Source organism: Amblyomma maculatum, chromosome 1 (assembly GCF_055883805.1).
Source record: "Amblyomma maculatum isolate TAMU_Amacu chromosome 1, ASM5588380v1, whole genome shotgun sequence".
In the NCBI taxonomy this organism is placed as follows: Eukaryota; Metazoa; Arthropoda; class Arachnida; order Ixodida; family Ixodidae; genus Amblyomma; species Amblyomma maculatum.
The window spans coordinates 33,040,247-33,105,779 of NC_139344.1; the positions used below are offsets into that span (position 1 = coordinate 33,040,247).

The window sequence follows — 65,533 nt, forward strand, 5'->3', positions numbered from 1 at the left end:
TCTTCCGTAAATCATTATCCACCAGCACTGTTCCCCACTCCTGGAAGCTTGCCAAGGTCATTCCATTGTTCAAATCCGGTAGTACTCAACTACTGCAGAACTACAGACCTATCTCCTTAACAGCCCATTCATGCAAGTTACTCGAACATGTTATTTTCAAACATATCATTGAATTTCTTGAAACCCACAATATCCTAAACATTTACCAGTATGGTTTCCGTCAAGGCCTGAGCACCACTACCCAACTAATTTAATTTGCGCACCACATTTCTCAGTCATTAGATCTAGGTAGACAGGTCGACAGCATTTTTGTTGATTTATCTAAAGCTTTCGACACTGTCCCACACCCTAAACTCCTACACAAACTTAACTCTGTTCTAAAAACCCCTTCCCTGGTTGGTTGGATATCCAGTTTCTTAAATCAGCGTTCGCAGTCTGTATACTTTAATTCATCTGTTTCCACTCCTGTTAGTGTTTCATCCGGCGTTCCGCAAGGTTCCGTTTTAGGCCCGCTTCTTTTCTTATTATATATTAACGACCTGTCATGCTGTGTATCTGTAAAAATTCGTCTTTACGCTGATGACTGCGTCTTATATCACGAGATTAATACACCACTTGACCATGGAATACTTAACGACTCATTTTCTAATTTTTGTAAATGGTGCAAGGAATGGCAAATGAATATTAATTTCTCTAAAACTGTTTCCATGTCCTTTTCTAGATGCCCATCTCCTTCACATCTCACCTACAGTTTTCACGGCCAGGATTTAGAACGAGTCACCGAGTATAAATACCTCGGCCTTCATTTCTCTCATGACATCTCATGGTCTAAACACATTGACATCATATGTAATAAAGCTTTTAAACGTCTCGGATACCTCCATCGTACACTGCGTAAAGCCCCAAAGGATACCAAACTGCTCACATATAAAACACTTATCCGCCCCATTCTTGATTATGCCTGTATCGTATGGAACCCTTATAAGAAATCCGATATCAAAAAATTAGAATCAGTTCAAATAAAAAACCAGTACGCTTCATCTTTCACAACTACGGCCGCGATTTTTCCCCTTCTTCACATAATACAGATTTAGGTCTCACAACCCTATCATCTCGCCATTAAATAGAATGTTTGAAGTTTTTGCACATACTGGTTCACTCTCAGCGCCTTCCATCACTAAATAATTATTTGAACATTAGCCAGCCTTCCATAACTAGAAGTTCCCATAGCCTAAATCTCATCCCTTTCTTTTCCCGCACTGAGACATTCCAACATAGCTTCTTTCCTCTCACCATTGAACTCTGGAATTCGCTGCCTGGACACGTCCGCTCGCTACCAATTGAACAATTCTTGACAGCCATTGCTTCCTAATGCCTTTTTATATATATGTATGTATATGTGTATGTGTGTATGTATGTATGTACATATATATGTGTGTATATGTGTATATATATATATATATATATGTGTGTGTGTGTGTGTGTATATATGTTTGTATTTGCTTGGTACAGTTTGCTTTGTTTGCCCACTCCTGCCATAGCCTCATCGAGGCTGCAGTATGTATAAATAAATAAAATAAATTTGTTCCGTAATGACAGTTAGCTGAACTCCTTTCGTTATTTTTTTTCACTAGTTTCGCATCAGTTTCCTTGTTCCTACCTGTTTCTCCTCCTTATTTTCGTTTCTCTCTCACACGTTTTTTTTTCGTTTTAGGGACCTGCATTTTTAACCCCCCCCCTCCCCGCCCCCCACTGAACTGCCCCCTCTCCATTCTCTTCCCTTTCTTTTATTCCCCTCGTCTTCTTTTCTTGACTTCTCTTCCTTTCCACAGTTCCCTGCCCCTTCCCTCACCGTGGTCACTTGCGAGCACATCGCAAGTTTCTTGGCACGCCATGAGCCGTTTTGTCGCTGGGCATTTCTGCCCTAAAAACCACTTTTCCCGCCCAACATTTGTTCCATAGTTTTCCTTTTCTTCTGATTGGCTTTCTTTAAATATTCCCTTGGGGAGTTTCTCATTTTCTTTTATATTCAATTGCTTTTTGCCTGCGATAACCTCTGGTTGGGTGCGGGCTTTCTCTCACATTTATTTAGATTTTTTTTTGTCAATTTGAGAGTTTAGATAAAGGGTTGTATGACGTCACGAGACCACATGGCATGGCTGAGGTGGCAGGCGCTGCCAACTCAGGCTTCGCTTTTTAGCCGGAAGGTTGGGATCGCTGAGAACCGAATTGCACCCTTGTGGGGACCACACCAGCCACAATTGAAGGGAGCGCCTTTCCCGCGGCTACCGATGCGCCGCCCTTTACCCCTTCCCTCTCCCCGCTTGTGCCGTAATAATGGATAAGCGGTACCAGCGCGGGGGCTATAAAGCGGAGCGTATGCCGCCGCCTCTCTCTCTTCCTCGCCGGATTGCCTTGAGTGTGGGAGCTCCTGCTGCTGGCTCCCGATCATGACACCCCTGACCTTCGGACATCTGAGATAAAGATATGCTTCTTTCACGGCCTGCTGTGTGTGTGTGTGTGTGTGTGTGTGTGTGTGTGTGTGTGTGTGTGTGTGTGTGTGTGTGTGTGTGTGTGTGTGTGTGTGTGTGTGTGTGTGTGTGTGTGTGTGTGTGTGTGTGTGTGTGTGTGTGTGTGTGTGTGTGTGTGTGTGTGTGTGTGTGTGTGTGTGTGTGTGTGTGTGTGTGTGTGTGTGTGTGTGTGTGTGTGTGTGTGTGTGTGTGTGTGTGTGTGTGTGTGTGTGTGTGTGTGTGTGTGTGTGTGTGTGTGTGTGTGTGTGTGTGTGTGTGTGTGTGTGTGTGTGTGTGTGTGTGTGTGTGTGTGTGTGTGTGTGTGTGTGTGTGTGTGTGTGTGTGTGTGTGTGTGTGTGTGTGTGTGTGTGTGTGTGTGTGTGTGTGTGTGTGTGTGTGTGTGTGTGTGTGTGTGTGTGTGTGTGTGTGTGTGTGTGTGTGTGTGTGTGTGTGTGTGTGTGTGTGTGTGTGTGTGTGTGTGTGTGTGTGTGTGTGTGTGTGTGTGTGTGTGTGTGTGTGTGTGTGTGTGTGTGTGTGTGTGTGTGTGTGTGTGTGTGTGTGTGTGTGTGTGTGTGTGTGTGTGTGTGTGTGTGTGTGTGTGTGTGTGTGTGTGTGTGTGTGTGTGTGTGTGTGTGTGTGTGTGTGTGTGTGTGTGTGTGTGTGTGTGTGTGTGTGTGTGTGTGTGTGTGTGTGTGTGTGTGTGTGTGTGTGTGTGTGTGTGTGTGTGTGTGTGTGTGTGTGTGTGTGTGTGTGTGTGTGTGTGTGTGTGTGTGTGTGTGTGTGTGTGTGTGTGTGTGTGTGTGTGTGTGTGTGTGTGTGTGTGTGTGTGTGTGTGTGTGTGTGTGTGTGTGTGTGTGTGTGTGTGTGTGTGTGTGTGTGTGTGTGTGTGTGTGTGTGTGTGTGTGTGTGTGTGTGTGTGTGTGTGTGTGTGTGTGTGTGTGTGTGTGTGTGTGTGTGTGTGTGTGTGTGTGTGTGTGTGTGTGTGTGTGTGTGTGTGTGTGTGTGTGTGTGTGTGTGTGTGTGTGTGTGTGTGTGTGTGTGTGTGTGTGTGTGTGTGTGTGTGTGTGTGTGTGTGTGTGTGTGTGTGTGTGTGTGTGTGTGTGTGTGTGTGTGTGTGTGTGTGTGTGTGTGTGTGTGTGTGTGTGTGTGTGTGTGTGTGTGTGTGTGTGTGTGTGTGTGTGTGTGTGTGTGTGTGTGTGTGTGTGTGTGTGTGTGTGTGTGTGTGTGTGTGTGTGTGTGTGTGTGTGTGTGTGTGTGTGTGTGTGTGTGTGTGTGTGTGTGTGTGTGTGTGTGTGTGTGTGTGTGTGTGTGTGTGTGTGTGTGTGTCTTTCCTCTCCCTCGGGCAGAGGAATCGCCCACACCCTTTAGGGCCCTTTTATCACGAGCTAGGCACACTGTACATAGGCCACACCGGCACTTTTAGTAAGGAACGGTTAAACGCAGATTTACACCTATGTCAGGTGATATTTCGCATAGCGTGGTGTATTAATTGCGACTGTTTGCTACAGAGTATGTGTGAAATACTGTAGAGGCATAAGTTCAGAAATTAGCTATTAAGCGAGTTGCAAAGTGTTTGAATGCGAGCGAAGTTCAGCTAGGGGAGGCGCGGGTAGCAGGCGTTAACGTGACGACGCTTCGGCTTTTTTTCCCTCCCTTTTTTTCCGACATATTGGTGCTAATAACGCTCTCGCGTTGAAAATCGCCCGTCTCGTGACGTCATATGCGATCTATTTTCAACAATGTTTATAACTTAGATGGAAAAGCAACGAAATTAACCAATCGTTGATTTTTAGGTCATTGGTCATACTGCGGGTCACAATGGTGGATCGCAACAGAAATTTGCATGTTTCTAGAATGTTGCCGCTCGACGAATCCTTCTTCAACTTTAGGATTGTGGTGCATCAACTTTACCAAATGAGCACTTTCTTTCTTTCGAATGCGCTATCCCGAAGCTCCCTAATGCGAATGCACTATTTCAAAGGTCTAACTGGGCCTTCAGGATGTTCGTGACAGATACTACGCCTTGCCATTTCTGCAAATCAATTATTATATTATGCGGGTGTCATCAGAGAGAGTGACGGATTCTGCGCCTTTCCTTTCTTGTAAGCCTATTAGTAATAAAAGCATCTGTAGGGTATGTAAAAAGGAATAATATTGATGATAGTAATTAATAATAAGCACTAATAAAATAATAATCCATGATAATTGCTAGGACAAAAGAATAAAAACTAAAACTAAGAAAAAAGTAACAAAATAAATTTAAAAATGACAAATCAAAAGGAAAATAAGAATAAAACACTCAAGGTAAACAATAAAATTACAAAAAAATTAGCTCTGGTTTACCTTGTGGTTAAACCTGGATTTACGCGAAGGCTAACTGCATGACTGCGCTTAGGTTCCGCTTGAAAGTCAAGACATGGCTTTTGCACATAGTAGCTTATTGTATGGTTTCAGCTTTTTTATCCCATAGGGCACTTTTGACCACTAAAGTGCGAGCAGGAGAAAGCGTCTGTTGCGCGCTGGTCCGAAGCTCTCCACTACGGCACCTCTTTCTCTCTGTTTTCACTCCCGGCACCTTCGCCATGACGCTAAAGCGTAAGCTGCCAGCCAACATATAAAGCTCCTTTAACCGAGCCGTATGATTGTGCCTGCGTGGCCTAGGGCTAACGTGAATGCAAAAGTTTTGACCGGCTGCTTGTGACATCCCTTATGAAAGGAGAGGCCCCAGTTAGCAACTCCTGCCAACTCTTCTCCTCCTCCTCCTCCTCCTCCTCCTCCTCCTCCTTATTCTTCTTCTAGCGGTTGCTAGGCAACGGCTTAAGGTCTGTGCGATCACGGCCAAGGTGCGACCGCGACGAAAGTGCGATCATGGCGAAGAGTCGAAGCGGCTGGCGTAGTGTAACTCTCGCTAGAAAACGCCGCCTAGCGCCAATGCATTCGCATACTCCCAATGTAGTTTCCGCAGTGATTTCCGAATTTTAGTGCGAATGCACTATTTCACGAGGTCTAACCGGGCCTTCAGGATGTGCGTGGTTTGACCTTGAGTCTGACCTCGCCGAACAAGGTAGAGCAGCCATAGCCTCCTTTATATCCAACAGTTGACTACGGCACGTCAAACCACGCCAGGAGGGCGAGTGAGCCGGGTCCTTTCATGTCTCGACCGAAGGAGCGTGCCGCGTCCGGCGGGCTGAGTTGGAACGGAAGAGAAGACGCCGTAAACGTGAACACGTTGCTTAATGTGTGTGTATCTAGAGTGCAAACAAATCTTAAATTACGGATAAAAACGAAACAAATGCCGACCAAGAGCTAAACGGAATTCAACTGTGCATTCGCATATTTAACCCGTTTCATCAGAGTCGAAACCTTGATACCTTTTTCTCTTTCTTGTCTTGTTAACGGATTCCATAAAAAGTCTGCCGAAAACGCAACATCTTTGCCTTTCCGTTTGTAGTATTTTGTCATACCTTGCACCTCATCGCGGTAATTCATTAACTTCAACATCACAACAACTTGCCTTTTAACAACTTTACCTTTTCCGAAGTCTGCCAAGTCTGCAGATTTCGCAATACCAAAGTGTCCCCCCCCCCGCACACACACACACACACACACACACACACACACACACACACACACACACACACACACACACACACACACACACACACACACACACACACACACACACACACACACACACACACACACACACACACACACACACACACACACACACACACACACACACACACACACGCGCACACACACACACACACACGCGCACACGCACACACAGTGCAAATACCACAGTGCTTCCAGCATAACAGTTACTAAGTCTTTAAATACAGCTTCCACTGGGTCAACTCGCGTTTCATTTTTCCTTTCGGGAACACCAAATAAGAGCATGTCACTTTTTCTGCTTCAGTACTCACGGTCATAAAGCTTTTTTTTTTAATCTTTGAACGTATTTCTTTGTTTCTTTGCTTGTTGTTGTTTTCTTTTTTTTTTTTTTTTTCTCGAATTACGAGTACAGAAAGCGATTTCTTTGGTTGCGAATACTGATTCTTCGATTACTTTGAAATTCGACTCTGTGTCGCTCAGCTCTTCTCGATTTTGGTTTGGCCCTGTAGAAGGTCAGCTAAAAGATGTTCTCTAGTCTTTATTTATTTATTTTACCCTCACGGTACAAACTACATTATAGAGCGAGAGGGAAATTCTCAACAGTAAAAAAGAACACAAAGCATAATTTGTATCGGCGTGCAAAACAATAAAGTTAGCAATTATGATGGCTAACAATTTTCGCATGAGGTAAAAGATTTCATCGAGGACCGGTATAAAGTGTTCGAGAAGAACAGCGTAATGAACCACTTAATGAACACAACCACCTTAATCAGTTATTTGCGTTGTATGGAACTTTTAATACTGAATGAGACCACTGACGCCAGCTAATAATGCGGGCAACGAAGTCCTTTTCTTTTTACCTATTTCGAAGATATGTTTGTGCACATGTGGTACTGATTTTTTTTTTCTTGCTAATAACGATGATGAGAAATAATGGTGCTGGTTGAATCCATCTGCAGTGAAGTTCAGTTTTGTTTTAGAAAAGCCTATAAAACAAAGAAATGCGGGTGAACTTACGGGTAGCAGGTGGCATCACGTTTAATAACAATAATAAGAATAGTAATTAATGGTTTACAGGAAGGGAGAGGCGCAGTATCTGTCACACTTCTTTTTGTAGACACCTGAACCGTGCCGTAAGGTATGAGAGGAAGGTGGGAATGAAAGTGGATAGAAGGAAATAGGGGCCGTAGTGGAGGGCTACGGAGTAATTTCGACCGCCTAGGGATCTTTAGCGTGCGCTGACATCACACAGCACATGGACGCCTCTTCGTTTCCCCTCCATCGAAACGCAGCCGTCGCAGTCAGGATCGAACTCAACTACGCCGACAAAGTAGTCGGGCGTCTTACCACTGCACCACCGCGGTGGGGCTGAGGTTTAAGAGCGATTTCATTTAAGTGACTCTAGCTGAACGATAGTAGTTAGAGAAAATATAAGGTGCTGCGCGGTTCAGCACAGATTTCTAATGTGACACTGTCTGTATTTCAGACAAATGAAGCATATACGATTTGGGGTCGCACATAGGTTGTGCATAATAATAATATTATTGGTGATGGAGCAATAATTCTGTTTCATCGGAAGCAATCCAGTGGTTTGTTTGCTTCGAATGTTATATAATAATTTCTTAAGTTTAATTACCTTGTGCTAGTCACCTGGACGCCGAGGTACATGTAAGATGTGTAGGCCTCTTTGGCGCCCACGAACAGCACACATCGGAAACACAAACTGGAAAGGCCAACGTCTGTCAACATCGAGCATGTCATACCTACCGGCGCTTTCAGGGGAAGGTCTTCGGTTGGGCTCCTCATGTCACAAAACGCGAGCAATGAACCCATGTAGATGTCAACAGCAATGAGGACTGGGCAAAGTAAGCAAGATTGGGTTTAGCATTGTGTCGACCAATGGCCAACTGACTTGCTCTATTAAGAATGCAGGATGCGGAGGCCCATTTATATTCCCAGATACTGACTGCGATGAATGTACATGACGCTAGTGCCAGTTCTCTTCGTAAAACTGGAGCTACGGTGCGCAGTCGCAGTAAGATTTATCGCTCCACAGAATACACAAAGAAAAAAAAAAGCTTCTGAACTGCCCTAATCCAGTTTGGCGGATTTCACAGGGCACACTTGGTCATCAGGGGCACAATGAAGATACTATATGTTTATCCAAAGGTGCTGACGCAATCTTCGACCGCCAGGCAGTGTGCAATGCGTTAGTCAACACCTCGCCTCAGCATATCCGCGCGTTCCAACTGCCGCCACTGCCTTTAATAGCACATGCTGTTCATCTGAATCTTTCCATGAATATGCCGCCCTTTGAAGTTTCCGAGGTAGCAGCAGCTATTTGTGCACTACCATTCAAAAGAACCAGAGTTCACAGACGAAATTCCAATGTTCGTAATCAAGGGTTGTGCTAATTTACTCACGCCTGTCCTGACACAAGTTTTAACCTGCCTTTGCGCACAAAAACGTTTCTGTCTTGCTGCAAATTATCTGTGATGGTACCAGTACACAAAAGTGTGCTAGGAATAATATCAGCAACTATATACTTATCGAAAATTTTATACCGTGTGTTGCACGCCAATGTTCTCTTTTATCTAAAAAAAAATTAACGCTGAACAGCATGACTTTTTTTCCTGAGTGTTGCGTCGAAACAAACCTTGCTAGTTTTTTTAACTCAGTCGTCCCAATGGCCGCAGCAAGAGGACAGGTGGACGCCGTATAGTTTACTTAAACAAAGCTTTCGACCTCGTTAGTCATGATCTGCTCTTGTGCAAAATGCGACAAACGGATTCTCACCATCTCTGCGTGAAAGGTTTGCCAGTTACCATTGCGACCCCGTAAATGTTGTCACAAATGGCTCATGCTTCTCATTTGCATATCCTTCTAAAACTGTTTTACCACTGAGATCTAGTCTATCGCCTTAAATTTTCAATCTTTTTATTAATGATGTTTTGGACTGCGTCCGATATGGTGACATACTGCAGTTTGCTGATGACCTGAAGATTTTTCGCTCTCTGGACGCTACAATAGACGGTAACTAGTTACCGAAAGATATCAACTCAATATGCGAATGGTGCGCACGAAACACTCTGATGCTGAACTGCAACAAAACGGTAGCTATTTCCTTCACTAGAAGGAAGAAGCCAATACTGTATTACTACACTGAAGATCGCAATCTTGTAGGCCATATTGATGTTGTCCGCGACTTGGATGTATACCGTATTCCCAGCTGACATTTAACGCCCAGGTTAACAACGTAGTATACTCGAGTTACCGGTCTTTATGCGTCATTACACGTGCTACACGGAATTTCAGATCGAAAGACTGCTTTCTGCTCCTGTACAAATCGATTGTCTTGTCAAGATTAGATTTTTGCAGTGTAGTCTGGAACTCTCTGACAATCACGCAGTGTGCAGCAGTTGAACCTGTACAAAGGCGCTTTATTCAGATTCTTTACGATCGGCACATACGTCGGAAATACTACTTTGACTACAGTCGCCTGCTGTCGCCTCTCAAGCTTGTTTCACTCTCTATACGACGCAAGTTACGTGACGCAATCTTCTTGCAGAAGTTTTGAAGCGAAAAGCTTCACATACGAAGGCAGGAGCCGAGCTTCGCGTATGCCGTATGCCGCGATCGAGTGACGTCACAGCCAAGGCCAGCTGCGCAGCCCCTTCGCCAAGCTATACCGGCGTTGCCTGACAACGCTTAAGAGGTGTGCGACTCCTCCTCATTTAAAAAAAAAAAGAAAAAAAGTAAAAGAAATAGTCGCCATTCAAGAATTAAGCAGCCGAGCGCTTTACCGCTGTGCCACGCTCCTGGTCGTGAAACGCTATTCATAATTCCGCTTGCCTACCGCGAGGATGATAGCTGGATTCCGCGAGTGCCAGATACTGCGATTGGCGCGCAATTTGAAAGTACCAAAGACTAAAATAGTTAAGTCGCTCAATTAGGTGACGTCAAGGATATGACGTCACGCATCTGCCGTCAGCTATGAGGACCAAACGGGAACGAGTGCGCCCCAACGCCGCCGGGCGGCGCATCTTCCCTTCCGCTAGTGAGAGATGCTGCGCATTTCCTTTCCCTGTAAACGAATTATAGAACGCCGGTGAACTTAGACACGCTCGACATGGAAGCCAAGGAGAGTTTCGCTGCATTAACTTCTTCTGATCCCAAGGTAGCCATTGCTTTTTGCTACATATATCCAGGCATAGCAGAGCTAAGCCATTTTTCATTTTTTTTTTTTTTTTTGCATGGTGTATTTGTTGTCCCACGCTGTCAACCGCGCTCTATTTTAATGTGCCCAGACCAAACGCCCACCGTAGTCGGCCATTCTACATAGCCGGTGAAAACAGTCTCTATATTGTGCTAACTTCTTATAGCCCCTTTTTTTAATTCTCTCCTCCCTTGGACGGTGAAACAAGCTCATCTACTCATGTCTCCATGTAGCTTCTATTTGACATGTGCGTAGAATGTGGAAGCTGACGTACACTTGACACATGTATGCTTCATTTATCATAGTGCACTACCGTTCAGGCAAAACTGCGGTTTGAGGGAACTTAAAGTATTGAAAACAAATAAATGATTATTCATTTTGCAGTGAATGCTATGAAATGATGACCGCAGTAGTTACGCCGAAGAATAGAAACAACGTAGACTAAAAAGTACGCTGGGTTTGAGATCCTGCCGACCGACCAACCGACGCTGCATTGACATGCCCACTGCATACTAGAGAAAAAATAAGGAAGATAAAAAATGATTGAAGTCCACTCGTGTACCTACGTGGTGACGGCCAATGAAGTCGAAATTACGGATAATTTTGGGATCTACAAGCCACTGCAAGACGGCGAGTCTAGCTGTGTATATAATACATTTTATGGTGTCTCAGTGATAAGTGATCTAACGTCCACTACAACTGTTCCACATCACACTAACCGCTGCTACATATCCTCGCTTATGATTGATTCGATATGAACAATTTCAGTATCACATACGGCTTGCCATCGTGTTGCATGCAGACTTCCGACGCTACGTCTAGTTCACCTGACGTCTGTGTGCTCTTCGGACACCAGCACGCTACCCGCCTTGATACGCAAAACGCACAACACTGCTCTCAAAATGTTGCCCATGCTCCCAACGACCGTCTGCTAAACTTCACCTTCAGAACACTATCGGGGATCTGGTGGAGGTCCACCGCTAGCCCCAGTGCGTCGGCATCTCCCGCACACTCTATAAAGACACATTTTAAACACCGTCGTGACCCGCTTACGAGCCAACTACCTCGCACTGTTTGCCCTCCCTCTCCGCATCTTTCAGCGTCTATTCTTCAAAACAGTTCCTGGAATATGAATCGATGGATATTCCTCAACATCACCAAGGTCGCCGAGAATAGCTGTGGCCAAAGCGCTCCACCGTTTCTACGGCTCTGAGACGGACACATCATGGGTGGATGCGGCTTGCACAAGCGAAGAGGTGGTCGCGGCTATAGTCCCCCCTTCTTACCCTATCAACCCCATCAGGCACCACCCCAGACACGGCAGAACAAGCTGGGATTATCCCTGCTATAGTTCAAATGGAAGCACGCTATTCGCTCACAGACTCAAAACGGCGCTTTTAAATTTTGTTCCGGGCCACACCCACACTCTTGCCCATATAATGCAGGACAAGACCGACGCACCCCTGCCTCGTCATGTACTCGTAGAGCTGCCTTGGGTGCCTGCGCACCGCGGGAATCCCGACAACGAGGCTCCTAAGCTGTTAGACCAAGAATCTGTCATCCAGCCCAAACAGCCCCGAGCCGGAACTTGAGTAATATTTTTACCCTAAACAACTTGCTTGCACTAAATCAATGGGTGGAACACAGAAGTCACTGAGGGTGTGATCTCGTGTGTCGTACTTCTTCGACAGCCCAAGAAGTCAACGAGCGGCGGACAAATACTGATAATAATAAATTAGACTAAAGGCGAACCACTGAAATTGAAATTCGTGACGGTGACGGTTGAATTTCCAGAATTGATACCATTTCTTCGCTCATCTGAACGGTGTCTAAAAAGCTCGGGGAGTTCGCGAGCTTTCCTGAACTTGAGGCAGCCTGCATAGCTCCGCTACCCTTTGTCTTTGTCGTCTGCTGAAAGAGTGCAACGCAAAAGGGCACCTCGCTGGCGCGAGCCTGCGCGTGCCCCTGCCATGAAAGGCGGGAGCTAGCAGGCGACCCATGCGCGTGCCTGCAGTAGCTGCTGGCAGTGGTATTTATTTGCGGCCCTTTTCTTTCGACATCCCATGCTACGGAAGCCGGCTGCGGCGTATCCATGGCCTCGGGAGTTAACAATTGTCAGCCCTGTAAACCCACACCACGCTACCAGCAGAGCCTGAGGCCCGCACACGCGGTACGCATCAAGAACACATAGAATAGCAGTGAGATATTTTTAATGAGACAGCTGGACCATTCGCCCCTCAGAAATAAGAGAACATGTACCTCTACACTTGCAGGTGAGCGTCTTTCCGTACTACCAACGTGGTTGGCCGTCCTCTTCATCCGGGTCCGAATCAATCAGTCTTAACAGTACTTTTCTGATGTCACGGACGTGTCAGGGACTCTTCATCGGAGTCTTCGGCTTTCACTTCCTTGAAGGTTAGTTCCGTAACACAAGCGGACACTTCGTCATCACTTGGGATGACGTTCCCCCCGACGTTGGCTGCTGCCGTCGATGAGCAGGTGAAGGTTGACAGTGCACTGTCAGGCGAAGCTCCGCTCCGGATGCTACGGCCACTAGCTGTGCGTTCCACTTGGCGGCGGAAAGTGCCCTCCGCAATACCGACCGAGGGTTTCCTGAATATGGTGGTGGTAACGGCGGAAGTGGAGGAAGAAGCCCTCCGCGTCCACGCAACCACCGGCTCCTGGATTGGCTGCTCCGAAGATCCTTCTAAGGATACCGTTGAGGGTCTCCTGAGCATGGTGGTCGAAATTGCGGGAGTAGATGAATGAGCCCGCCACTTGCATGGAACCCCTTGCTCCTCGATGGTCACCGAAGATCCTTGTTGGGATGTCACCGGCGGCGCCGCCTGCTCACTTTCATTGAAGTGGCCGCCTCGAATTCGGTTGGCCTCCATCTGGGTGCTTATGGATGATAGCGTTTTCGAACGTGAGCCTCAGGGATTCAGCGCTCTGGGACAAGCCGCTGTACGAATGCGTTTCTCTTTGGTCCGCGCTATGCACGTGGAGCTGCGCGTGGTAAGGCGACCGAGAACGAAAGCGCGTGAGAGCTACCGGAGCACCACCAAAGACCGACAAAGAATTGAAGTTGCCGGTCTCTGTGAGAAATAAGCAGCACGCGCGAGATCACCAGTCCGACTCCCCCTGGCTGAGCCCCTGTAAATAAAGTCTTCTCATTCACTCACTCACTCACAATTGAAATATCTGCTAAATAAGTTAAAGCAGCAGTTTTTTCAAAGCCCGTGTTTCTGGGCAAGAAAAGAAAGACGAAAATTTTCATAGCTTACAAATAGCACTATAGTGCCTAGAATATACTGGCCTAGAGTATGCTGCAAATGTACAGTATTAGTGTGTTCTAGGCCTTATAATAACACGGACACATAAAATTTGCCCGCTGAAGTTTAGTAGACTCAGTGACGCCTTTATACCGCCTTTTCATTCCTCTATTATTTTTTTTTAGCTTGTTCTAGTTTTGGGGAAAGGAAGGCGCAATACGTGTCTCACTTCTAGATTTTTCGCGTAAACTTACACGGTATAAAACTGCAGGCACATATCCCGTCGGATCGAATCTCTATTGCAGTGTAGCCTCCAAATTTAGAGGCGAACGTCGACTTACTGGAAAGTGAGATGGTGGGACTCCACCCTCAGTGCTCCACAAAGAAAGGTTGCGTCAGATTTTCTTCGCGAAAATTACGTGCGTATTCCTTCAGAGATTTTTTATTTAATTCTCGGTTACAATGACGCAACAGTGACGTCTTTTATCCAAACAAACTTTGAAGGTAATTTTACACCCTACGTTCCTTAATAATAACAACAATGGTCGCAGAGGGGTTCGACTCCGTCGCGTTGAAAAAAGATAGGCAACGCGTGCTGCAAGCGCGTCATCACATGCCCGGCGGTGGACGCGGAGGCGTAACCTTCCAAAGCTGGTCGGAGTAGGATGATAATATACCGCCGCCGCCAAGCCGCCTGAGATAACGCTCTTCACTCTAACGCTGAATTAGCGGTGCGCTCTCTATTTTTTGTGATTTATTGCCTCCACGCAATGCTTTTCAATGACTCAAATACTCACAAAGACCACCTCTATGGATTTCTTGCATTGTAATATTACTGCAACTAGCATTACAAGGGGCCAATATTTAAAAATGAATGAATTTCAAAACAAAAATACTTGTGGTGTGCGGTATCGATGGACCTCAAAGATCTTATTTTTCAGCCATTGGATAAATAAACACACTGGTCCAGTCGGTATACGATTAGTCTTGATGGCGTTTCACTGACACGTGACTTCTGCTACAACTGTTCTATTTTACACAAACTGCAGCTTCATAACTCTGTTGATACAAGCCATCTTAAATTTCTCCTATTTAAGACGTGCCATCATATTGCGTGCGGACCCGTCATTCCGTCACATTCATCTGCCGTGTTTGTGTTCATCGGGCATCACATTATTGGACGTCTTGGTACTCAAGTCGTATGACTGACCTCAAACTCGCCAACAATGCTCCCCCCCCCCCCCCCCCCCCCGACTTTTTAGTTGGCTTGGGCCATGGAAACGCTATCGGAGCCGGAAATAGTGCAGGTCCGCTGCATGAACCTTATATGCGCACCTCCAGCACATTCGCAGGCAGACATTTTTTTAAACTGACATCGGAATGCGGACACAAGCCAACTATCCCATATTCGTTCCCCTCCCTCGCCGCATTCACCAGTACCAGCTCATCTAATCGCTTCCGCGTAATATGAATCACCGACATAACGAATGTCACCTACAAGATATGGCTAAGGTCCTCCACCGTTTCTATAGCTCCTAGCCGAATTCCGTATGTGCGGATGCGGCTTGCTCGGCCGAAGAGGTTTCACGACAGTGGTGAACTCTCCCTCTTTCCCTTCTTATCCTAACACTCTTGTCAGGATTCTGCGATTGCCCGCTGCTATCGTTCACACGGAAGCCGAGTACATGCTCATAGACTCAAAACGGGGCATCTAAAATTTGCTCTTGGCCGCATCCACATTCCTACCGGTAACATACAGGACCGGCCTTATGAACACCTTCTCCCCTCCCCCTCGTCATCTGAAGCTGCTTTGGGAGCTCGGTCACTCCGGAAATCCCGGCAACGGAACTGCTATGCTTTTAACCCGACGGTCTCTCAACCTGCGCAGGCAGCCTGTCACGATTCTGGTCCATTAGATGAGGTGAATGAAAGCTGAATTTATACATTTACAGTCATGGTACAAGCCACAACAATACCGGCACGGGAGCGGAAAGTTACTGTCTTCGCACGCCTCTCCTCGCAAAGCGACGGCCAACGAGACTCCGCCACGACCGCTCCAGGCAAGCAGCACTGCACGCACCAACGCTCAGGATGTCCTCGGCGGTCTCGCCCGACCACCGGTCGAGCGCTTTCTTTTACGAGGGGGGGGGGGGGGGGGGGGGGGGCAGAAAGCGAGTTGTATTCGAACTGTCCTACCGGACGCTGTAGTTGACCGATTGCCAGGGGACCAAAAACGAGCGCGCTGGGCTCCCGCCGCAGTTGGAGGGGGTGGTAGAGGAGGGCGTGCCTCCATGGTGCCGGCGGTCGTTGAGGCGCCAGAATGTCTGGAATTTGCTCTACATCCAGCCAAATCCGACGCCGAAGCTTCTCCTCAGTGCCACGGTGCCATGCGGAGCAGCACCGGACTTGTAAAGGGGCGTCAGGCGCTCGCCCGTACCCCCTTGACTCCAGTCGTCGGCCGCTACAGGAGCCGCGGGAACCGCGGCGTGAAGCCCGACCATAAGAGGCCCTAGATCCAGAATTCTAGATAGAGCGCATGCATACATACCTTCAGCGAGCTCACGCAAGCCTACAGGGCTCAGCGTCAGCGCGATGCATCACCTCACCCCTCCTATCGATAACAAGCACGCAACATGTGATTATTTGGCATCGCCTCCAGACGCACACCATTCCATCTCAAATCTCCCAGTACCACCCGCTGTATTCCATCTCCGCCTGTTTACTTTGTCCTGAGCCTTCTGCATTCCAATTACATATCCTCACTCCAAGCCCGGAGGACCCTCTTCCACTGGGCCAGGAATAGCTTACCGATTTGGAGCTCGGCCGCCCCTGGTGAGCCATGATCGGACACGGCGCACCAGAGGATCACAACTGGCCAATCTGCCAGCATCATGGACCTGGGAGCGTGAACGTTGCAGTATGAAAGGCAGTGCGGGGGCCCAGTGTTCTGTATGCCCAAAACAACTCTTCTTTTCAAAAAAAGTTTCGTCCCTCGATCTCCCTCTCTTCAGATTAGGCGGTTATATATTCCTCGATTAACGGGCGTCAAACATCTCCCTTACCCTCTGAGCTCAAGAATTCGAACCAGGGGTCCTTTAAGAGGGCTGAGAGATTCCCACGCCCCCAAGTGCGCCCCCTAGCGGGAGCCCCTGGCAGAACGCCCACTATTACTATCTATTACCATGACCAGGCTGGCCAAGCTCGATAGTCATGTTGCGTGGCCGATCAATTAACTGATGTCAAGTGAGTGATCTGAGGATGGAATACAGATGTGCAGACATTCGGCAACGCGTCGGGTAGCGTAGAGTGGTAGCGCAGAGTTGCAGAACGTAGTTGTTAGTTGGCTGTGCAGCCACATGCCCACGCAAACTTTAACTGCAGCCAAATGCGATTCCACCCGGTATTCTTAAATAGTTAAGCCCGGTTAGTTGCAATTATGCGCGTAGAAAACTTGTACTGAAGTTACTTATGAAACGGCTCCATGGTTGCGGCCTTCACTCGACTCCAACGGCTCCGTGCTTCAGTTAGTGTGGTAAGTACAGTTCGTCTTGATTTTGAAAACACCTTGATTGAGCTTCGGCTGCACGCATTGCAGTGTATTGTAGAGGCATGTTCATTTCGGCGCCTTTGGCACCGCAATCTGGGTGACCTGACTAGACTCCTACTGGCTTTGTGATATGGAAGGCTCCCGGTGTACGGCTCTGACAGGTGGTAACTGGCAGGCGGCACTAAATGGTTATCGGGTTGTATGACCCCCTTGTTGTGGAATAATATTATCGCAGACCTTCTCGACTATTCAATGCCTCCTGGTGTCTTCTTACAGGCGTATGCTGACGACACCATAGTATTGATACCGGCCAGAACGCGACTTGAACTCGAAGAGTTGTGTACAGACATCCTCGATAGGATAGCCAGCTGGGCCTCCCAATCCCGTGTCACCATCTGTCGTGCGAAAACATTCTGTATGCTATTTTCTCATGGCGTGAGCGGTATAGAAAAACGCAACAGCACCGTGCGCTTTGCGAGCCAGCCGCTGAGCTACAAACGAGAACTTAGAATTTTAGGTGTTGTTTTTGTCCGCCATCTCACATTTTTACCTCATGCTAACTTCCTGCGCGACAAGGCAGAGGTACTCACTTCGCGCCTCGTCACATTTCTTTCATTTCATCGTTCGATACCCCCTCTTTTATCCGTAGGCTTCATTTTCAGGTGATACAGCCCGCCTTAACCTTTGCTGCTCCAGCTTGGTGGTCTCGCCACGTTCATTCCCGCCTTCGGGATAAGATAATTACTTTGTAGCGTGTCCCTCTTCTCGCTCTCACTGGAGCATTCCGTACAACGCACACGGCTGCTCTCTAGGTGCTCCTCCGGGTACCTCCTCGACCCTTTGCTGGACCGCCTCTTTGCAGAGTACAGCCTCTTAAACGGCGTGGATCCCGTCCTTTTTGGAGGTCACGCTTATCTCCCATCCGATATTTTTCCACGCTTTGATTTCTGGTGTGACCATACCTCTCTGGCCTTTTCTTTCTCGTTCACCCGTCTTCTCCCTTCTAATTTTCCCTTTCAGTCCTACCTTCCAGGTCTTCATATTTGCACGGACGGTTCCTATACATCCCGCTCTGTGGGCGGTGAGACAGCCCTCAGTGCCTTCGGCTTAGAGGCTGTTCCGTTTCACGAGGCTTGTTGTTATGCCCGGCACGCCCCTTCTCCTTTACCCTTGAACATCTACTCTGATTACCTTTCTCTTCTTCAGACTATTCATTCTCTTTCCACTCCAGATTTCCGCATCCGCGACATAAAATTCTACCCTTGCTACCATTTCTCTTCACCGTCCTGTCTTTTTATATCATGTCGTTGCCCACTTTGGTTTCTGGGGCAACCTGCTAGCAGACCGGGCAGCTTCTCTGGCATCGACGCGTGGCCTCTTACAACCGTCGTGGCTATCGCCTTTGTCTGTGCGCACTTGTATGCGCACTACTGTTCTAAAGCTCTGGGCATTCATGCGAACCGCAGATCACTCAGACACCCTCTTATCTATTTTTGTCCCCTCCATTCTTCATCTACCCCTCTCTTTCCCTCCATCCCGATCTCTTGTTCCTCTCCTAACGGGCCACGGCCGCTTTCCTTCGTACTTCCATCGCTTTGCACTTATCTCTTCCCCTTCCTGTCCACGCGGTGAAGCTAAGGGTGACGTGATTCATTACCTATGCGCCTGTCCACTTACTGCGGATATAGCAAAGGTGCTGCCTGGGTATCCTAACTTTGTTTCCTCTCAAGACTTATTTCTTTATTATCCTCCGCTCGTTCTCGTGCGCTGCTTATACGCATTGTCGTTCGTGTCTCTTCTTTGCTTCCACCTGTCAATCGCGTTCATTCCCGCCCGGGTGGTTCGTAGCACTACCGGTCGATACAGAGTCTTTAACATGTCTTGTATGGTCGGGGGTGCTATATGGCCGATTTTCGTGGGCTGCGGCCCTGCCCCTGCCATGTAGACACGTGGCTTTCCTGTTTGAATGCCCTGAGTTCCCTCGTTTATTTTGAACTGTGTTAATACATAGATTTGTACATACATATATACATATATACATTACATACATAGATACATAGACAGTGGGCGAGGTGGCAGCAGTGCGAGCACCATGCTTACTCGCTGCCTGTTTCTTACGCATATTGCCTTCCTCGTTTGTTGCCGCTTCGACTATGCTTCGTTCATGGCTCCTGACGTCACAACTCATGTGCACTCGCCGCCATCGCCGATGTTCTTGGATGAATCAGCTGGCCACTATACGAACTGTCCTATCTCTCTTACGGACCATAGTCTTGATCTGCCTGTCACCACACGTGTATGCAATCCGTGCAAAGTGACCGTCACTCTACGTCACCCATATCTCATCAAACCCAGTCACGGGACGTTCAAGGACCTGCCTATAAATTGCGTGCTGGACCGTTCCTTCATCAGTGGGAGAGTTGGCAGCAGTGCGAGCACCATGCTTACTCGCTGCCTGTTTCTTACGCAGGTATGTTATCTTCAGAATGCCCCTTGTATTCGCTCTGATGATCGATTTCTAATGCTGTTTCCTTGCCCACACCACTCTCGCAAGTGCTTTGCTTATGTTTCGCTGTACTCGCAAATTGCGGCTTGTATTAGTAGACTTCTGAGGAATGGGGATGTTGAAAGTAATCCTGGTCCTCCGCCATCAGCGATGGTTACTCGCTCTCAAAGTAATGTGAGCCCTTCAAATTCGGAAGCCGCCGCCGGTCAACCGTCGGTGTCAGATATGTTTGCTGAGCTTTTGAACGGACAGCGAAAATTAGCTCAGGATATTGCTGAAATTAAATTTTTTCATGAATCTATTAATTCACGTTTTGAGACAATTGAGTCACGCGTGGCTGCTCTGGAGTCCTCGTTACAAAAGCCCGCCGCCGACAGTGGCAGTCTCAACAGTGAAGTTGCACGTCTAAGTTCCGAACTTCACAGTCTTTCAGATAAAAACGATGAGTTGGAAAACAGTGCACGTAGGAACAACTTAATATTGCATGGTCTGCCCGAATCCTCTGATGAAAATAATGAACGTCTCTCCTCTGACATTGCAAAATGGTTTGAGGAAGAACTCAATATGAGCTGCCCTCAAATAGAGAGGTGCCATCGTCTTGGAAGGCCTTCACATGACCGTCCCCGTCCCGTGATCATGAAGCTTCTGGACTTTCGGGAGAAAGCTTCAGTGTTAAAAAATGGCCACAAGCTTAAGGAATCCGATTACCGTATATCGGAGGATTTTTCAATACGTGTCCGCAATATCCGGAAAAAGCTTTGGGAAGCGACTGAAGTTTCAGAAGCAATGGCTGCACGGTCCGAATACGGTTTGATCATGTATTTATTGATAAAGTTCGGCATAACTGGAACAGTTCTTCTAATTCACTGGAAAAAGCATCCCATAATGCGTCACTAAGTAATGCTACTAATGCAGTAGCCACTTCGCCTTGACTACCTTATCACAGCAATAACCTCCGTGTGTTAAATTTAAACGCTAGAAGCCTGCGTAATAAATTTACCGACCTTAACTTCTTGGTAACTGCTCATTCCCCTCACATTATTGGTGTTACTGAAACTTGGTTACATGGTAGCACATACGACTCTGAAGTTGCGTTAAGTGGATTCACGTTGCTGAGAGCTGACAGACCGAATGGTAGAGGCGGTGGTGTCGCCCTCTATATACAGTCACATTTGAAGTTTTCTGTCCTTGAATCTCCATGTGAAATTGAATTGCTTTTGTGTAAAGTTTATTTGGAAAACACATTCACATTAATTGGAGTGTTTTATCGGCCTCCTGGCTCTGATGATAATCAATTATTTCTTCTAAGTAAACATTTGCATGATTTGAATCCGACAAATATAATACTTATGGGAGATTTTAATGTGCCAGGTATTCACTGGCCTTCTCTTAGCAATACCGGCCATGATGTCTCTTTGTCAAGAAAATTGTTACACCTTTCCTTATCACTTGGCCTCAAACAAATTGTTCATGCGAACACCAGGCAAGCGGCAGTCCTAGATCTAGTTTTTCTCAGCTCTAATCTATTCGAGAATGGTTTCCAGTGCTGTGTTACTGACGGCATATCGGACCATAAGGCTGTATTATTCTCAATCAGCTGCACTGTTCCCAGAGCCCGGTTCGAGTACAGCAGTTTTCGTGACTTCAACCAGGCCAATGATGTTGCTATAATTGACACATTACGTGAATCCTTTGAAATGTTTGAAGAATTATCTCTGACCAGTGATGTTGATGCTGTTGTGGGGTTTTTTTGAACATATTGTTAAAACATGTATTAATCACTTTGTTCCGCTGAAAACAAAAAAGAAAAATAGAGATTTGCCATGGATAACAAGAAACCTACTGCATTTATCGCGTCGTGTTGCAAAATTGCGTAAGTCGAAAAGAAATGGCAATCCTGTCAAAATTGCAGAGTTCAATGATGCCAAGGAGGAGCTACGCGTCAGGTTAAAGTCTGCCAAGGATTTTTACTATTCCGTTACATTGCCAAAATTAATGAAAACTAACCCTCGCAAATTCTGGAAATCGATACTAAACAGTAACAGTACTTGCAACAGTTTTATAGTTAACGGCGTTCCTGTTTCAAATTCACTGACAATTGCTTCTGCTCTCAATTCCTATTTTCATTCTGTATTCACACTAGATAACTCTATCGTTCCTTCTTTTAGCTGTGACTCTTACCCTCCCATCGAAGATGTCGTCGTCTCTGGTACAGGTGTTCTCAATATGATCCTCCAATTAGATACTAAAAAGAGCTGTGGCCCAGATGACATACCCAACTCCTTCCTTGTGCGCTACTCACTTTGGACAAGCCGATATCTCACCACAATCTTCCGTAAATCATTATCCACCAGCACTGTTCCCCACTCCTGGAAGCTTGCCAAGGTCATTCCATTGTTCAAATCCGGTAGTACTCAACTACTGCAGAACTACAGACCTATCTCCTTAACAGCCCATTCATGCAAGTTACTCGAACATGTTATTTTCAAACATATCATTGAATTTCTTGAAACCCACAACATCCTAAACATTTACCAGTATGGTTTCCGTCAAGGCCTGAGCACCACTACCCAACTAATTGAATTTGCGCACGACATTTCTCAGTCATTAGATCTAGGTAGACAGGTCGACCGCATTTTTGTTGATTTATCTAAAGCTTTCGACACTGTCCCACACCCTAAACTCCTACACAAACTTAACTCTGTTCTAAAAAACCCTTCCCTGGTTGGTTGGATATCCAGTTTCTTAAATCAGCGTTCGCAGTCTGTATACTTTAATTCATATATTTCCACTCCTGTTAGTGTTTCATCCGGCGTTCCGCAAGGTTCCGTTTTAGGCCCGCTTCTTTTCTTATTATATATTAACGACCTGCCATGCTGTGTATCTGTAAAAATTCGTCTTTACGCTGATGACTGCGTCTTATATCACGAGATTAATACACCACTTGACCATGGAATACTTAACGACTCATTTTCTAATTTTTGTAAATGGTGCAAGGAATGGCAAATGAATATTAATTTCTCTAAAACTGTTTCCATGTCCTTTTCTAGATGCCCATCTCCTTCACATTTCACCTACAGTTTTCACGGCCAGGATTTAGAACGAGTCACCGAGTATAAATACCTCGGCCTTCATTTCTCTCATGACATCTCATGGTCTAAACACATTGACATCATATGTAATAAAGCTTTTAAACGTCTCGGATACCTCCATCGTACACTGCGTAAAGCCCCAAAGGATACCAAACTGATCACATATAAAACACTTATCCGCCCCATTCTTGATTATGCCTGTATCGTATGGAACCCTTATAAGAAATCCGATATCAAAAAATTAGAATCAGTTCAAAAGAAATCAGTACGCTTCATCTTTCACAACTACGGCCGCGATTTTTCCCCTTCTTCCCATAATACAGATTTAGGTCTCACAACCCTATCATCTCGCCGTCAAATAGAATGTTTGAAGTTTTTGCACATACTGGTTCACTCTCAGCGCCTTCCATCACTAAATAATTATTTGAACATTAGCCAGCCTTCCATAACTAGAAGTTCCCATAGCCTAAATCTCATCCCTTTCTTTTCCCGCACTGAGACATTCAAACATAGCTTCTTTCCTCTCACCATTGAACTCTGGAATTCGCTGCCTGGACACGTCCGCTCGCTACCAATTGAACAATTCTTGACAGCCATTGCTTCCTAATGCCTTTTTATATATATATATATATATATATATATATATATATATATATATATGTATGTATATGTGTATGTGTGTGTGTATGTATGTACATATATATGTATGTATATGTGTGTATATATATATGTGCGTGTATATATGTTTGTATTTGCTTGGTACAGTTTGCTTTGTTTGCCCACTCCTGCCATAGCCTCATCGAGGCTGCAGTATGTATAAATAAATAAAATAAATAAAATAAATTTGTTCCGTAATGACTGTTAGCTGAACTCCTTTCGTTATTTTTTTCACTAGTTTCGCATCAGTTTCCTTGTTCCTACCTGTTTCTCCTCCTTATTTTCGTTTCTCTCTCACACGTTTTTTTTTTTCGTTTTAGGGACCTGCATTTTTAACCCCCCCCCTCCCCGCCCCCCACTGAACTACCCCCTCTCCATTCTCTTCTCCTTCTTTTATTCCCCTCGTCTTCTTTTCTTGACTTCTCTTCCTTTCCACAGTTCCCTGCCCCTTCCTTCACCGTGGTCACTTGCGAGCACATCGCAAGTTTCTTGGCACGCCATGAGCCGTTTTGTCGCTGGGCATTTCTGCCCTAAAAACCACTTTTCCCGCCCAACATTTGTTCCATAGTTTTCCTTTTCTTCTGATTGGCTTTCTTTAAATTTTCCCTTGGGGAGTTTCTCATTTTCTTTTATATTCAATTGCTTTTTGCCTGCGATAACCTCTGGTTGGGTGCGGGCTTTCTCTCACATTTATTTAGATTTTTTTTTTGTCAATTTGAGAGTTTAGATAAAGGGTTGTATGACGTCACGAGATCACATGGCATGGCTGAGGTGGCAGGCGCTGCCAACTCAGGCTTCGCTTTTTAGCCGGAAGGTTGGGATCGCTGAGAACCGAATCGCACCCTTGTGGGGACCACACCAGCCACAATTGAAGGGAGCGCCTTTCCCGCGGCTACCGATGCGCCGCCCTTTACCCCTTCCCTCTCCCCGCTTGTGCCGTAATAATGGATAAGCGGTACCAGCGCGGGGGCTGTAAAGCGGAGCGCATGCCGCCGCCTCTCTCTCTTCCTCGCCGGATTGCCTTAAGTGTGGGAGCTCCTGCTGCTGGCTCCCGATCATGACACCCCTGACCTTCGGACATGTGAGGTAAAGATATGTTTCTTTCACGGCCTGCTGTGTGTGTGTGTGTGTCTTTCCTCTCCCTCGGGCAGAGGAATCGCCCACACCCTTTAGGGCCCTTTTATCACGAGCTAGGCACACTGTACATAGGCCACACCGGCACTTTTAGTAAGGAACGGTTAAACACAGATTTACACCTTTGTCAGGTGATATTTCGCATAGCGTGGTGTATTAATTGCGACTGTTTACTACAGAGTATGTGTGAAATACTGTAGAGGCATAAGTTCAGAAATTAGCTATTAAGCGAGTTGCAAAGTGTTTGAATGCGAGCGAAGTTCAGCTAGGGGAGGCGCGGGTAGCAGGCGTTAACGTGACGACGCTTCGGCTTTTTTTCCCTCCCTTTTTTTCCGACATATTGGTGCTATCAACGATCTCGCGTTGAAAATCGCCCGTCTCGTGACGTCATATGCGATCTATTTTCAACAATGTTTATAACTTAGATGGAAAAGCAGCGAAATTAACCAATCGTTGATTTTTAGGTCATTGGTCATACTGCGGGTCACAATGGTGGATCGCAACAGAAATTCACATGTTTCTAGAATGTTGCTGCTCGACGAATCCTTCTTCAACTTTAGGATTGTGGTGCATCAACTTCACCAAATGAGCACTTTCTTTCTTTCGAATGCGCTATCCCAAAGCTCCCTAATGCGAATGCACTATTTCAAAGGTCTAACTGGGCCTTCAGGATGTTCGTGACAGATACTACGCCTTGCCATTTCTGCAAATCAATTATTATATTATGCAGGTGTCATCAGAGAGAGTGACGGATTCTGCGCCTTTCTTTTCCTGTAAGCCTATTAGTAATAAAAGCATCTGTAGGGTATGTAAAAAGGAATAATATTGATGATAGTAATTAATAATAAGCACTAATAAAATAATAATCCATGGTAATTGCTGGGACAAAAGAATAAAAACTAAAACTAAGAAAAAAGTAACAAAATAAATTTAAAAATGACAAATCAAAAGGAAAATAAGAATAAAACACTCAAGGTAAACAATAAAATTAGAAAAAAATTAGCTCTGGTTTAGCTTGTGGTTAAACCTGGATTTACGCGAAGGCTAACTGCATGACTGCGCTTAGGTTCCGCTTGAAAGTCAAGACATGGCTTTTGCACATAGTAGCTTATTGTATGGTTTCAGCTTTTTTATCCCATAGGGCACTTTTGACCACTAAAGTGCGAGCAGGAGAAAGCGTCTTTTGCGCGCTGGTCCGAAGCTCTCCACTACGGCACCTCTTTCTCTCTGTTTTCACTCCCGGCACCTTCGCCATGACGCTAAAGCGTAAGCTGCCAGCCAACATATAAAGCTCCTTTAACCGAGCCGTATGATTGTGCCTGCGTGGCCTAGGGCTAACGTGAAGGCAAAAGTTTTGACCAGCTGCTTGTGACATCCCTTATGAAAGGAGAGGCCCCAGTTAGCAACTCCTGCCAACTCTTCTTCTCCTCCTCCTCCTCCTCCTCCTCCTCCTCCTCCTCCTCCTCCTTATTCTTCTTCTAGCGGTTGCTAGGCAACGGCTTAAGGTCTGTGCGATCACGGCCAAGGTGCGACCGCGACGAAAGTGCGATCATGGCGAAGAGTCGAAGCGGCAGGCGTAGTGTAACTCTCGCTACAAAACGCCGCCTAGCGCCAATGCATTCGCATACTCCCAATGTAGTTTCCGCAGTGATTTCCGAATTTTAGTGCGAATGCACTATTTCACGAGGTCTAACCGGGCCTTTAGGATGTGCGTGGTTTGACCTTGAGTCTGACCTCGCCGAACAAGGTAGAGCAGCCATAGCCTCCTTTATATCCAACAGTTGACTACGGCACGTCAAACCACGCCAGGAGGGCGAGTAAGCCGGGTCCTTTCATGTCTCGACCGAAGGAGCGTGCCGTCTCCGGCGGGCTGAGTTGGAACGGAAGAGAAGACGCCGTAAACGTGAACACGTTGCTTAATGTGTGTGTATCTAGAGTGCAACCAAATCTTAAATTACGGATAAAACGAAACAAATGCCGACCAAGAGCTAAATAGTACTCAACTGTGCATTCGCATATCTAACCCGTTTCATCAGAGTCGAAACCTTGATACCTTTTTCTCTTTCTTGTCTTGTTAACGGATTCCATAAAAAGTCTGCCGAAAACGCAACATCTTTGCCTTTCCGTTTGTAGTATTTTGTCATACCTTGCACCTCATCGCGGTAATTCATTAACTTCAACATCACAACAACTTTCCTTTTAACAACTTTACCTTTTCCGAAGTCTGCCAAGTCTGCAGATTTCGCAATACCGAAGTGTCCCCCCCCCAAACACACACACACACACACACACACACACACACACACACACACACACACACACACACACACACACACACACACACACACACACACACACACACACACACACACACACACACACACACACACACACACACACACACACACACACGCACGCACGCACGCACGCACGCACGCACGCACGCACACACACACACACACACACACACACACACACACACACGCACGCACACACACACACACACACACACACACACACACACACACAGTGCAAATACCACAGTGCTTCCAGCATAACAGTTAATAAGTCTTTAAATACAGCTTCCACTGGGTCAACTCGCGTTTCATTTTTCCTTTCGGGAACACCAAATAAGAGCATGTCACTTTTTCTGCTTCAGTACTCACGGTCATAAAGCTTTTTTTTTTTAATCTTTGAACGTATTTCTTTGTTTGCTTGTTGTTGTTTTCTTTTTGTTTTTTTTTTTTTTTGTTTTTTTTTTTTTCGAATTACGAGTACAGAAAGCGATTTCTTTGGTTGCGAATACTGATTCTTCGATTACTTTGAAATTCGACTCTGTGTCGCTCAGCTCTTCTCGATTTTGGTTTGGCCCTGTAGAAGGTCAGCTAAAAGATGTTCTCTAGTCTTTATTTATTTATTTTACCCTCACGGTACAAACTACATTATAGAGCGAGAGGGAAATTCTCAACAGTAAAAAAGAACACAAAGCATAATTTGTATCGGCGTGCAAAACAATAAAGTTAGCAATTATGATGGCTAACAATTTTCGCATAACGTAAAAGATTTGATCGAGGACCGGTATAAAGTGTTCCAGAAGAACAGCGTAATGAATCACTTAATGAACACAACCACCTTAATCAGTTATTTGCGTTGTATGGAACTTTTAATACTGAATGAGACCACTGACGCCAGCTAATAATGCGGGCAACGAAGTCCTTTTCTTTTTACCTATTTCGAAGATATGTTTGTGCACATGTGGTACTGATTTTTATTTTTCTTGCTAATAACGATGATGAGAAATAATGGTGCTGGTTGAATCCATCTGCAGTGAAGTTCAGTTTTGTTTTAGAAAAGCCTATAAAACAAAGAAATGCGGGCGAACTTACGGGTAGCAGGTGGCGGCATCACGTTTAATAACAATAATAAGAATAGTAATTAATGGTTTACAGGAAGGGAGAGGCGCAGTATCTGTCACACTTCTTTTTGTAGACACCTGAACCGTGCCGTAAGGTATGAGAGGAAGGTGGGAATGAAAGTGGATAGAAGGAAATAGGGGCCGTAGTGGAGGGCTACGGAGTAATTTCGACCGCCTAGGGATCTTTAGCGTGCGCTGACATCACACAGCACATGGACGCCTCTTCGTTTCCCCTCCATCGAAACGCAGCCGTCGCAGTCAGGATCGAACTCAACTACGCCGACAAAGTAGTCGGGCGTCTTACCACTGCACCACCGCGGTGGGGCTGAGGTTTAGAGCGATTTCATTTAAGTGACTCTAGCTGAACGATAGTAGTTAGAGAAAATATAAGGTGCTGCGCGGTTCAGCACAGATTTCTAATGTGACACTGTCTGTATTTCAGACAAATGAAGCATATACTATTTGGGGTCGCACATAGGTTGTGCATAATAATAATATTATTGGTGATGGAGCAATAATTCTGTTTCATCGGAAGCAATCCAGTGGTTTGTTTGCTTCGAATGTTATATCATAATTTCTTAAGTTTAATTACCTTGTGCTAGTCACCTGGACGCCGAGGTACATGTAAGATGTGTAGGCCTCTTTGGCGCCCACGAACAGCACACACCGGAAACACAAACTGGAAAGGCCAACGTCTGTCAACATCGAGCATGTCATACCTACCGGCGCTTTCAGGGGAAGGTCTTCGGTTGGGCTCCTCATGTCACAAAACGCGAGCAATGAACCCATGTAGATGTCAATAGCAATGAGGACTGGGCAAAGTAAGCAAGATTGGGTTTAGCATTGTGTCGACCAATGGCCAACTGACTTGCTCTATTAAGAATGCAGGATGCGGAGGCCCATTTATATTCCCAGATACTGACTGCGATGAATGTACATGACGCTAGTGCCAGTTCTCTTCGTAAAACTGGAGCTACGGTGCGCAGTCGCAGTAAGATTTATCGCTCCACAGAATACACAAAGAAAAAAAAAAGCTTCTGAACTACCCTAATCCAGTTTGGCGGATTTCACAGGGCACACTTGGTCATCAGGGGCACAATGAAGATACTATATGTTTATCCAAAGGTGCTGACGCAATCTTCGACCGCCAGGCAGTGTGCAATGCGTTAGTCAACACCTCGCCTCAGCATATCCGCGCGTTCCAACTGCCGCCACTGCCTTTAATAGCACATGCTGTTCATCTGAATCTTTCCATGAATATGCCGCCCTTTGAAGTTTCCGAGGTAGCAGCAGCTATTTGTGCACTACCATTCAAAAGAAGCAGCGTTCACAGACGAAATTCCAATGTTCGTAATCAAGGGTTGTGCTAATTTACTCACGCCTGTCCTGACACAAGTTTTAACCTGCCTTTGCGCACAAAAACGTTTCTGTCTTGCTGCAAATTATCTGTGATGGTACCAGTACACAAAAGTGTGCTAGGAATAATATCAGCAACTATATACTTATCGAAAATTTTATACCGTGTGTTGCACGCCAATGTTCTCTTTTATCTAAAAAAAAAATTAACGCTGAACAGCATGACTTTTTTTCCTGAGTGTTGCGTCGAAACAAACCTTGCTAGTTTTTTTAACTCAGTCGCCCCAATGGCCGCAGCAAGAGGACAGGTGGACGCCGTATAGTTTACTTAAACAAAGCTTTCGACCTCGTTAGTCATGATCTGCTCTTGTGCAAAATGCGACAAACGGATTCTCACCATCTCTGCGTGAAAGGTTTGCCAGTTACCATTGCGACCCCGTAAATGTTGTCACAAATGGCTCATGCTTCTCATTTGCATATCCTTCTAAAACTGTTTTACCACAGAGATCTAGTCTATCGCCTTAAATTTTCAATCTTTTTATTAATGATGTTTTGGACTGCGTCCGATATGGTGACATACTGCAGTTTGCTGATGACCTGAAGATTTTTCGCTCTGTGGACGCTACAGTAGACGGTAACTAGTTACCGAAAGATATCAACTCAATATGCGAATGGTGCGCACGAAACACTCTGATGCTGAACTGCAACAAAACGGTAGCTATTTCCTTCACTAGAAGGAAGAAGCCAATACTGTATTACTACACTGCAGATCGCAATCTTGTAGGCCATATTGATGTTGTCCGCGACTTGGATGTATACCGTATTCCCAGCTGACATTTAACGCCCAGGTTAACAACGTAGTATACTCGAGTTACCGGTCTTTATGCGTCATTACACGTGCTACACGGAATTTCAGATCGAAAGACTGCTTTCTGCTCCTGTACAAATCGATTGTCTTGTCAAGATTAGATTTTTGCAGTGTAGTCTGGAACTCTCTGACAATCACGCAGTGTGCAGCAGTTGAACCTGTACAAAGGCGCTTTATTCAGATTCTTTACGATCGGCACATACGTCGGAAATACTACTTTGACTACAGTCGCCTGCTGTCGCCTCTCAAGCTTGTTTCACTCTCTATACGACGCAAGTTACGTGACGCAATCTTCTTGCAGAAGTTTTGAAGCGAAAAGCTTCACATACGAGGGCAGGAGCCGAGCTTCGCGTATGCCGTATGCCGCGATCGAGTGACGTCACAGCCAAGGCCAGCTGCGCAGCCCCTTCGCCAAGCTATACCGGCGTTGCCTGACAACGCTTAAGAGGTGTGCGACTCCTCCTCATTTAAAAAAAAAAGAAAAAAGTAAAAGAAATAGTCGCCATTCGAGAATTAAGCAGCCGAGCGCTTTACCGCTGTGCCATGCTCCTGGTCGTGAAACGCTATTCATAATTCCGCTTGCCTACCGCGAGGATGATAGCTGGATTCCGCGAGTGCCAGATACTGCGATTGGCGCGCAATTTGAAAGTACCAAAGACTAAAATAGTTAAGTCACTCAATTAGGTGACGTCAAGGATATGACGTCACGCATCTGCCGTCAGCTATGAGGACCAAACGGGAACGAGTGCGCCCCAACGCCGCCGGGCGGCGCATCTTCCCTTCCGCTAGTGAGAGATGCTGCGCATTTCCTTTCCTTGTAAACGAATTATAGAACACCGGTGAACTTAGACACGCTCGACATGGAAGCCAAGGAGAGTTTCGGTGCATTAACTTCTTCTGATCCCAAGGTAGCCATTGCTTTTTGCTACATATATCCAGGCATAGCAGAGCTAAGCCATTTTTCATTTTTTTTTTTTTTTGCATGGTGTATTTGTTGTCCCACGCTGTCAACCGCGCTCTATTTTAATGTGCCCAGACCAAACGCCCACGGTAGTCGGCCATTCTACATAGCCGGTGAAAACAGTCTCTATATTGTGCTAACTTCTTATAGCCCCTTTTTTTAATTCTCTCCTCCCTTGGACGGTGAAACAAGCTCATCTACTCATGTCTCCATGTAGCTTCTATTTGACATGTGCGTAGAATGTGGAAGCTGACGTACACTTGATACATGTATGCTTCATTTATCATAGTGCACTACCGTTCAGGCAAAACTGCGGTTTGAGGGAACTTAAAGTATTGAAAACAAATAAATGATTATTCATTTTGCAGTGAATGCTATGAAATGATGACCGCAGTAGTTACGCCGAAGAATAGAAACAACGTAGACTAAAAAGTACGCTGGGTTTGAGATCCTGCCGACCGACCAACCGACGCTGCATTGACATGCCCACTGCATACTAGAGAAAAAATAAGGAAGATAAAAAATGATTGAAGTCCACTCGTGTACCTACGTGGTGACGGCCAATGAAGTCGAAATTACGGATAATTTTGGGATCTACAAGCCACTACAAGACGGCGAGTCTAGCTGTGTATATAATACATTTTATGGTGTCTCAGTGATAAGTGATCTAACGTCCACTACAACTGTTCCACATCACACTAACCGCTGCTACATATCCTCGCTTATGATTGATTCGATATGAACAATTTCAGTATCACATACGGCTTGCCATCGTGTTGCATGCAGACTTCCGACGCTACGTCTAGTTCACCTGACGTCTGTGCGCTCTTCGGACACCAGCACGCTACCCGCCTTGATACGCAAAACGCACAACACTGCTCTCAAAATGTTGCCCATGCTCCCACCGACCGTCTGCTAAACTTCACCTTCAGAACACTATCGGGGATCTGGTGGAGGTCCACCGCTAGCCCCAGTACGTCGGCATCTCCCGCACACTCTATAAAGACACATTTTAAACACCGTCGTGACCCGCTTACGAGCCAACTACCTCGCACTGTTTGCCCTCCCTCTCCGCATCTTTCAGCGTCTATTCTTCAAAACAGTTCCTGGAATATGAATCGATGCATATTCCTCAACATCACCAAGGTCGCCGAGAATAGCTGTGGCCAAAGCGCTCCACCGTTTCTACGGCTCTGAGACGGACACATCATGGGTGGATGCGGCTTGCACAAGCGAAGAGGTGGTCGCGGCTATAGTCCCCCCTTCTTACCCTATCAACCCCATCAGGCACCACCCCAGACACGGAAGAACAAGCTGGGATTATCCCTGCTATAGTTCAAATGGAAGCACGCTATTCGCTCACAGACTCAAAACGGCGCTTTTAAATTTTGTTCCGGGCCACACCCACACTCTTGCCCATATAATGCAGGACAAGACCGACGCACCCCTGCATCGGCATGTACTCGTAGAGCTGCCTTGGGTGCCTGCGCACCGCGGGAATTTCCTACAACGAGGCTCCTAAGCTGTTAGATCAAGAGTCTCTCATCCCGCCCAATCAGCCCCCGAGCCGGAACTTGAGTAATATTTATACCCTAAACAACTTGCTTGCACTAAATCAATGGGTGGAACACAGAAGTCACTGAGGGTGTGATCTCGTGTGTCGTACTTCTTCGACAGCCCAAGAAGTCAACGAGCGGCGGACAAATACTGATAATAATAAATTAGACTAAAGGCAAACCACTGAAATTGAAATTCGTGACGGTGACGGTTGAATTTCCAGAATTGATACCATTTCTTCACTCATCTGAACGGTGTCTAAAGAGCTCGGGGAGTTCGCGAGCTTTCCTGAACTTGAGGCAGCCTGCATAGCACCGCTACCCTTTGTCTTTGTCGTCTGCTGAAACAGTGCAACGCAAAAGGGCACCTTGCTGGCGCGAGCCTGCGCGTGCCCCTGCCATGAAAGGCGGGAGCTAGCAGGCGACCCATGCGCGTGCCTGCAGTAGCTGCTGGCAGTGGTATTTATTTGCGGCCCTTTTCTTTCGACATCCCATGCTACGGAAGCCGGCTGCGGCGTATCCATGGCCTCGGGAGTTAACAATTGTCAGCCCTGTAAACCCACACCACGCTACCAGCAGAGCCGGAGGCCCGCACACGCGGTACGCATCAAGAACACATAGAATAGCAGTGAGATATTTTTAATGAGACAGCTGGACCATTCATCCCTCAGAAATAAGAGAACATGTACCTCTACACTTGCAGGTGAGCGTCTTTCCGTACTACCAACGTGGTTGGCCGTCCTCTTCATCCGGGTCCGAATCAATCAGTCTTAACAGTACTTTTCTGATGTCACGGACGTGTCAGGGACTCTTCATCGGAGTCCTCGGCTTTCACTTCCTTGAAGGTTAGTTCCGTAACACAAGCGGACACTTCGTCATCACTTGGGATGACGTTCCCCCCGACGTTGGCTGCTGCCGTCGATGAGCAGGTGAAGGTTGACAGTGCACTGTCAGGCGAAGCTCCGCTCCGGATGCTACGGCCACTAGCTGTGCGTTCCACTTGGCGGCGGAAAGTGCCCTCCGCAATACCGACCGAGGGTTTCCTGAATATGGTGGTGGTAACGGCGGAAGTGGAGGAAGAAGCCCTCCGCGTCCACGCAACCACCGGCTCCTGGATTGGCTGCTCCGAAGATCCTTCTAAGGATACCGTTGAGGGTCTCCTGATCATGGTGGTCGAAATTGCGGGAGTAGATGAATGAGCCCGCCACTTGCATGGAACCCCTTGCTCCTCGATGGTCACCGAAGATCCTTGTTGGGATGTCACCGGCGGCGCCGCCTGCTCACTTTCATTGAAGTGGCCGCCTCGAATTCGGTTGGCCTCCATCTGGGTGCTTATGGATGATAGCGTTTTCGAACGTGAGCCTCAGGGATTCAGCGCTCTGGGACAAGCCGCTGTACGAATGCGTTTCTCTTTGGTCCGCGCTATGCACGTGGAGCTGCGCGTGGTAAGGCGACCGAGAACGAAAGCGCGTGAGAGCTACCGGAGCACCACCAAAGACCGACAAAGAATTGAAGTTGCCGGTCTCTGTGAGAAATAAGCAGCACGCGCGAGATCACCAGTCCGACTCCCCCTGGCTGAGCCCCTGTAAATAAAGTCTTCTCATTCACTCACTCACTCACTCACTCACAATTGAAATATCTGCTAAATAAGTTAAAGCAGCAGTTTTTTCAAAGCCCGTGTTTCTGGGCAAGAAAAGAAAGACGAAAATTTTCATAGCTTACAAATAGCACTATAGTGCCTAGAATATACTGGCCTAGAGTATGCTGCAAATGTACAGTATTAGTGTGTTCTAGGCCTTATAATAACACGGACACATAAAATTTGGCCGCTGAAGTTTAGTAGACTCAGTGACGCCTTTATACCGCCTTTTCATTCCTCTATTATTTTTTTTTTAGCTTGTTCTAGTTTTGGGGAAAGGAAGGCGCAATACGTGTCTCACTTCTAGATTTTTCGCGTAAACTTACACGGTATAAAACTGGAGGCACATATCCCGTCGGATCGAATCTCTATTGCAGTGTAGCCTCCAAATTTAGAGGCGAACGTCGACTTACTGGAAAGTGAGATGGTGGGACTCCACCCTCAGTGCTCCACAAAGAAAGGTTGCGTCAGATTTTCTTCGCGAAAATTACGTGCGTATTCCTTCAGAGATTTTTTATTTAATTCTCGGTTACAATGACGCAACAGTGACGTCTTTTATCCAAACAAACTTTGAAGGTAATTTTACACCCTACGTTCCTTAATAATAACAACAATGGTCGCAGAGGGGTTCGACTCCGTCGCGTTGAAAAAAGATAAGCAACGCGTGCTACAAGCGCGTCATCACATGCCCGGCGGTGGACGCGGAGGCGTAACCTTCCAAAGCTGGTCGGAGTAGGATGATAATATACCGCCGCCGCCAAGCCGCCTGAGATAACGCTCTTCACTCTAACGCTGAATTAGCGGTGCGCTCTCTCTTTATTTTTTGTGATTTATTGCCTCCACGCAATGCTTTTCAATGACTCAAATACTCACAAAGACCACCTCTATGGATTTCTTGCATTGTAATATTACTGCAACTAGCATTACAAGGGGCCAATATTTAAAAATGAATGAATTTCAAAACAAAAATACTTGTGGTGTGCGGTATCGATGGACCTCAAAGATCTTATTTTTCAGCCATTGGATAAATAAACACACTGGTCCAGTCGGTATACGATTAGTCTTGATGGCGTTTCACTGACACGTGACTTCTGCTACAACTGTTCTATTTTACACAAACTGCAGCTTCATAACTCTGTTGATACAAGCCATCTTAAATTTCTCCTATTTAAGACGTGCCATCATGTTGCGTGCGGACCCGTCATTCCGTCACATTCATCTGCCGTGTTTGTGTTCATCGGGCATCACATTATTGGACGTCTTGGTACTCAAGTCGTATGACTGACCTCAAACTCGCCAACAATGCTCCCCCCCCCCCCCCCCCCCCCGACTTTTTAGTTGGCTTGGGCCATGGAAACGCTATCGGAGCCGGAAATAGTGCAGGCCCGCTGCATGAACCTTATATGCGCACCTCCAGCACATTCGCAGGCAGACATTTTTTTAAACTGACATCGGAATGCGGACACAAGCCAACTATCCCATATTCGTTCCCCTCCCTCGCCGCATTCACCAGTACCAGCTCATCTAATCGCTTCCGCGTAATATGAATCACCGACATAACGAATGTCGCCTACAAGATATGGCTAAGGTCCTCCACCGTTTCTATAGCTCCTAGCCGAATTCCGTATGTGCGAATGCGGCTTGCTCGGCCGAAGAGGTTTCACGACAGTGGTGAACTCTCCCTCTTTCCCTTCTTATCCTAACACTCTTGTCAGGATTCTGCGATTGCCCGCTGCTATCGTTCACACGGAAGCCGAGTACATGCTCATAGACTCAAAACGGGGCATCTAAAATTTGCTCTTGGCCGCATCCACATTCCTACCGGTAACATACAGGACCGGCCTTATGAACACCTTCTCCCCTCCCCCTCGTCATCTGAAGCTGCTTGGGGAGCTCGGTCACTCCGGAAATCCCGGCAACGGAACTGCTATGCTTTTAACCCGACGGTCTCTCAACCTGCGCAGGCAGCCTGTCACGATTCTAGTCCATTAGATGAGGTGAATGAAAGCTGAATTTATACATTTACAGTCATGGTACAAGCCACAACAATACCGGCACGGGAGCGGAAAGTTACTGTCTTCGCACGACTCTCCTCGCAAAGCGACGGCCAAAGAGACTCCGCCACGACCGCTCCAGGCAAGCAGCACTGCACGCACCAACGCTCAGGATGTCCTCGGCGGTCTCGCCCGACCACCGGTCGAGCGCTTTCTTTTACGAGGGGGGGGGGGGGGGGGGGGGGGGCAGAAAGCCGTTTGTATTCGAACTGTCCTACCGGACGCTGTAGTTGACCGATTGCCAGGGGACCAAAAACGAGCGCGCTGGGCTCCCGCCGCAGTTGGAGGGGGTGGTAGAGGAGGGCGTGCCTCCATGGTGCCGGCGGTCGTTGAGGCGCCAGAATGTCTGGAATTCGCTCTACATCCAGCCAAATCCGACGCCGAAGCTTCTCCTCAGTGCCACGGTGCCATGCGGAGCAGCACCGGACTTGTAAAAGGGCGTCAGGCGCTCGCCCGTACCCCCTTGACTCCAGTCGTCGGCCGCTACAGGAGCCGCGGGAACCGCGGCGTGAAGCCCGACCATAAGAGGCCCTAGATCCAGAATTCTAGATAGAGCGCATGCATACATACCTTCAGCGAGCTCACGCAAGCCTACAGGGCTCAGCGTCAGCGCGATGCATCACCTCATCCCTCCTATCGATAACAAGCATGCAACATGCGATTATTTGGCATCGCCTCCAGACGCACACCATTCCATCTCAAATCTCCCAGTACCACCCGCTGTATTCCATCTCCGCCTGTTTACTTTGTCCTGAGCCTTCTGCATTCCAATTACATATCCTCACTCCAAGCCCGGAGGAACCTCTTCCACTGGGCCAGGAATAGCTTACCGATTTGGAGCTCGGCCGCCCCTGGTGAGCCATGATCGGACACGCCGCACCAGAGGATCACAACTGGCCAATCTGCCAGCATCATGGACCTGGGAGCGTGAACGTTGCAGTATGAAAGGCAGTGCGGGGGCCCAGTGTTCTGTATGCCCAAAACAACTCTTCTTTTCAAAAAAAGTTTCGTCCCTCGATCTCCCTCTCTTCAGATTAGGCGGTTATATATTCCTCGATTAACGGGCGTCAAACATCTCCCTTACCCTGTGAGCTCAAGAATTCGAACCAGGGGTCCTTTAAGAGGGCTGAGAGATTCCCTCGCCCCCAAGTGCGCCCCCTAGCGGGAGCCCCTGGCAGAACGCCCACTATTACTATCTATTACCATGACCAGGCTGGCCAAGCTCGATAGTCATGTTGCGTGGCCGATCAATTAACTGATGTGAAGTGAGTGATCTGAGGATGGAATACAGATGTGCAGACATTCGGCAACGCGTCTGGTGCGTAGAGTGGTAGCGCAGAGTTGCAGAACGTAGTTGTTAGTTGGCTGTGCAGCCACATGCCCACGCCAACTTCAACTGCAGCCAAATGCGATTCCACCCGGTATTCTTAAATAGTTAAGCCCGGTTAGTTGCAATTATGCGCGTAGAAAACTTGTACTGAAGTTACTTATGAAACGGCTCCATGGTTGCGGCCTTCACTCGACTCCAACGGCTCCGTGCTTCAGTTAGTGTGGTAAGTACAGTTCGTCTTGATTTTGAAAACACCTTGATTGAGCTTCGGCTGCACGCATTGCAGTGTATTGTAGAGGCATGTTCATTTCGGCGCCTTTGGCACCGCAATCTGGGTGACCTGACTAGACTCCTACTGGCTTTGTGATATGGAAGGCTCCCGGTGTACGGCTCTGACAGGTGGTAACTGGCAGGCGGCACTAAATGGTTATCGGGTTGTATGACCCCCTTGTTGTGGAATAATATTATCGCAGACCTTCTCGACTATTCAATGCCTCCTGGTGTCTTCTTACAGGCGTATGCTGACGACACCATAGTATTGATACCGGCCAGAACGCGACTTGAACTCGAAGAGTTGTGTACAGACATCCTCGATAGGATAGCCAGCTGGGCCTCCCAATCCCGTGTCACCATCTGTCGTGCGAAAACATTCTGTATGCTATTTTCTCATGGCGTGAGCGGTATAGAAAAACGCAACAGCACCGTGCGCTTTGCGAGCCAGCCGCTGAGCTACAAACGAGAACTTAGAATTTTAGGTGTTGTTTTTGTCCGCCATCTCACATTTTTACCTCATGCTAACTTCCTGCGCGACAAGGCAGAGGTACTCACTTCGCGCCTCGTCACATTTCTTTCATTTCATCGTTCGATACCCCCTCTTTTATCCGTAGGCTTCATTTTCAGGTGATACAGCCCGCCTTAACCTTTGCTGCTCCAGCTTGGTGGTCTCGCCACGTTCATTCCCGCCTTCGGGATAAGATAATTACTTTGTAGCGTGTCCCTCTTCTCGCTCTCACTGGAGCATTCCGTACAACGCACACGGCTGCTCTCTAGGTGCTCCTCCGGGTACCTCCTCGACCCTTTGCTGGACCGCCTCTTTGCAGAGTACAGCCTCTTAAACGGCGTGGATCCCGTCCTTTTTGGAGGTCACGCTTATCTCCCATCCGATATTTTTCCACGCTTTGATTTCTGGTGTGACCATACCTCTCTGGCCTTTTCTTTCTCGTTCACCCGTCTTCTCCCTTCTAATTTTCCCTTTCAGTCCTACCTTCCAGGTCTTCATATTTGCACGGACGGTTCCTATACATCCCGCTCTATGGGCGGTGAGACAGCCCTCAGTGCCTTCGGCTTAGAGGCTGTTCCATTTCACGAGGCTTGTTGTTATGCCCGGCACGCCCCTTCTCCTTTACCCTTGAACATCTACTCTGATTACCTTTCTCTTCTTCAGACTATTCATTCTCTTTCCACTCCAGATTTCCGCATCCGCGACATAAAATTCTACCCTTGCCACCATTTCTCTTCACCCGCCTGTCTTTTTATATCATGTCGCTGCCCACTTTGGTTTCTGGGGCAACCTGCTAGCAGACCGGGCAGCTTCTCTGGCATCGACGCGTGGCCTCTTACAACCGTCGTGGCTATCGCCTTTGTCTGTGCGCACTTGTATGCGCACTACAGTTCTAAAGCTCTGGGCATTCATGCGAACCGCAGATCACTCAGACACCCTCTTATCTATTTTTGTCCCCTCCATTCTTCATCTACCCCTCTCTTTCCCTCCATCCCGATCTCTTGTTCCTCTCCTAACGGGCCACGGCCGCTTTCCTTCGTACTTCCATCGCTTTGCACTTATCTCTTCCCCTTCCTGTCCACGCGGTGAAGCTAAGGGTGACGTGATTCATTACCTATGCGCCTGTCCACTTACTGCGGATATAGCAAAGGTGCTGCCTGGGTATCCTAACTTTGTTTCCTCTCAAGACTTATTTCTTTATTATCCTCCGCTCGTTCTCGTGCGCTGCTTATACGCATTGTCGTTCGTGTCTCTTCTTTGCTTCCACCTGTCAATCGCGTTCATTCCCGCCCGGGTGGTTCGTAGCACTACCGGTCGATACAGAGTCTTTAACATGTCTTGTATGGTCGGGGGTGCTATATGGCCGATTTTCGTGGGCTGCGGCCCTGCCCCTGCCATGTAGACACGTGGCTTTCCTGTTTGAATGCCCTGAGTTCCCTCGTTTATTTTGAACTGTGTTAATACATAGATTTGTACATACATATATACATATATACATTACATACATAGATACATAGACAGTGGGGGAGGTGGCAGCAGTGCGAGCACCATGCTTACTCGCTGCCTGTTTCTTACGCATATTGCCTTCCTCGTTTGTTGCCACTTCGACTATGCTTCGTTCATGGCTCCTGACGTCACAACTCATGTGCACTCGCCGCCATCGCCGATGTTCTTGGATGAATCAGCTGGCCACTATACGAACTGTCCTATCTCTCTTACGGACCATAGTCTTGATCTGCCTGTCACCACAGGTGTATGCAATCCGTGCAAAGTGACCGTCACTCTACGTCACCCATACCTCATCAAACCCAGTCACGGGACGTTCAAGGACCTGCCTATAAATTGCGTGCTGGACCGTTCCTTCATCGGTGGGCGAGGTGGCAGCAGTGCGAGCACCATGCTTACTCGCTGCCTGTTTCTTACGCAGGTATGTTATCTTCAGAATGCCCCTTGTATTCGTTCTGATGATCGATTTCTACTGCTGTTTCCTTGCCCACACCACTCTCGCAAGTGCTTTGCTTATGTTTCGCTGTACTCGCAAATTGCGGCTTGTATTAGTAGACTTCTGAGGAGTGGGGATGTTGAAAGTAATCCTGGTCCTCCGCCATCAGCGATGGTTACTCGCTCTCAAAGTAATGTGAGCCCTTCAAATTCGGAAGCCGCCGCCGTTCAAACGTCGGTGTCAGATATGTTTGCTGAGCTTTTGAACGGACAGCGAAAATTAGCTCAGGATATTGCTGAAATTAAATCTTTTCATGAATCTATTAATTCACGTTTTGAGACAATTGAGTCGCGCGTGGCTGCTCTGGAGTCCTCGTTACAAAAGCCCGCCGCCGACAGTGGCAGTCTCAACAGTGAAGTTGCACGTCTAAGTTCCGAACTTCACAGTCTTTCAAATAAAAACGATGAGTTGAAAACCGTGCACGTAGGAACAACTTAATATTGCATGGTCTGCCCGAATCCTCTGATGAAAATAATGAACGTCTCTCCTCTGACATTGCAAAATGGTTTGAGGAAGAACTCAATATGAGCTGCCCTCAAATAGAGAGGTGCCATCGTCTTGTAAGGCCTTCACATGACCGTCACCGTCCCGTGATCATGAAGCTTCTGGACTTTCGGGAGAAAGCTTCAGTGTTAAAAAATGGCCACAAGCTTAAGGAATCCGATTACCGTATATCGGAGGATTTTTCAATACGTGTCCGCAATATCCGGAAAAAGCTTTGGGAAGCGACTGAAGTTTCAGAAGCAATGGCTGCACGGTCCGAATACGGTTTGATCATGTATTTATTGATAAAGTTCGGCATAACTGGAACAGTTCTTCTAATTCACTGGAAAAAGCATCCCATAATGCGTCACTAAGTAATGCTACTAATGCAGTAGCCACTTCGCCTTGACTACCTTATCACAGCAGTAACCTCCGTGTGTTAAATTTAAACGCTAGAAGCCTGCGTAATAAATTTATCGACCTTAACTCCTTGGTAACTGCTCATTCCCCTCACATTATTGGTGTTACTGAAACTTGGTTACATGGTAGCACATACGACTCTGAAGTTGCGTTAAGTGGATTCACGTTGCTGAGAGCTGACAGACCGAATGGTAGAGGCGATGGTGTCGCCCTCTATATACAGTCACATTTGAAGTTTTCTGTCCTTGAATCTCCATGTGAAATTGAATTGCTTTTGTGTAAAGTTTATTTGGAAAACACATTCACATTAATTGGAGTGTTTTATCGGCCTCCTGGCTCTGATGATAATCAATTATTTCTTCTAAGTAAACTTTTGCATGATTTGAATCCGACAAATATAATACTTATGGGAGATTTTAATGTGCCAGGTATTCACTGGCCTTCTCTTAGCAATACCGGCCATGATGTCTCTTTGTCAAGAAAATTGTTACACCTTTCCTTATCACTTGGCCTCAAACAAATTGTTCATGCGAACACCAGGCAAGCGGCAGTCCTAGATCTAGTTTTTCTCAGCTCTAATCTATTCGAGAATGGTTTCCAGTGCTGTGTTACTGACGGCATATCGGACCATAAGGCTGTATTATTCTCAATCAGCCGCACTGTTCCCAGAGCCCGGTTCGAGTACAGCAGTTTTCGTGACTTCAACCAGGCCAATGATGTTGCTATAATTGACACATTACGTGAATCCTTTGAAATGTTTGAAGAATTATCTCTGACCAGTGATGCTGATGCTGTTGTGGGGTTTTTTGAACATATTGTTAAAACATGTATTAATCACTTTGTTCCGCTGAAAACAAAAAAGAAAAATAGAGATTTGCCATGGATAACAAGAAACCTACTGCATTTATCGCGTCGTGTTGCAAAATTGCGTAAGTCGAAAAGAAATGGCAATCCTGTCAAAATTGCAGAGTTCAATGATGCCAAGGAGGAGCTACGCGTCAGGTTAAAGTCTGCCAAGGATTTTTACTTTTCCGTTACATTGCCAAAATTAATGAAAACTAACCCTCGCAAATTCTGGAAATCGATACTACCAGGTAACAGTACTTGCAACAGTTTTATAGTTAACGGCGTTCCTGTTTCAAATTCACTGACAATTGCTTCTGCTCTCAATTCCTATTTTCATTCTGTATTCACACTAGATAACTCTATCGTTCCTTCTTTTAGCTGTGACTCTTACCCTCCCATCGAAGATGTCGTCGTCTCTGGTACAGGTGTTCTCAATATGATCCTCCAATTAGATACTAAAAAGAGCTGTGGCCCAGATGACATACCTAACTCCTTCCTTGTGCGCTACTCACTTTGGACAAGCCGATATCTCACCACAATCTTCCGTAAATCATTATCCACCAGCACTGTTCCCCACTCCTGGAAGCTTGCCAAGGTCATTCCATTGTTCAAATCCGGTAGTACTCAACTACTGCAGAACTACAAACCTATCTCCTTAACAGCCCATTCATGCAAGTTACTCGAACATGTTATTTTCAAACATATCATTGAATTTCTTGAAACCCACAACATCCTAAACATTTACCAGTATGGTTTCCGTCAAGGCCTGAGCACCACTACCCAACTAATTGAATTTGCGCACGACATTTCTCAGTCATTAGATCTAGGTAGACAGGTCGACCGCATTTTTGTTGATTTATCTAAAGCTTTCGACACTGTCCCACACCCTAAACTCCTACACAAACTTAACTCTGTTCTAAAAAACCCTTCCCTGGTTGGTTGGATATCCAGTTTCTTAAATCAGCGTTCGCAGTCTGTATACTTTAATTCATCTGTTTCCACTCCTGTTAGTGTTTCATCCGGCGTTCCGCAAGGTTCCGTTTTAGGCCCGCTTCTTTTCTTATTATATATTAACGACCTGCCATGCTGTGTATCTGAGAAAATTCGTCTTTACGCTGATGACTGCGTCTTATATCACGAGATTAATACACCACTTGACCATGGAATACTTAACGACTCATTTCCTAATTTTTGTAAATGGTGCAAGGAATGGCAAATGAATATTAATTTCTCTAAAACTGTTTCCATGTCCTTTTCTAGATGCCCATCTCCTTCACATTTCACCTACAGTTTTCACGGCCAGGATTTAGAACGAGTCACCGAGTATAAATACCTCGGCCTTCATTTCTCTCATGACATCTCATGGTCTAAACACATTGACATCATATGTAATAAAGCTTTTAAACGTCTCGGATACCTCCATCGTACACTGCGTAAAGCCCCAAAGGATACCAAACTGCTCACATATAAAACACTTATCCGCCCCATTCTTTATTATGCCTGTATCGTATGGAACCCTTATAAGAAATCCGATATCAAAAAATTAGAATCAGTTCAAAAGAAATCAGTACGCTTCATCTTTCACAACTACGGCCGCGATTTTTCCCCTTCTTCCCATAATACAGATTTAGGTCTCACAACCCTATCATCTCGCCGTCAAATAGAATGTTTGAAGTTTTTGCACATACTGGTTCACTCTCAGCGCCTTCCATCACTAAATAATTATTTGAAGATTAGCCAGCCTTCCATAACTAGAAGTTCCCGTAGCCTAAATCTCATCCCTTTCTTTTCCCGCACTGAGACATTCAAACATAGCTTCTTTCCTCTCACCATTGAACTCTAGAATTCGCTGCCTGGACACGTCCGCACGCTACCAATTGAACAATTCTTGACAAGCATTGCTTCCTAATGCCTTTTTATATATATGTATGTATCTGTGTATGTGTGTATGTATGTATGTATATGTATATATAATATATATATATATATATATATATATATATATATATATATATATATATATATATATATATATATATATATATATGTGTGTGTGTGTGTGTGTGTGTGCATATATGTTTGTATTTGCTTGGTACAGTTTGCTTTGTTTGCCCACTCCTGCCATAGCCTCATCGAGGCTGCAGTATGTATAAATAAATAAAATAAATAAAATAAATTTGTTCCGTAATGACTGTTAGCTGAACTCCTTTCGTTATTTTTTTCACTAGTTTCGCATCAGTTTCCTTGTTCCTACCTGTTTCTCCTCCTTATTTTCGTTTCTCTCTCACACGTTTTCTTTTTTTTCGTTTTAGGGACCTGCATTTTTAACCCCCACCCCCCTCCCCGCCCCCACTGAACTGCCCCCTCTCCATTCTCTTCCCCTTCTTTTATTCCCCTCGTCTTCTTTTCTTGACTTCTCTTCCTTTCCACAGTTCCCTGCCCCTTCCTTCACCGTGGTCACTTGCGAGCACATCGCAAGTTTCTTGGCACGCCATGAGCCGTTTTGTCGCTGGGCATTTCTGCCCTAAAAACCACTTTTCCCGCCCAACATTTGTTCCATAGTTTTCCTTTTCTTCTGATTGGCTTTCTTTAAATTTTCCCTTGGGGAGTTTCTCATTTTCTTTTATATTCAATTGCTTTTTGCCTGCGATAACCTCTGGTTGGGTGCGGACTTTCTCTCACATTTATTTAGGTTTTTTTTTGTCAATTTCAGAGTTTAGATAAAGGGTTGTATGACGTCACGAGACCACATGGCATGGCTGAGGTGGCAGGCGCTGCCAACTCAGGCTTCGCTTTTTAGCCGGAAGGTTGGGATCGCTGAGAACCGAATCGCACCCTTGTGGGGACCACAACAGCCACAATTGAAGGGAGCGCCTTTCCCGCGGCTACCGATGCGCCGCCCTTTACCCCTTCCCTCTCCCCGCTTGTGCCGTAATAATGGATAAGCGGTACCAGCGCGGGGGCTGTAAAGCGGAGCGCATGCCGCCGCCTCTCTCTCTTCCTCGCCGGATTGCCTTGAGTGTGGGAGCTCCTGCTGCTGGCTCCCGATCATGACACCCCTGACCTTCGGACATCTGAGATAAAGATATGTTTCTTTCACGGCCTGCTGTGTGTGTGTGTGTGTGTCTTTCCTCTCCCTCGGGCAGAGGAATCGCCCACACCCTTTAGGGCCCTTTTATCACGAGCTAGGCACACTGTACATAGGCCACACCGGCACTTTTAGTAAGGAACGGTTAAACACAGATTTACACCTATGTCAGGTGATATTTCGCATAGCGTGGTGTATTAATTGCGACTGTTTACTACAGAGTATGTGTGAAATACTGTAGAGGCATAAGTTCAGAAATTAGCTATTAAGCGAGTTGCAAAGTGTTTGAATGCGAGCGAAGTTCAGCTAGGGGAGGCGCGGGTAGCAGGCGTTAACGTGACAACGCTTCGGCTTTTTTTCCCTCCCTTTTTTTCCGACATATTGGTGCTAATAACGCTCTCGCGTTGAAAATCGCCCGTCTCGTGACGTCATATGCGATCTATTTTCAACAATGTTTATAACTTAGATGGAAAAGCAGCGAAATTAACCAATCGTTGATTTTTAGGTCATTGGTCATACTGCGGGTCACAATGGTGGATCGCAACAGAAATTCGCATGTTTCTAGAATGTTGCCGCTCGACGAATCCTTCTTCAACTTTAGGATTGTGGTGCATCAACTTCACCAAATGAGCACTTTCTTTCTTTCGAATGCGCTATCCCAAAGCTCCCTAATGCGAATGCACTATTTCAAAGGTCTAACTGGGCCTTCAGGATGTTCGTGACTGATACTACGCCTTGCCATTTCTGCAAATCAATTATTATATTATGCAGGTGTCATCAGAGAGAGTGACGGATTCTGCGCCTTTCTTTTCCTGTAAGCCTATTAGTAATAAAAGCATCTGTAGGGTATATAAAAAGGAATAATATTGATGATAGTAATTAATAATAAGCACTAATAAAATAATAATCCATGAAAATTACTGGGACAAAAGAATAAAAACTAAAACTAAGAAAAAAGTAACAAAATAAATTTAAAAATGACAAATCAAAAGGAAAATAAGAATAAAACACTCAAGGTAAACAATAAAATTACAAAAAAATTAGCTCTGGTTTAGCTTGTGGTTAAACCTGGATTTACGCGAAGGCTAACTGCATGACTGCGCTTAGGTTCCGCTCGAAAGTCAAGACATGGCTTTTGCACATAGTAGCTTATTGTATGGTTTCAGCTTTTTTATCCCATAGGGCACTTTTGACCACTAAAGTGCGAGCAGGACAAAGCGTCTGTTGCGCGCTGGTCCGAAGCTCTCCACTACGGCACCTCTTTCTCTCTGTTTTCACTCCCGGCACCTTCGCCATGACGCTAAAGCGTAAGCTGCCAGCCAACATATAAAGCTCCTTTAACCGAGCCGTATGATTGTGCCTGCGTGGCCTAGGGCTAACGTGAATGCAAAAGTTTTGACCGGCTGCTTGTGACATCCCTTATGAAAGGAGAGGCCCCAGTTAGCAACTCCTGCCAACTCTTCTTCTCCTCCTCCTCCTCCTTATTCTTCTTCTAGCGGTTGCTAGGCAACGGCTTAAGGTCTGTGCGATCACGGCCAAGGTGCGACCGCGACGAAAGTGCGATCATGGCGAAGAGTCGAAGCGGCTGGCGTAGTGTAACTCTCGCTACAAAACGCCGCATAGCGCACAATGCATTCGCATACTCCCAATGTAGTTTCCGCAGTGATTTCCGAATTTTAGTGCGAATGCACTATTTCACGAGGTCTAACCGGGCCTTCAGGATGTGCGTGGTTTGACCTTGAGTCTGACCTCGCCGAACAAGGTAGAGCAGCCATAGCCTCCTTTATATCCAACAGTTGACTACGGCACGTCAAACCACGCCAGGAGGGCGAGTGAGCCGGGTCCTTTCATGTCTCGACCGAAGGAGCGTGCCGTTTCCGGCGGGCTGAGTTGGAACGGAAGAGAAGACGCCGTAAACGTGAACACGTTGCTTAATGTGTGTGTATCTAGAGTGCAACCAAATCTTCAATTACGGATAAAAACGAAACAAATGCCGACCAAGAGCTAAACAGTATTCAACTGTGCATTCGCATATCTAACCCGTTTCATCAGAGTCGAAACCTTGATACCTTTTTCTCTTTCTTGTCTTGTTAACGGATTCCATAAAAAGTCTGCCGAAAACGCAACAACTTTGCCTTTCCGTTTGTAGTATTTTGTCATACCTTGCACCTCATCGCGGTAATTCATTAACTTCAACATCACAACAACTTGCCTTTTAACAACTTTACCTTTTCCGAAGTCTGCCAAGTCTGCAGATTTCGCAATACCAAAGTGTTCCCCCCCCCGCGCACACACACACACACACACACACACACACACACACACACACACACACACACACACACACACACACACACACACACACACACACACACACTGTTACGACCGTGCATCCGCATTTGCGCGCTCTATTGTTCGCCTGTGGGCATGGAAAAGTATTGTGAATATGTGGTGATGGTCCATTGGCTCTAAGTGAGCCTGTTTCCAGGAATCCTGTTTTGTAAGCCTGTTTTGCTTTGTGGACAACCTGCAAATGCCAAATTGACCCTGTCAAGAGAACGTCTGGAAAAACACAAAGAAACGTCCCCCTGCGGGAAATAGCAGGAAGTGCTTTCTTTCTTTTGTTCACCCTTCCAGTCGAGAAGTGCTATCGTCCAGTGAGGAATGTCTACTTTCCAAAGGAGACAACAGAGTGACATGTCCGCTGACGTGCAGGACAAGAAAGGAGCATGACGCATACCGCCATTAAGTGATTTCCCAGGAAAGCAGGAAAGATTTGCCATTGTCGAAAACGGACAATGCTGGGAGCGTATGCGGCGCCCACGTGCCCTTGGGTTTCCGAGAAGTAAATCCACTTGCCGAAACCAGCTGCCTATCGATTCTTGGCTGAAGAATAGAAATGTACCTCCTCGCCGTTCCCAAGTTTTTCCCGCCAACAAGTGACCAGGCTCAACGAAACAATGCCGGGCCAGTCAGTGCTTCAGACCATCAGTGCAGTGATGTGTTCGAATGGATGCCGATATCTGAGGGGCGTGCCCTGGATTTGGTTGGTCAGCATCTTCAGAGAGGGGCTGGACATAGGGGGTTTTAAGGACACTGCAGAGCACGAAATGTCGCTCTGAGCCCTGGGTAAACGGCTCATCCAGTCGCTTCTCGCTATGAACTCTTAACGCTTGCCATATTGCTGATGTACCCTTCTTTTTCGTGTAAATAATCTTGTAAATAAGTTTCTCAAAGTGCCATTAAACCTGCTTGTACATATTTCACCAACTTCGAAGATTCAATCCTACTTCAACCCCGAGTCTCTGCACGCTACCAAGTGAAGGCCGGGTCGACGTAGCCCCAGCGTCACGACAACTGGTGATCAGCGGTGGGATCTGAATCTACAAGCACAACGACTGGTGACCAGCGTTGGGATCTGAATCTACAAGCCACAACATCTGATGACTGGAGGTGGGGCTGGATCTACAAGCTACAACATCTGGTGATTCGAGGTGGATCAGAATCTACAAGCCACAACATCTTGTGATCGGAGGTGGCATCTCAAGCAACAAGCAGGAGCAACAATCGGCCAACAAGAGGGCAGCTCGGAACATCGATCGCATGTGTGGGTGAGTGCTTGGCTTTCTTCTGATGTGGACCAGGTTCTAGAACAGGGTTAGAATTTAGAACTGGTAAAAAGTGTTGAAACGCCTTTAGGTTTGGTAGTTTGCACTGTTGTTTTGGAAGTAGCCGACACTCGGAGCGATCATGGACCTACAAAGGCTGCAGAAACCGGACCTGTTGCTATTGTGTGAGGAATTGGGAATTGATACAAGTGGTTTGGCACGAAAACCCTTGATTATAAAGGCAATCACTGATCTGGGAACCGATGATGAGGAGCTCAGTGAAGCATGGAACCTCATCGGGCAAAAAAAGGAACAGCTCAGACAGCAGAAAGAGCGGGAAAGAGAGGAAAAGAAGCTAGAAATTGAGCTCCGGAAATTAGAACTAGAGTTGAGCAAGAGGTCGGGCGATTGTCCCCAGCTAGCGGTACCTCGTCTCAACAAGGAGGCAGATTTCAAGATGTCAAAGTACATGCAGCCATATGTGATATCAGGGGATATCGGTCTGTATCTGGCTAACTTTGAGCGAACCTGCGAAAAACTGTCCTTACAGCGAGACACTTGGTCACAGAGATTATTGACGGTTCTGCCCAGCGAGGCAGCGGAGGTTGTCGCGCGGCTAAGCAAGGAGGACGCGGACAACTACGAGAAGGTCAAAGCTTGCCTTCTGAGAAAGTATAGGCTTAGCGCCGAGGCGTTCAGACAACGTTTTCGGAACGCTACTAAGTCCAGGGACGAGAGTTACCCTGAATTCCTGTACAATTTAAGAGTAAATTTGGGCGAGTGGCTAAAGAGCACAGATTCCTACAGTGATAGGGACGCTGTAGTCGAGCGAATTCTTTTGGAGCAGTTTTATAGCTGCCTCCCAGAAAAAGAAAGAAATTGGTTACAGGACCGAGGCGACATTAAGTCGGCAACTGAAGCTGCCGAACTCATTGAGGGGTACGCTTCGCGCCGACAATTCAGCAACCCAGCAGTGGATAGGCTCCGCAATCCCAAGTTGAGTGTGAATAACCGTCAGAAAAGGCACTTTGCTAGATTTTCAAACGAAGAAAGGAAGGCTTCTTCAGGCAAACGCCCTAGAAAGGACGGCAGTGAGAAAAGTGGGGAAGTGACCAACGCGCAGAACACAAAGAAAAAGCTTGAGGCTAGGAAGCCGCTCACATGCTTTAGGTGTAATGAGCAGGGTCACATTGCCGTCAACTGCCGGAAAGAAAAGATTGCTTTCTCGTATGTCAGGGACTGCGATGAAAATATGCAGCTTTTAGAACCCTACCTGCATGACCTAGTAGTCAACGGGAAGCCTTGCAAGGTACTGCGCGATTCGGCCGCAACGATGGATGTTGTCCATCCGGCGTATGTGTCGCCTTCCGACTATACAGGACAGTGTGCGTGGATCCGCCAGGTAGTGGAGGAACAGAGTGTGTGCTTGCCAATCGCGAACGTGGTCATCGAGGGCCCTTTCGGCAAGTTAACAACCGAGGCTGCCGTTTCAGGAAAGCTTCCTGAAAGCTATCCGTATTTGTTTTCCAACAAATCGGACATGCTACTGCGAAAGAGGGGCATCCTGTTCGGAGACAGAGTTGTGCAAGCCTTAACACGTTCAAAGGCGCGAGAACTAGCTACACTGCTCATACCAGAAAATTCCACAGCGGAGGAAGCGGCAGTTAAAACAGTGGTCGAAGCGGAAGATAGCAGGTCAGAAAACTTTGAGAGCGAGGCATCTCAGATATGTCAACTTGAAAGTGAGCTTGATGAGACGCGGAATGAGGACGTTCTTGAGAGTAACCTCTTGCCGCCAGTGTCTAGTAATCTCACGAGACTTTTAAGTGGAACCCGAGAGGACTTAGCTATGGAGCAAGCCAATGATCCTAAGATACAGGAGCTTCTCAAAAAGACGGAGCAGATAGGAGAACTAAAGAAATCTCAGCTGTCCGATCTGGGCGAGCTAATAACAGAGTTTGAGGCCTGCTTCGTGGACAGGCCAGGCAGGACTGATTTGACTGAGCACGATATTGAGCTGACTTCAGACGTGCCAGTGCGATCAAGGTGCTACCGATTTTCTCCAAGGCAAAGAGAAATTCTGGATAGGGAAGTAACTCGCATGCTGGAATTGGGAGTGATAAAACCCTCGGAAAGCGATTATGCTTCGCCTATGATCTTAGTAGAAGCTCCAGGTAAAGACCCTAGGCCTGTGGTAGACTACCGAAAGCTAAATTCTCTCACCAGGGATCAAGTGTATCCTATTCCGAATATTGAGGAGAGAGTAGAACAGGTCAGTAGAGCGGCATATGTGACTACGCTGGACCTTACTCGAGGATACTGGCAAGTACCGCTCACTGAACGCGCCAGCAGATACGCGGCTTTCGTCACTCCGACGGGCAGCTACCAGCCAACAATGATGAGTTTCGGGCTCAAAAATGCTCCATTTTGTTTTTCCCGACTCATGGATAGGGTTTTAAAGGGGTGTGAAACATTCGCAGTGCCTTACTTAGATGACATTGCGGTTTTTTCCGACTCATGGGCGGACCATATGGTACATCTAAGAGCTGTACTGAGCCTTTTGCGTCAAGCTGGACTAACCGTAAAGGCCGAGAAATGTTGCCTGGCAAGGGCGACCGTGGACTACTTGGGTCACAATGTAGGGCAAGGTTTCAGGAAACCCAGCGAGATTAAGATTTCTGCGGTAGCAGACTACCCGCGGCCGAGCACGAAGACGGAAATTCGGGCATTCTTAGGGCTGACGGGATACTACAACCACTACATCCCTCACTATTCATCTTTGGCTAGCCCTCTGACCGACGCTCTCCGCAAGACAGAACCGACAAATGTAGTCTGGGACGAACAAAAGGAAGCCTCCTTCGTAAACCTGAAGGCTGTGCTGATTAGCCGTCCGGTATTGCGAGCTCCCGACTATGACCGAGAATTCACGGTCCAGTGTGGTGCCAGTGATCGAGGGCTAGGTGCGGTTCTCTCCCAGAGAGATGACGACGGTAATGAGCACCCCGTGCTCTACCTGAGCAGAAAACTGAGTTCTAGAGAGAGGGCTTATTGCGCGTCAGAGAAAGAGTGCGCTTGCATTGTATGGGCCATTCAAAATTTGCAGTGCTATCTTGGAGGGGCCAAATTCACCATAGAGACGGACCATTGTCCCCTGGCTTGGCTGAAAACTGCGACATCGAAGAACAGTCGCCTTCTTAGGTGGAGCTTGATTTTACAGCAGTACAATTTTGAAATAAGATACAAAAAGGGGAAGGTAAATGGGAATGCGGACGCGCTTAGCCGCTGTTTCTAAGCAGTCCGAGGTGTTCCTCACCATGTATCCAAACTGATAATCAGGTTTTTTTTTTTTTTTTTTCGTGCGCTTGAATATATGTGACTATGTAAAGCAGCACGTTTGGTTTTCGAGGCATACGTGGGTCCTGAACGTCTTGAGAGTGGGCTTTTCTCGAACAACAATGGCAGTTTTCTTTTAACCTGGTCTCTTCAGACGGGAGCCGAGTGCTTGTTTAGACATGTGGTTGAGTTTCAGACAGCTCGAGCAATTTGGCCTACAACAATCAAGACAACGCGACAAGCAACAGCGAGCTTCAAGCGTTCACGTGCAGGCCATTAAGTCGTCTCTTCATGCAGCAGCGGCGACTGCTGCCCTCCGTGACTCTTCTGGCGGGGGAGGAGGCTGTTACGACCGTGCATCCGCATTTGCGCGCTCTATTGTTCGCCTGTGGGCATGGAAAAGTATTGTGAATATGTGGTGATGGTCCATTGGCTCTAAGTGAGCCTGTTTCCAGGAATCCTGTTTTGTAAGCCTGTTTTGCTTTGTGGACAACCTGCAAATGCCAAATTGACCCTGTCAAGAGAACGTCTGGAAAAACACAAAGAAACGTCCCCCTGCGGGAAATAGCAGGAAGTGCTTTCTTTCTTTTGTTCACCCTTCCAGTCGAGAAGTGCTATCGTCCAGTGAGGAATGTCTACTTTCCAAAGGAGACAACAGAGTGACATGTCCGCTGACGTGCAGGACAAGAAAGGAGCATGACGCATACCGCCATTAAGTGATTTCCCAGGAAAGCAGGAAAGATTTGCCATTGTCGAAAACGGACAATGCTGGGAGCGTATGCGGCGCCCACGTGCCCTTGGGTTTCCGAGAAGTAAATCCACTTGCCGAAACCAGCTGCCTATCGATTCTTGGCTGAAGAATAGAAATGTACCTCCTCGCCGTTCCCAAGTTTTTCCCGCCAACAAGTGACCAGGCTCAACGAAACAATGCCGGGCCAGTCAGTGCTTCAGACCATCAGTGCAGTGATGTGTTCGAATGGATGCCGATATCTGAGGGGCGTGCCCTGGATTTGGTTGGTCAGCATCTTCAGAGAGGGGCTGGACATAGGGGGTTTTAAGGACACTGCAGAGCACGAAATGTCGCTCTGAGCCCTGGGTAAACGGCTCATCCAGTCGCTTCTCGCTATGAACTCTTAACGCTTGCCATATTGCTGATGTACCCTTCTTTTTCGTGTAAATAATCTTGTAAATAAGTTTCTCAAAGTGCCATTAAACCTGCTTGTACATATTTCACCAACTTCGAAGATTCAATCCTACTTCAACCCCGAGTCTCTGCACGCTACCAAGTGAAGGCCGGGTCGACGTAGCCCCAGCGTCACGACAACTGGTGATCAGCGGTGGGATCTGAATCTACAAGCACAACGACTGGTGACCAGCGTTGGGATCTGAATCTACAAGCCACAACATCTGATGACTGGAGGTGGGGCTGGATCTACAAGCTACAACATCTGGTGATTCGAGGTGGATCAGAATCTACAAGCCACAACATCTTGTGATCGGAGGTGGCATCTCAAGCAACAAGCAGGAGCAACAATCGGCCAACAAGAGGGCAGCTCGGAACATCGATCGCATGTGTGGGTGAGTGCTTGGCTTTCTTCTGATGTGGACCAGGTTCTAGAACAGGGTTAGAATTTAGAACTGGTAAAAAGTGTTGAAACGCCTTTAGGTTTGGTAGTTTGCACTGTTGTTTTGGAAGTAGCCGACACTCGGAGCGATCATGGACCTACAAAGGCTGCAGAAACCGGACCTGTTGCTATTGTGTGAGGAATTGGGAATTGATACAAGTGGTTTGGCACGAAAACCCTTGATTATAAAGGCAATCACTGATCTGGGAACCGATGATGAGGAGCTCAGTGAAGCATGGAACCTCATCGGGCAAAAAAAGGAACAGCTCAGACAGCAGAAAGAGCGGGAAAGAGAGGAAAAGAAGCTAGAAATTGAGCTCCGGAAATTAGAACTAGAGTTGAGCAAGAGGTCGGGCGATTGTCCCCAGCTAGCGGTACCTCGTCTCAACAAGGAGGCAGATTTCAAGATGTCAAAGTACATGCAGCCATATGTGATATCAGGGGATATCGGTCTGTATCTGGCTAACTTTGAGCGAACCTGCGAAAAACTGTCCTTACAGCGAGACACTTGGTCACAGAGATTATTGACGGTTCTGCCCAGCGAGGCAGCGGAGGTTGTCGCGCGGCTAAGCAAGGAGGACGCGGACAACTACGAGAAGGTCAAAGCTTGCCTTCTGAGAAAGTATAGGCTTAGCGCCGAGGCGTTCAGACAACGTTTTCGGAACGCTACTAAGTCCAGGGACGAGAGTTACCCTGAATTCCTGTACAATTTAAGAGTAAATTTGGGCGAGTGGCTAAAGAGCACAGATTCCTACAGTGATAGGGACGCTGTAGTCGAGCGAATTCTTTTGGAGCAGTTTTATAGCTGCCTCCCAGAAAAAGAAAGAAATTGGTTACAGGACCGAGGCGACATTAAGTCGGCAACTGAAGCTGCCGAACTCATTGAGGGGTACGCTTCGCGCCGACAATTCAGCAACCCAGCAGTGGATAGGCTCCGCAATCCCAAGTTGAGTGTGAATAACCGTCAGAAAAGGCACTTTGCTAGATTTTCAAACGAAGAAAGGAAGGCTTCTTCAGGCAAACGCCCTAGAAAGGACGGCAGTGAGAAAAGTGGGGAAGTGACCAACGCGCAGAACACAAAGAAAAAGCTTGAGGCTAGGAAGCCGCTCACATGCTTTAGGTGTAATGAGCAGGGTCACATTGCCGTCAACTGCCGGAAAGAAAAGATTGCTTTCTCGTATGTCAGGGACTGCGATGAAAATATGCAGCTTTTAGAACCCTACCTGCATGACCTAGTAGTCAACGGGAAGCCTTGCAAGGTACTGCGCGATTCGGCCGCAACGATGGATGTTGTCCATCCGGCGTATGTGTCGCCTTCCGACTATACAGGACAGTGTGCGTGGATCCGCCAGGTAGTGGAGGAACAGAGTGTGTGCTTGCCAATCGCGAACGTGGTCATCGAGGGCCCTTTCGGCAAGTTAACAACCGAGGCTGCCGTTTCAGGAAAGCTTCCTGAAAGCTATCCGTATTTGTTTTCCAACAAATCGGACATGCTACTGCGAAAGAGGGGCATCCTGTTCGGAGACAGAGTTGTGCAAGCCTTAACACGTTCAAAGGCGCGAGAACTAGCTACACTGCTCATACCAGAAAATTCCACAGCGGAGGAAGCGGCAGTTAAAACAGTGGTCGAAGCGGAAGATAGCAGGTCAGAAAACTTTGAGAGCGAGGCATCTCAGATATGTCAACTTGAAAGTGAGCTTGATGAGACGCGGAATGAGGACGTTCTTGAGAGTAACCTCTTGCCGCCAGTGTCTAGTAATCTCACGAGACTTTTAAGTGGAACCCGAGAGGACTTAGCTATGGAGCAAGCCAATGATCCTAAGATACAGGAGCTTCTCAAAAAGACGGAGCAGATAGGAGAACTAAAGAAATCTCAGCTGTCCGATCTGGGCGAGCTAATAACAGAGTTTGAGGCCTGCTTCGTGGACAGGCCAGGCAGGACTGATTTGACTGAGCACGATATTGAGCTGACTTCAGACGTGCCAGTGCGATCAAGGTGCTACCGATTTTCTCCAAGGCAAAGAGAAATTCTGGATAGGGAAGTAACTCGCATGCTGGAATTGGGAGTGATAAAACCCTCGGAAAGCGATTATGCTTCGCCTATGATCTTAGTAGAAGCTCCAGGTAAAGACCCTAGGCCTGTGGTAGACTACCGAAAGCTAAATTCTCTCACCAGGGATCAAGTGTATCCTATTCCGAATATTGAGGAGAGAGTAGAACAGGTCAGTAGAGCGGCATATGTGACTACGCTGGACCTTACTCGAGGATACTGGCAAGTACCGCTCACTGAACGCGCCAGCAGATACGCGGCTTTCGTCACTCCGACGGGCAGCTACCAGCCAACAATGATGAGTTTCGGGCTCAAAAATGCTCCATTTTGTTTTTCCCGACTCATGGATAGGGTTTTAAAGGGGTGTGAAACATTCGCAGTGCCTTACTTAGATGACATTGCGGTTTTTTCCGACTCATGGGCGGACCATATGGTACATCTAAGAGCTGTACTGAGCCTTTTGCGTCAAGCTGGACTAACCGTAAAGGCCGAGAAATGTTGCCTGGCAAGGGCGACCGTGGACTACTTGGGTCACAATGTAGGGCAAGGTTTCAGGAAACCCAGCGAGATTAAGATTTCTGCGGTAGCAGACTACCCGCGGCCGAGCACGAAGACGGAAATTCGGGCATTCTTAGGGCTGACGGGATACTACAACCACTACATCCCTCACTATTCATCTTTGGCTAGCCCTCTGACCGACGCTCTCCGCAAGACAGAACCGACAAATGTAGTCTGGGACGAACAAAAGGAAGCCTCCTTCGTAAACCTGAAGGCTGTGCTGATTAGCCGTCCGGTATTGCGAGCTCCCGACTATGACCGAGAATTCACGGTCCAGTGTGGTGCCAGTGATCGAGGGCTAGGTGCGGTTCTCTCCCAGAGAGATGACGACGGTAATGAGCACCCCGTGCTCTACCTGAGCAGAAAACTGAGTTCTAGAGAGAGGGCTTATTGCGCGTCAGAGAAAGAGTGCGCTTGCATTGTATGGGCCATTCAAAATTTGCAGTGCTATCTTGGAGGGGCCAAATTCACCATAGAGACGGACCATTGTCCCCTGGCTTGGCTGAAAACTGCGACATCGAAGAACAGTCGCCTTCTTAGGTGGAGCTTGATTTTACAGCAGTACAATTTTGAAATAAGATACAAAAAGGGGAAGGTAAATGGGAATGCGGACGCGCTTAGCCGCTGTTTCTAAGCAGTCCGAGGTGTTCCTCACCATGTATCCAAACTGATAATCAGGTTTTTTTTTTTTTTTTTTCGTGCGCTTGAATATATGTGACTATGTAAAGCAGCACGTTTGGTTTTCGAGGCATACGTGGGTCCTGAACGTCTTGAGAGTGGGCTTTTCTCGAACAACAATGGCAGTTTTCTTTTAACCTGGTCTCTTCAGACGGGAGCCGAGTGCTTGTTTAGACATGTGGTTGAGTTTCAGACAGCTCGAGCAATTTGGCCTACAACAATCAAGACAACGCGACAAGCAACAGCGAGCTTCAAGCGTTCACGTGCAGGCCATTAAGTCGTCTCTTCATGCAGCAGCGGCGACTGCTGCCCTCCGTGACTCTTCTGGCGGGGGAGGAGGCTGTTACGACCGTGCATCCGCATTTGCGCGCTCTATTGTTCGCCTGTGGGCATGGAAAAGTATTGTGAATATGTGGTGATGGTCCATTGGCTCTAAGTGAGCCTGTTTCCAGGAATCCTGTTTTGTAAGCCTGTTTTGCTTTGTGGACAACCTGCAAATGCCAAATTGACCCTGTCAAGAGAACGTCTGGAAAAACACAAAGAAACGTCCCCCTGCGGGAAATAGCAGGAAGTGCTTTCTTTCTTTTGTTCACCCTTCCAGTCGAGAAGTGCTATCGTCCAGTGAGGAATGTCTACTTTCCAAAGGAGACAACAGAGTGACATGTCCGCTGACGTGCAGGACAAGAAAGGAGCATGACGCATACCGCCATTAAGTGATTTCCCAGGAAAGCAGGAAAGATTTGCCATTGTCGAAAACGGACAATGCTGGGAGCGTATGCGGCGCCCACGTGCCCTTGGGTTTCCGAGAAGTAAATCCACTTGCCGAAACCAGCTGCCTATCGATTCTTGGCTGAAGAATAGAAATGTACCTCCTCGCCGTTCCCAAGTTTTTCCCGCCAACAAGTGACCAGGCTCAACGAAACAATGCCGGGCCAGTCAGTGCTTCAGACCATCAGTGCAGTGATGTGTTCGAATGGATGCCGATATCTGAGGGGCGTGCCCTGGATTTGGTTGGTCAGCATCTTCAGAGAGGGGCTGGACATAGGGGGTTTTAAGGACACTGCAGAGCACGAAATGTCGCTCTGAGCCCTGGGTAAACGGCTCATCCAGTCGCTTCTCGCTATGAACTCTTAACGCTTGCCATATTGCTGATGTACCCTTCTTTTTCGTGTAAATAATCTTGTAAATAAGTTTCTCAAAGTGCCATTAAACCTGCTTGTACATATTTCACCAACTTCGAAGATTCAATCCTACTTCAACCCCGAGTCTCTGCACGCTACCAAGTGAAGGCCGGGTCGACGTAGCCCCAGCGTCACGACAACTGGTGATCAGCGGTGGGATCTGAATCTACAAGCACAACGACTGGTGACCAGCGTTGGGATCTGAATCTACAAGCCACAACATCTGATGACTGGAGGTGGGGCTGGATCTACAAGCTACAACATCTGGTGATTCGAGGTGGATCAGAATCTACAAGCCACAACATCTTGTGATCGGAGGTGGCATCTCAAGCAACAAGCAGGAGCAACAATCGGCCAACAAGAGGGCAGCTCGGAACATCGATCGCATGTGTGGGTGAGTGCTTGGCTTTCTTCTGATGTGGACCAGGTTCTAGAACAGGGTTAGAATTTAGAACTGGTAAAAAGTGTTGAAACGCCTTTAGGTTTGGTAGTTTGCACTGTTGTTTTGGAAGTAGCCGACACTCGGAGCGATCATGGACCTACAAAGGCTGCAGAAACCGGACCTGTTGCTATTGTGTGAGGAATTGGGAATTGATACAAGTGGTTTGGCACGAAAACCCTTGATTATAAAGGCAATCACTGATCTGGGAACCGATGATGAGGAGCTCAGTGAAGCATGGAACCTCATCGGGCAAAAAAAGGAACAGCTCAGACAGCAGAAAGAGCGGGAAAGAGAGGAAAAGAAGCTAGAAATTGAGCTCCGGAAATTAGAACTAGAGTTGAGCAAGAGGTCGGGCGATTGTCCCCAGCTAGCGGTACCTCGTCTCAACAAGGAGGCAGATTTCAAGATGTCAAAGTACATGCAGCCATATGTGATATCAGGGGATATCGGTCTGTATCTGGCTAACTTTGAGCGAACCTGCGAAAAACTGTCCTTACAGCGAGACACTTGGTCACAGAGATTATTGACGGTTCTGCCCAGCGAGGCAGCGGAGGTTGTCGCGCGGCTAAGCAAGGAGGACGCGGACAACTACGAGAAGGTCAAAGCTTGCCTTCTGAGAAAGTATAGGCTTAGCGCCGAGGCGTTCAGACAACGTTTTCGGAACGCTACTAAGTCCAGGGACGAGAGTTACCCTGAATTCCTGTACAATTTAAGAGTAAATTTGGGCGAGTGGCTAAAGAGCACAGATTCCTACAGTGATAGGGACGCTGTAGTCGAGCGAATTCTTTTGGAGCAGTTTTATAGCTGCCTCCCAGAAAAAGAAAGAAATTGGTTACAGGACCGAGGCGACATTAAGTCGGCAACTGAAGCTGCCGAACTCATTGAGGGGTACGCTTCGCGCCGACAATTCAGCAACCCAGCAGTGGATAGGCTCCGCAATCCCAAGTTGAGTGTGAATAACCGTCAGAAAAGGCACTTTGCTAGATTTTCAAACGAAGAAAGGAAGGCTTCTTCAGGCAAACGCCCTAGAAAGGACGGCAGTGAGAAAAGTGGGGAAGTGACCAACGCGCAGAACACAAAGAAAAAGCTTGAGGCTAGGAAGCCGCTCACATGCTTTAGGTGTAATGAGCAGGGTCACATTGCCGTCAACTGCCGGAAAGAAAAGATTGCTTTCTCGTATGTCAGGGACTGCGATGAAAATATGCAGCTTTTAGAACCCTACCTGCATGACCTAGTAGTCAACGGGAAGCCTTGCAAGGTACTGCGCGATTCGGCCGCAACGATGGATGTTGTCCATCCGGCGTATGTGTCGCCTTCCGACTATACAGGACAGTGTGCGTGGATCCGCCAGGTAGTGGAGGAACAGAGTGTGTGCTTGCCAATCGCGAACGTGGTCATCGAGGGCCCTTTCGGCAAGTTAACAACCGAGGCTGCCGTTTCAGGAAAGCTTCCTGAAAGCTATCCGTATTTGTTTTCCAACAAATCGGACATGCTACTGCGAAAGAGGGGCATCCTGTTCGGAGACAGAGTTGTGCAAGCCTTAACACGTTCAAAGGCGCGAGAACTAGCTACACTGCTCATACCAGAAAATTCCACAGCGGAGGAAGCGGCAGTTAAAACAGTGGTCGAAGCGGAAGATAGCAGGTCAGAAAACTTTGAGAGCGAGGCATCTCAGATATGTCAACTTGAAAGTGAGCTTGATGAGACGCGGAATGAGGACGTTCTTGAGAGTAACCTCTTGCCGCCAGTGTCTAGTAATCTCACGAGACTTTTAAGTGGAACCCGAGAGGACTTAGCTATGGAGCAAGCCAATGATCCTAAGATACAGGAGCTTCTCAAAAAGACGGAGCAGATAGGAGAACTAAAGAAATCTCAGCTGTCCGATCTGGGCGAGCTAATAACAGAGTTTGAGGCCTGCTTCGTGGACAGGCCAGGCAGGACTGATTTGACTGAGCACGATATTGAGCTGACTTCAGACGTGCCAGTGCGATCAAGGTGCTACCGATTTTCTCCAAGGCAAAGAGAAATTCTGGATAGGGAAGTAACTCGCATGCTGGAATTGGGAGTGATAAAACCCTCGGAAAGCGATTATGCTTCGCCTATGATCTTAGTAGAAGCTCCAGGTAAAGACCCTAGGCCTGTGGTAGACTACCGAAAGCTAAATTCTCTCACCAGGGATCAAGTGTATCCTATTCCGAATATTGAGGAGAGAGTAGAACAGGTCAGTAGAGCGGCATATGTGACTACGCTGGACCTTACTCGAGGATACTGGCAAGTACCGCTCACTGAACGCGCCAGCAGATACGCGGCTTTCGTCACTCCGACGGGCAGCTACCAGCCAACAATGATGAGTTTCGGGCTCAAAAATGCTCCATTTTGTTTTTCCCGACTCATGGATAGGGTTTTAAAGGGGTGTGAAACATTCGCAGTGCCTTACTTAGATGACATTGCGGTTTTTTCCGACTCATGGGCGGACCATATGGTACATCTAAGAGCTGTACTGAGCCTTTTGCGTCAAGCTGGACTAACCGTAAAGGCCGAGAAATGTTGCCTGGCAAGGGCGACCGTGGACTACTTGGGTCACAATGTAGGGCAAGGTTTCAGGAAACCCAGCGAGATTAAGATTTCTGCGGTAGCAGACTACCCGCGGCCGAGCACGAAGACGGAAATTCGGGCATTCTTAGGGCTGACGGGATACTACAACCACTACATCCCTCACTATTCATCTTTGGCTAGCCCTCTGACCGACGCTCTCCGCAAGACAGAACCGACAAATGTAGTCTGGGACGAACAAAAGGAAGCCTCCTTCGTAAACCTGAAGGCTGTGCTGATTAGCCGTCCGGTATTGCGAGCTCCCGACTATGACCGAGAATTCACGGTCCAGTGTGGTGCCAGTGATCGAGGGCTAGGTGCGGTTCTCTCCCAGAGAGATGACGACGGTAATGAGCACCCCGTGCTCTACCTGAGCAGAAAACTGAGTTCTAGAGAGAGGGCTTATTGCGCGTCAGAGAAAGAGTGCGCTTGCATTGTATGGGCCATTCAAAATTTGCAGTGCTATCTTGGAGGGGCCAAATTCACCATAGAGACGGACCATTGTCCCCTGGCTTGGCTGAAAACTGCGACATCGAAGAACAGTCGCCTTCTTAGGTGGAGCTTGATTTTACAGCAGTACAATTTTGAAATAAGATACAAAAAGGGGAAGGTAAATGGGAATGCGGACGCGCTTAGCCGCTGTTTCTAAGCAGTCCGAGGTGTTCCTCACCATGTATCCAAACTGATAATCAGGTTTTTTTTTTTTTTTTTTCGTGCGCTTGAATATATGTGACTATGTAAAGCAGCACGTTTGGTTTTCGAGGCATACGTGGGTCCTGAACGTCTTGAGAGTGGGCTTTTCTCGAACAACAATGGCAGTTTTCTTTTAACCTGGTCTCTTCAGACGGGAGCCGAGTGCTTGTTTAGACATGTGGTTGAGTTTCAGACAGCTCGAGCAATTTGGCCTACAACAATCAAGACAACGCGACAAGCAACAGCGAGCTTCAAGCGTTCACGTGCAGGCCATTAAGTCGTCTCTTCATGCAGCAGCGGCGACTGCTGCCCTCCGTGACTCTTCTGGCGGGGGAGGAGGCTGTTACGACCGTGCATCCGCATTTGCGCGCTCTATTGTTCGCCTGTGGGCATGGAAAAGTATTGTGAATATGTGGTGATGGTCCATTGGCTCTAAGTGAGCCTGTTTCCAGGAATCCTGTTTTGTAAGCCTGTTTTGCTTTGTGGACAACCTGCAAATGCCAAATTGACCCTGTCAAGAGAACGTCTGGAAAAACACAAAGAAACGTCCCCCTGCGGGAAATAGCAGGAAGTGCTTTCTTTCTTTTGTTCACCCTTCCAGTCGAGAAGTGCTATCGTCCAGTGAGGAATGTCTACTTTCCAAAGGAGACAACAGAGTGACATGTCCGCTGACGTGCAGGACAAGAAAGGAGCATGACGCATACCGCCATTAAGTGATTTCCCAGGAAAGCAGGAAAGATTTGCCATTGTCGAAAACGGACAATGCTGGGAGCGTATGCGGCGCCCACGTGCCCTTGGGTTTCCGAGAAGTAAATCCACTTGCCGAAACCAGCTGCCTATCGATTCTTGGCTGAAGAATAGAAATGTACCTCCTCGCCGTTCCCAAGTTTTTCCCGCCAACAAGTGACCAGGCTCAACGAAACAATGCCGGGCCAGTCAGTGCTTCAGACCATCAGTGCAGTGATGTGTTCGAATGGATGCCGATATCTGAGGGGCGTGCCCTGGATTTGGTTGGTCAGCATCTTCAGAGAGGGGCTGGACATAGGGGGTTTTAAGGACACTGCAGAGCACGAAATGTCGCTCTGAGCCCTGGGTAAACGGCTCATCCAGTCGCTTCTCGCTATGAACTCTTAACGCTTGCCATATTGCTGATGTACCCTTCTTTTTCGTGTAAATAATCTTGTAAATAAGTTTCTCAAAGTGCCATTAAACCTGCTTGTACATATTTCACCAACTTCGAAGATTCAATCCTACTTCAACCCCGAGTCTCTGCACGCTACCAAGTGAAGGCCGGGTCGACGTAGCCCCAGCGTCACGACAACACACACACACACACACACACACACACACACACACACACACACACACACACACACACACACACACACACACACACACACACACACACACACACACACACACACACACACACACACACACACACACACACACACACACACACAGTGCAAATACCACAGTGCTTCCAGCATAACAGTTACTAAGTCTTTAAATACAGCTTCCACTGGGTCAACTCGCGTTTCATTTTTCCTTTCGGGAACACCAAATAAGAGCACGTCACTTTTTCTGCTTCAGTACTCACGGTCATAAAGCTTTTTTTTTTAATCTTTGAACGTATTTCTTTGTTTGTTTGCTTGTTGTTGTTTTTTTTTGTTTTTTTTTTTTCGAATTACGAGTACAGAAAGCGATTTCTTTGGTTGCGAATACTGATTCTTCGATTACTTTGAAATTCGACTCTGTGTCGCTCAGCTCTTCTCGATTTTGGTTTGGCCCTGTAGAAGGTCAGCTAAAAGATGTTCTCTAGTCTTTATTTATCTATTTTACCCTCACGGTACAAACTATATTATAGAGCGAGAGGGAAATTCTCAACAGTAAAAAAGAACACAAAGCATAATTTGTATCGGCGTGCAAAACAATAAAGTTAGCAATTATGATGGCTAACAATTTTCGCATAACGTAAAAGATTTGATCGAGGACCGGTATAAAGTGTTCCAGAAGAACAGCGTAATGAATCACTTAATGAACACAACCACCTTAATCAGTTATTTGCGTTGTATGGAACTTTTAATACTGAATGAGACCACTGACGCCAGCTAATAATGCGGGCAACGAAGTCCTTTTCTTTTTACCTATTTCGAAGATATGTTTGTGCACATGTGGTACTGATATTTTTTTTTCTTCCTAATAACGATGATGAGAAATAATGGTGCTGGTTGAATCCATCTGCAGTGAAGTTCAGTTTTGTTTTAGAAAAGCCTATAAAACAAAGAAATGCGGGCGAACTTACGGGTAGCAGGTGGCATCACGTTTAATAACAATAATAAGAATAGTAATTAATGGTTTACAGGAAGGGAGAGGCGCAGTATCTGTCACACTTATTTTTGTAGACACCTGAACCGTGCCGTAAGGTATGAGAGGAAGGTGGGAATGAAAGTGGATAGAAGGAAATAGGGGCCGTAGTGGAGGGCTACGGAGTAATTTCGACCGCCTAGGGATCTTTAGCGTGCGCTGACATCACACAGCACATGGACGCCTCTTCGTTTCCCCTCCATCGAAACGCAGCCGTTGCAGTCAGTATCGAACTCAACTACGCCGACAAAGTAGTCGGGCGTCTTACCACTGCACCACCGCGGTGGGGCTGAGGTTTAAGAGCGATTTCATTTAAGTGACTCTAGCTGAACGATAGTATTTAGAGAAAATATAAGGTGCTGCGCGGTTCTGCACAGATTTCTAATGTGACACTGTCTGTATTTCAGACAAATGAAGCATATATGATTTGGGGTCGCACATAGGTTGTGCATAATAATAATATTATTGGTGATGGAGCAATAATTGTGTTTCATCGGAAGCAATCCAGTGGTTTGTTTGCTTCGAATGTTATATAATAATTTCTTAAGTTTAATTACCTTGTGCTAGTCACCTGGACGCCGAGGTACATGTAAGATGTGTAGGCCTCTTTGGCGCCCACGAACAGCACACACCGGAAATACAAACTGGAAAGGCCAACGTCTGTCAACATCGAGCATGTCATACCTACCGGCGCTTTCAGGGGAAGGTCTTCGGTTGGGCTCCTCATGTCACAAAACGCGAGCAATGAACCCATGTAGATGTCAATAGCAATGAGGACTGGGCAAAGTAAGCAAGATTGGGTTTAGCATTGTGTCGACCAATGGCCAACTGACTTGCGCTATTAAGAATGCAGGATGCGGAGGCCCATTTATATTCCCAGATACTGACTGCGATGAATGTACATGACGCTAGTGCCAGTTCTCTTCGTAAAACTGGAGCTACGGTGCGCAGTCGCAGTAAGATTTATCGCTCCACAGAATACACAAAGAAAAAAAAAAAGCTTCTGAACTGCCCTAATCCAGTTTGGCGGATTTCACAGGGCACACTTGGTCATC

The 65,533-nt window shown here is 47.0% G+C and overlaps 2 pseudogenes; both read left to right on the forward strand.

Moving 5' to 3' along the window:
• The first annotated feature begins 19,819 nt into the window (after positions 1-19,819).
• Positions 19,820-20,601, forward strand: LOC146202094 (uncharacterized; annotated as a pseudogene).
• Positions 20,602-40,625: 20,024 nt separating this feature from the next.
• On the forward strand, positions 40,626-41,406 carry LOC146202095 (uncharacterized; annotated as a pseudogene).
• The last annotated feature ends 24,127 nt before the right edge of the window (positions 41,407-65,533 follow it).